Source organism: Phocoena sinus, chromosome 20 (genome assembly GCF_008692025.1).
Source record: "Phocoena sinus isolate mPhoSin1 chromosome 20, mPhoSin1.pri, whole genome shotgun sequence".
In the NCBI taxonomy this organism is placed as follows: domain Eukaryota; kingdom Metazoa; phylum Chordata; class Mammalia; order Artiodactyla; family Phocoenidae; genus Phocoena; species Phocoena sinus.
This window is the reverse complement of record NC_045782.1, coordinates 38,815,374-38,884,490: the sequence shown is the minus strand read 5'-3', so window position 1 is coordinate 38,884,490 and position 69,117 is coordinate 38,815,374. Positions and strand designations below refer to the sequence as shown.

Genomic DNA, 69,117 nt, shown 5'->3' with positions numbered 1-69,117 from the left:
GAAAGAAAGGTTAGTAAACTCTCTGCCCCTTCAAACTGGGCCTCAAGACTAAGGTCTGAGGGCTTTGGAGGTGGGGTGCGGGCTGGGATGCAGGCTCTGAGACAGGCAGAGGGTGAGTGGTGCCCTGTGGCCTGGCCCCCTCCCCAGGCCCCTGGCTCTGCTCCGAATTCACTTCTCTGAACTGAGTGAGGCCTGTCTGGAGGGAGGAGATCAGTCAGCTTCTGGGGGAGGGGGCTTCCTGGGAGAGTGGCTCCAGTGGGAAGGGGGAAGGTCATTCTCTGTGAAGGTGAGTGGGTGGTGCAAGGCTGGCCTCTGACCCATTCAGGTGACCCCAGGTTCTCTTGGTTCCCTTCCCCAAGACTGTCCCGGAGTAGGAGGAAGTCCTCCCTGGTGTCTGGCCTCATGGAAGAGCCCCGGTGTTCTGACCTCGCTCCCTAGCCTTGACCTTGAGCCCCCTCCGTGCCCCCAGGAACCCTGAGAACCCCCAGACTTTACAGGCGGGGTGGGAGCAGGACGAAGTCAGTCAGGTTGTCCCCTCTCTCACAGTAGCTCGTGGAGCCCCCGCTCTCCAAGCAAGGAGACACCCTTGCGTGTGCGGGCACTCACTTTCCTTCCCCGTGTGTGGGCCGAGAGCCCAGGCCACCCACGAGTCTCCCTCCGCCCCTGCCTGGCCCGAAGGCCTCCCGGTCCCTGGAAGCTCCCCATTCAGACAGGCCAGGTGCAGACGCTGGGGTACTGGCAGCACATAAATCATTAGCAGGGAAGCAATTAAGGCTGGTAATCTCCTGGCTGGGCGTGGGCGGGTGCCAGCTGCCAGGGTGTGGGATTGTGCTTTGTCCTTGCAGAGGCCACACTTCCCCAGGGCACGTCTCCGTGGAGGGGTACCCGCTGCACAGGTCCTGCTTCTCCTGTGCTCAGCGTCTCCTCTGAGGGCCCCTTGGGAGTGTCTTCCCTCAGGTACTGCGGGGTGTGTGTGTGTGTGTGTGTGAGGAGGAGTGGTCACCCTAACCCTCTGCTTCCTTCTCCCCCTCAGCCCCAGCTTGACTGATGTCAGCCATCTCTCCAGATTCCCTCAAAGACCCTGGGAGGCAGGAATTACCCCCATTTTGCAAATGAGGCAACTGAGGCTCTTGAACTGACTTCCTGAAAGGTTTGGATCCAAAGCGCCCTCAGGTCAGTGGCTGTGACTATTCCCCTCAGATAGGGCAGCCCCCAGGCCAGGGGCTACGTCTCCTCCCACAGACTTGGAATAATCCCAAGAGACCTGGGGGGCTCCCTCAGGGCCACATTGTACGCGGTAGGGGAGGGTGTCCCCCACATCTCTCCACCCTCTCCCTGGGACCCAAGAATGCTGGGTGGGGGGCCAGACCAGCCCCAGGCTCTGGGCCTGTGGAGCCTTGTTCCAGGCCCTTTTCGGACTCCCCCCAAGAACGAGCTCAGCCACCTAGTTGTGGCTGAGAGTGGAGAATCACCCTACCCCGGGGTTGCGGCTCCAATACCACCTTTGTTTCTAACAGACAATGGGCTGCTAAGAAGCCATTGTGCTCAGGCCAGGCTCGGGATAACCTCGGTGTGTCCAGCTTGAGCCCTGGGCGTCTGGTACAGAGGCTGGGCTTTTGGCTCTGACTTAAAGAGCCAGGGGCCCAGCTGCCCTTTAGCCTGGCTATAAAGGGCTGTAAAGGGCTACCTGGGGCCTCTGTGCAAACCAGACCCTGCGCCTGACCTGTGGACACCATGGTCGCCCCCACCACCAGCATCCACCGGCTTTCCACTCCCGGCTCCGTCAAGGGCCTGTGTGTGCCCGGTGGTGGGGGTTTCTCTCGATGTCTTCCATCCGTGTTGGGGGTGCCTGCCGGCCCCCCAGCCTCCTGGGAGCCAGCAGCTCTGGCAACATGTCTGTGTCCTCATCCCGCTTCTCTGTGGGCACGGGGGGCAGCTATGGCAGGGGCTGCTCCTGCAGCCTGGGTGGGGGCTTTGGCTCCAGCTTTGGGGTGGCAGACGCCCTGCTGGGGGCAGCGAGAAGGAGACCATGCAGAACCTCAGCGACCGCCTGGCCTCCTACCTGGGCAAGGTGCGTGCTCTGGAGGAGCTAATGCCGACCTGGAGGTGAAGATCCACGACTGGTACAAGAAGCAGGGCTCCAGGCCCGCCCTCGACTACAGCCGCTACGTCAAGACCATCGAGGACCTGTGGAGCAAGGTGGGTGCTCCCTGCCCTCTGTCCTTAGTACCTGCTTCTAACTCATACCATCCCAACTTTGGACCTTTGCTAACATTTCTCCTCCAGCCTAGGTCTCCATCCCTCACCCATTCATTCATTCACTCACTCTCTCACTTGCTCTGGAACCCAGCCCTCTACCAGTCACTGGTCCCAGGCCTGGAGGACATCCCACGTTGGGAGGCTGTTTGGAATTCCTCCTTTCTGGGGGAGGGTATTTGGGGTGAGTGATAGAGGAGTGGGCAGGCAAGGCTTCAGAACCTTGATTGAGGGCAGCAGATGGCATTCCAGGTATAGAGATCAGTGTGGACAAAGGCATAGGTGTGGGAACGAGTTTGGTGCGGCTGCTGGGAGATGAGGCTCAATGTCTCCTTCTCACTATCCCATTCCCCTTTGAGTTTGCCCCACCCGCCGCCTGCCTCACCTCCTCCAGGCAATCCTCCTGGATGCACGGCACTTGCCTTTTATCCTTGGATCTGGGGGTCCCTTCTGCACTTTGAGGTTCAGTCTATGCTCTGTTCATTGGGCTGATTTCACTGAGTCTGACATGTTCTCACAGCTACTTTCATTGTTGGTCCTCCTCACTCCTTCCATGATGGTCACTCTGGGGGTCCCCAAGAGCGGAGGCTGTCTCTGCTTGCAGATGCAGATTGGCGGGGTGGTCCCTGAGGAAAGGAGCTGTGTCTTCCCACTCAGACTGGAAGCTTCCAAGGGGAGATATTTCTCTTAGTCTGATGGAGGAGGCAACACACACACACACACACACACACACACACACACACACACTATGATCTCTGTGAACGTGACCTTGGCATTCTGTAAACACGGCACCTGGGTCTTCTGCGCAACCTTGCCCCTGGAGGGACCTACAGGGGTGCAGCCTCCAGAGGCAGGAGAGAGGTCAAAGAGGTGCAAAAGCTGGGCTCGGGGAGAGCCGGACTTGGGGCTGGCTGGCCCGGGGTCAGCCCACTCAGTTTCCTGGTGGAGAAGCAGGCCTGCTGCCCTGCGAGGGGCTTTGCCTGCTCCTGCCCGGGACCCAGGCCCGGAAGGGAACTCCTGCAATTGCCCACTGGAAGCAGAGCTACTGGGAGTGCCAGATCAGATACTGGGCTTGATCTGGGCAGCAGGGAACTCAGGGGAGCCCTGGTGAGTCAGTGTTCCTGAGCTTCGGGGTCAGCCAGCTCCTCACCGCCATCCCCCAGTGCACTGCGCACCAGGCCTCCGAGTCACTGCTCCTCGGCGGTTTTTTACCACTGCCCCCTCGCTGGACCCAATCAGCCTCCTGAGCAGGGAGGCGGATGGGGGCCTAGTCTGCAGGTTGCCGACGGGCCTAGTGAGGCCCTGGGGCGGGTTCAGTCAGACTGGCTCTTGGGTTCAGTCTGGAAACGGAGCCTGACTCAGGGTGCCTTTTCAGAACTTAGGGCCACGAGCGGGTTCTGAGGCCCAGGATGAGTTTACTGGGGCTGCCCCCTCTTACAGCTTTATACTTCAGCCCTCAACCTTAAAAAACTCCAGATTCTACTCAGCTCATCTGCCGCCTCCACCGCGACCTCCTCTCTGCTTCCTCTGGGCAGTGTGGAGGGGCCTCCCCCTCCCCCCAGCCCCATGGCCTTTGACTAGAGCCTCTCTTAGGTATTTCTCCCAACAATAATGACAGCAGCAGTAATAATAACCAACCCTCTGCTCCTTCCAGAGCCTCTCCCTTTCCTGTTGTCTATTAAACCTCCCAGATGACCCTGTGGGAAAAGAAAACCTTGCCCTAGGTTTGACGTGGGGCCAGCCATAATATTATCAATTATTTAATTAATCGTTTAATTAAACTAATGTTTCCTGGGGGCTGACTCTCGGCCAGGCACTGTACTCAGGGCTGGGGATTCCAAACTGAAGGAGACAGACATGAGACAGGGCCTTGTTCCTCTGGAGCTCAGAGTCCTGTGGAGGAGAGAAAAAAACACACAAAAAAGTCACAGAAAAATGTTGCACTTGGGAGAAGTACTGTGTAAGAGAGATGGGCCGAGGGGAGGTATGATGGGGAAGAAAGATCCAGACGGGGAATCAAAGAGGGCTTCCTGGAGGAGGTGGCAACTGAACCTAGAGGTGAATTAATTTAATTTAATTAAATTAATTAATTTATTATTTATTTATTTTGGGGGCTGTGTTGGGTCTTCGTTGCTGTGCGCCAGCTTTCTCTAGTTGCGGTGAGCTGGGGCTACTCTTTTGCGGTGCGCGGGCTTCTCATTGTGGTGGCTTCTCTTGTTGCGGAGCACAGGCTCTAGGCGCATGGGCTTCAGTAATTGTGGCACGTGGGCTCAGTAGTTGTGTCTTGCAGGCTCTAGAGCGCAAGCTCAGTAGTTGTGGCTCACGGGCTTAGTTGCTCCGTGGCACGTGGGATCTTCCTGGACCAGGGCTCAAAACCATGTCCCTTGCATTGGCAGGCGGATTCTTAACCACTGAGCCACCAGGGAAGCCCTAGAGGTGAATTTAATTGGGGAAAGATGGAGTGAGGTCCAGGCAGCTTGGGCAGTGACCCTCATGGTGGGAGAGGGGTGCATATGGGTCTCTTTCCTGGCACCATGGTTACCTGTGCCTGGGTATCATGCCCCCACCCCTTGTGAGCCCCCCAGCAGGGTGCTCAGAGGAGGAGACCACAGGGACCCTCATCTCCCTCACTCTGGCCCGCTTTCCAAAAGGCTGCAGGAGGGGTGTTGCAAGGTCTTCCTGTGGCTGCCCAGGGCGCTTGCTCCCCAAGCCCACTGTGTCCCTCAGATCCTGGCGGCCACCATCGACAATGCCAACTTGGTGCTGCAGATGGATAACGCCCGCCTGGCAGCTGATGACTTCCGTACCAAGTGAGTCTGGGCCTTGGGGACAGCTCAGGGGGCTGGTGGGGGTCTGGCTCTCTGTGTGTACGAGGGTGTCCTAATGGCACTCCATGGCTCAGGCTTCCCTGCCTCCCCCGCTCCACCGCTAAGGTATGAGATGGAGCTGAACCTGTGCACGAGCATGGAGGCCAACATCAACGGCTTGCGCAGGGTGCTGGACGAGCTGACCCTGGCCAGAGCCGACCTGGAGATGAGATTGAGAACCTCAAGCAGGAGCTGGCCTACCTCCGGAAGAACCGTGACGAGGTGAGGCCAGCTCGGGAATGCAGGAGAAACTTGCCTGAGAACAAGCAAGGCCGGGGCCCCCAAATCTTCCTGGGCCAGGGCCACGCTCTCCATCCAGTTCCCATCTCTGGTGGGTTCCTGGCTCTGACCCTGGGAGACTCTCATTGGGCCCTGGTTGAGGCCTGGAGGGCGCTTTCCCCCCAGAGATACTTCTCTGTCCCTCGAGGCACTGCCTACCGTGTGGTGGCTGTTAACTATCTAGTGGTTGAATCAGTCTAAGAGCACACAGGCTAATTATTATAGTTAGTTGTGATAGTGATAGTCATAACAACACAAACACCTGCCCAGCCCATTATGAGTGTTTCACAGCAAATATCTCAGCTGGTACCGACAGCCTCACTGGGAGAAAGGAGCAGGTTCTTCTCTTTACGAGTGAAGAAACCGAGGCTCAGAGAGGTTAAGGAATTTGTCCAAGGCTGTACAGGGGTGGGTCTTCCCTCAGGTCTGCCTGAGCCATATCCACACCCAAGCCTGACTATAGCACTCTGCCACTTCTCCCATCTCCCAGGGACCCCAAGGCTCAACCCAGGGATAGGGATCCAAGACCCTGCAGGGGGACTAGTGAACCTTGTGGCTTCCTTCCCATCCGACTTCTGGGCTGGCCTGAGCTGAGGGAGCCTAATGCCCGAGTAGCAGGAGTCCAGAAAATGTCTCTACTTGGCTTTGAGGCTGGTTATAGGGATTGCATCCCCCAGCAGATTCACCTTTCCTAGTGAGGTCTGACTCCCCCAGTACCGACAGGGGGCTGCTTTCCCCATGCCCGTGCTGTGTGGTTGTGACGGGGGGTGAGGCGAGTGGTCAGGGCGGGAGTGAGGTTGTCCTGGCTCATCCCCCACCATGACTGGGAGTTGCCATCTCTCCTGGCCCAGCACACACCGGGACTGGGCAAAGTCCACCCCGCGAGTGTGTGTTGGGGGAGATTGTTGATATCCACAGCCCTGCATGTTTGAGACGTGATGACATCCACCTCCACCTTCAGGGTGAGGAGCTGTTGGCCTGTCTGTGTCTGTCTGTCCTCTGCACCCATCTCCCCCAGACAGAGAATGCAGCTCCAGGGACTCTTCCCAGGATGGCCCTGAGTGAGCTCCTGCTTAGCTGTCTGCCCAGGAAGTGAATGCCCTGCGAGGCCAGGTGGGTGGTGAGATCAACGTGGAGATGGACGCCGCCCCCGCTGTGGACCTGGGCCGCATCCTGAATGAGATGCACGACCACTACGAGAAGATCACGGAGAAGAACCGCAAGGACGCCGAGGACTGGTTCCTCAGCAAGGTGGGTGGCCTGCGTGAGCAGGTGTGCACACGTGTGCGTGCACACGCCGTGTGCTGAGCACATGTCGGAAAACTTACAGACCCACAGGCTGTGGATTCCCAGCTGGAAGGACCTTTGGAAACCAGGGGACCAACCCCTCACGTTCAGGGGGACGTCGTGAGGCTCAGAGAGGCCTTACGCTCACACAACCCTTCACTGTGGCCTGGGGAGCAGATCCAGGTCTCCTGATCCCACTAGGGTTCTCCCAGCCCGGGCATTCGTAGGTAGGTGTGTGTTTGGATGCAGACTCTCATGCCCCCAGTAAGCATGCACTGAGCAGCTGCAGTGCCTGGACAGTGACAGGCACAAAAAGAGTAAAACCCAGGGCCTGCCCTAGAGTGGTACCTGCAGTCCAGTAAGGAAACGAACGACCACAGAGCAAGGTGAATGCTACAAGTTCCAGGATGTGCAGGTGGGCTTGGGGCCCTGCAGAGGCCGGGGAGCGGCAGGTCTAGGAGGTCAGGCCCCTGCCCCACCTCTGCAAGCCTCCGCAAGCCCCTAGGGCCCGTCCTGCCTTCCAGACGGAGGAGCTGAACTGCGAGGTGGCCACCAACACCGAGGCCCTGCCGAGCAGCTGGGCAGAGATCACGGAGCCACGCCGCACCGTGCAGAACCTGGAGATCGAGCTGCAGTCCCAGCTCAGCGTGGTAGGGCCTCTGTCCCCTCCCTGTCCTGTACCCGTCACTCCGAGTGGGCCCCGCCTCCTGGACCCCCACTCGGAGAACCAGAGACTGCCTGCCCCGCCTGCCACTGTACACTCTGCCCCACTTACTGCCCCACCCACAAACCCACACGCGTGGGGCCCCCTTCTGGGGGCTCGGTCTCCCCAGCCACCTCCACCTTGACCCACAGAAAGCATCGCTGGAGGGCAGCCTGGCAGAGACCGAGGCGCGCTACGGGGCCCAGCTGGCCCAGCTGCAGGGGCTTAGCAGCAGCATCGAGGCCCAGCTGAGCGATCTCCGCTGCGAGATGGAGCGGCAGAACCAGGAGTACAAGACGCGGCTGGAGCAGGAGATCGCCACCTACCGCCGCCTGCTGGAGGGCCAGGACGCCCAGCGAGTGGAGGGCGCCCTGCACCTGCTCGGTGGTCTGGGTGGCTTCACCCAGGGAGGGCCAGCACCCGCCGAGGCAGGAGGAGGTGTGGAGGTTCGCAGGAGGTGAAGCTGAGAACACTGGCTGGGGTCCCACTTGATGGAGTAGGCAGTGGGGAGCCACGGGGGCTTTTGCGCAGAGAGAAGTATGGTCATCAAGACATCTTAGAACATTCACTCTGGCTGCAGAGGGAGAAATGCATCCTAGGGGTGAGGGTGGGGTCAGGGAGACCAGTCAGGAGGCTGGAGCAAGGTCGTTAGGCTAGAGAAGACCTGCCATAAGGCGGGCGAAGGGCAGGGAAGGGGAGGTGTTGCACCAAGAGGATGTGTTATAGCTAAAAACAGCAGGACTGGATGCCTGAACGCGGGGGCGAGCGTGGCTTGCAGGCGGGACTCAATGAATGTTTGCGTTAGCACATGAAGTGGTTGATAATGATCCTGGCTTTCTGTTTCCAGTGATTGCGTGGTTAGTGATCCCATTGTCTGGGATGGGTGGCGATCTGGTTTGGAGTTGGGTGGGTGATGGGGCCCTAGTGTAAAGGGGCCGAGGATGTTCTGGAGTCTCCATGCTTAGTCACACATTCCAGCTTTTTGCTCTATGACGATGGCTAAGTCTATCTATAGTCTAGCCACAGTCTCTCCTGCTTTAATTAAGTTTATTTGTTGGGCCCTTCAGGATATGGAGAAACCACTTGCTCAGCTTCTCCTTGTAAATTCCTGGTTGGCCGCAAAGTGCCTCTGGGCCTTCCGTTGGGGTATCCCCTTTCCTCACTTCTGCCCACTGGGCCTGTGCCCTTTGACCCTGTGGTTGCCATTCTTTGCCGTATACTCCCTGCTGTGATTTCTGTCCGATTTGCTGGGACCTGTCTCCCCTCGGCCGGGGCCTCCCCAGCTGCTCCTCCTCCCTGGGAGCTGGGCTCCCAACCAACACCACTGGGCTGACAGGTCCCCCTTTCCCTGCAGCCTGGCCACCCAGTACTCCTCGTCCCTGGTCTCTCAGCCCACCTGGGAAGGTAAGAGCCTGCCCCGTCCTGCCCAGGGCAGGTGGGGAGAGGCTGAGGACCCTTCTTTGTGGGAGGCTTGGGGAGGGCCTCCAGCCTGAGGTTCCCTGTGCCTCCCTCCTCCTCTGCCTGTAGCTGTGGTGACCACCCGCCAGGTGCATACCATTATAGAGGAAGTCCAGGACGGCAAGGTGGTCCCCTCCCGTGAGCAGGTCCGTCGCTCCCCCCACTGAGGCCCCGTCTACCTGCGACAGCCCAGCCTCCAGGATCAAGGGGCAGCCATTGCCTGCAGCTCCCAACACACTACTGCCGTGCCCCAAGTGCCCGTCTGGGCCACCGCCCAAGAGCGGTTGCCTTTCTTTATCTGCTTCCCACAGCCCCTCACCAAGGGGACCTCCTGAGTTTGCCCCAGTGACTGCAATTAAAGCTTTGCTTGAAGTTCAATGCCTCCTGTGGTTTGGTCTGGTCATTGGCTTGGGCAGTGTGGGCTGAGGGATGGGGGGACAAGGAGAGTCTGCTGAGGGTTTGGGGCTGCTTGTCCCCTGCCAACCTGTTTTGCCCACCCCATCTGGGCCTGGGGCTCAAAGGAGGGAGACGGGAGGCTTGAGGGCTGAGGGATGGGACAGCCCATCAGGTTGGGAAAGTTCCTGAGAATCAGCCCCTGGGTCCCCATTGCCTGTGGCTGGTCCCTGGGAGGGCCCCATAGACTTTCTGGGGAGCCACACCTGTTATAGACAGCTCCCTGTCTCAGCCTGGGGCGGTACGAGGTCAAGATCGGAGGGAGAGGGGCTGGGCAGGGGGCTTTCTGGAGAGGTGATCCAGGGTGCTGAAGCGTGCAAGGGATGGCAGTGGCACGGCCAGTCCAGGAAACCAGACCGGCTCTGTTGGGCTTGTGGGTGTGTGGGGTGGGGTGACCCCTCTGCATGTGAGCATGGGTGGGGGGGCGTCCTCCTTGCTTCGGTGGCTTAGCAGCTGCTGGGCTCTTGGGGAATCTCTCTCGGCTACTGGCGGGGGCTGTCTGGGCCTGTCTGGGAAGTGGAAGCCATTGGCAGTCTGAGACATGAGCACATTCCGCCCACTGGGCCTGCTGGGACCCTGGAACTGAGGGTGGTGGGCAGGGCAGGGTGGGGCTGTGGGGCGGGCACCTGGCCCATCCTGAGGGGCCAGGTCAGGGGATTGGGTGGGGCCGCTGGGGGAGACTGCAGGGGAGGGGAGGGGAGGGGGGAGTAGGGGGAGGGGAGGGGGGGGAGTAGGGGAGGGGACTGGCCAGGGCCGGGGTCTCAGGAAGACCCTCTTCTTGGGCAGTGTCCTTTAGTTTTCCAGCTGGCTGGGACCCAAAGGTATATGCCCCCTGCCTGAGGCCTCTTGGGGAATAGGAGGGGTGAGGAAGGTGGAAGGGGCGTGCCCCTCACCCTTCTTCCTCTTGCCTTTACCACGATGCCCCCTCTCAGCCTGCCACTTCCCCAGCCTGCAGCTAAGCTCCCCTTTGCCCACTCCAGCCCAGGACTTCCCACTTGTGAGAGAGAGAGATGGGGAAAGGTCAGAAAAGGATGCTGGGTCTCCAGGGGGTTCCAGGGATGGGGACAGGGTCAGAAAACTGGACAGAGGGAACCACGGCCCCTGCAGTGCTTCCTTGGTGTCAGGGCTCTGCAGAAGGGGGCCAGTGTGTCACAGGCCCCTGGGGAGGCATATAGGTGCTGTGGCAGGGTGCGATGAAGGAAGAAGCCCTGCCAGCCAGTTCTGAGTTAGGTGGGGCGGTGGGACACTTTGCCTCTACAAGCCCCAGTTTCCTTATCTGTAAATGGGGTGGTAATCTGAGACCTGACCGAGCTAGTGTGTGGTGAGGCTGGTAGGTTTGGGTCTAGGTTCCAAGGCAGGATGGGGTACCGGTCCTCGCTGTCTCCCCTGCACCTCGCCCAGGGCCAGGATCGTGTGTGGCGTGGTGTGTGGTGTGGTGTGTGGCCGGGGGCAGCTGCCTGGGAGGGCTCAGTGATGGTCACGTCCTGCTTATTCCTCTTGTCCGTATTAGGTCATGGGAAAGCGTAGCTGAAGGGCCTGCCTGAATTACAGGTGACAGGCCTGAGACCAGGGACACGCACATACACACAAGCAGACGCCCAGCACGGGGGTTCGGAGAAATGATGCAAAGGCCCGACAGTGGGAGGGAAGGGGACCCACAGCCACCTGGGAGCTGGCGGGCAGCCAGCGGTGATGACAGCCCAGGGGAATGGGAACAGAGGAGCGAACTTGTTGTAATCGTTACGCCCATTTGTTGGGGCCTATAAAGGAGGCGGGCGAGCCCCGGCAGCAACACACGCCTTGGGCCTCTCTCCTCTCGAGCCCTCTCTCTCCGTGTCTGCCTGCTACCCGCTGCTGCCACCATGACCACCAGCAACCGGCAGTTCTCCTCCTCCAACTCCGTCAGGGGCTCCTCTGGCCTGGGGGGCAGCTCATCCCTCACCTCCTGCCAGCTGTCTGGCAGCCTGGGCAATGCCCTTGGGGGCGGCAGCTACTCTGGCTGCTACAGCTTCGGCTCTGGAGGCGGCTACGGCGGCGGCGACTACGGCAGCGGCGGCTATGGCAGCGGTGGCTACGGCTGCGGCTTTGGCGGCCGCGGCGGCAGCGTTGGCACTGGTGGCGGTGGCTTTGGAGGTGGTGATGGGATGCTGGGGGGCAGCGAGAAGGCCACCATGCAGAACCTCAACGACCGCCTGGCCTCCTACCTGGAGAAGGTGCACGCCCTGGAGGAGGCCAACACTGACCTGGAGGTGAAGATCCGCGACTGGTACCTGAAGCAGACCCCAGGGCCGACTTCCGACTACAGCTCCTACTTCAAGATCATCGAGGACCTGAGGAACCAGGTAGGGGCTACGGTGGGAGGGGACCTGGCGGGGCACAGCTTTTCCTCCCCTACCTCCTGCCCTTGACCAAGGCCTGGAGTCCAGCCCGGGGGCTGCCACAGGGTCTTGGGGAACTAAGGACAGCTTGGATCCGGCTTGGCTTCTGGGAGCCCATTTGGGGCCACCTTGTGGCCTACGGTCTCTTTTTTGGGGCAGCGGCCTGGGCTAGGGACAAGCAGGCCTTGTGGAGCTCCTTTGAGCCTCAGTTTCCCATCATGGAGCTTTTTGCCACCTTGTGTGATTGTAGGATAAGATGAATGGATGCCTGTGGAGTGCTGGGTCCCTGGGGTCGCTGGATACTCAGGCACCTCTTTCCTTGGAACAAGAGGGGGATTTAGGGCTACGGTGGGGTCAGGGGTCTGGGTGAGCTCCTGCTGGCACCTGCTAGGAGGAGGAGGTGAGAGAGAGGGGGCGGGACCTCAGGAGGCCACTCGTGTGCCTTATTTGGGGACTTTTCTGGCTTCCCCATCTCTCCTGCTGTGCCCTCAAGACTGGGGCTCAGCAAACCTGGGGCGGGGCCGGGGCTGCCTGCTGGAGCCCGGGGTCAGGACTTAGCAGGGGTCATGACTTCTGATTTGGAACTGCTCTTTGGTGAGGATTCCTTTAGTCTTCCTTTTTGGGGGAGCCTCTCAGGGACACTATATCCCCAGCTGTAAAATGAGATTTCCCATATCTGTCCTCTTTCCAGGACTTGGGAACAGCTTCTGCCCTGGGGCATCCTCCCATTCTTTTCTTGCTCTCCTGCATTTCCAGCCTGACACTCCCGGATGGCTGTCCACTCTGGTTTAAGGCAGAGCCTGGCATGTGGGAGGGGGGCAAGGTTTCAGCCATCAGACTCAGGCTGGCCCCGCCTCTCTTACCAACTGTAATGCAGTAAAGGGGAAAGGCTGGGTGGGAAGGGAGCCTTCCTGGAGGAGGCAGCCGCATCCTGGCCCCCAGACAGAGAGACCCGCCTCAGAACCCTGGTCTGTGCTGAGCTACTCCCACCCAGTGACCTGATTACTCTCCCATCTTCCCAGATCCTCATGGCCACCACAGACAATGCCAATGTCCTGCTGCAGATCGACAACACCCGTCTGGCTGCTGATGACTTCCGTACCAAGTGAGCTCTGGCCAGAGGGTGCTGGGGAGGAACTGGGGGCACCCCTCCCTACCCCAGGACTCCTCAGTTGCTGGTGGCAAGGTCCAGGAGCTGGGGGTGGGGGAGTCCCTGCTAAGAGTCCTGCACCTCTTAGCCCAGGATGCAGCAAACGCAGCAGATGCTGTAGTCAGGTGATGGAAGAGCGAGAAGGGAGGCGGGAGGAAGAGGGGAGAGAAGCCAGGAAGCAGGGTGGGGGTGGGGCCTTGCCCTGCGTGGTCCCAGGCTCCCAGGGCTGCCATGGGCTTCTACTCCACCCCCTCATCGTTTGGAGGCAGGGTGCTGGCCAGAACCTGCACCTGCCAGTCCAAGCATCTTGACGAAGTCTCTGGTTCCCTTCGCAGGTTCGAGACGGAGCAGGCCCTGCGCGTGAGTGTGGAGACCGACATCAATGGCTTGCGCAGGGTGCTGGACGAGCTGACCCTGGCCAAAGCCGACCTGGAGATGCAGATCGAGAACCTCAAGGAGGAGCTGGTCTACCTCCGGAAGAACCACGAGGAGGTGAGGCAGCCAGGGCAGTAGGTCAAAGAGGATGCTGAGTGGGTGGCAGGGCTCTGGGGCTGTGCCAGGTTGAGACTGTGGGAAGAGCACAGGTGTCCAGGCTGGTCGCCTTACAGCGCTGCTCTGTCTGCAGAGCCCTGATCCCCATGCAGGGCAGCCTCCTCCATGTACTACCTTGCTTCCCTGCATCTGGGGAGCCTCCCAGGGGCCCGCAGAGGCCTCTTCTGCCCCTCCTGCCTTCCCTCAGCAGGACAGGAGATAATTGAGGAGGTTGTCCCCTTGTCCCAGCTCAAACCCTCGAATCTGGCCCCTAGGTAGAAGTTTGGAAATTAGACGGGATGTTTTGGGGGCTCAGGCTTAAGAATTAGATTTTATCTTCAGAGAGCCCTCAGTCTCATGGGGGAAACACAGAATCTGTCCTCAGGGAACCCCTAGCCTGATGGTGGAGGCAAAGCCCACATAGAGCAGGTGAATAAAAATCATTTAGAGGGTCAGAGAGTAGAGGGCAGGCAGAACAAAGGAGGTGTCCTTGGGAGGGGTCTGGAGAACTTGCGTGGGAAGGGTTGGGAGTGAGAGATCAGAATGCATGCCCACACCCACCGTCCCCTCCTCCACAGGAGATGAAAGTCCTGCGAGGCCAGGTGGGTGGTGAGATCAGCGTGGAGATGGACGCTGCCCCCGGCGTGGACCTGAGCCGCATCCTGAATGAGATGCGCGAACAGTACGAGAAGATGGCGGAGAAGAACCGCAAGGATGCCGAAGACTGGTTCTTCAGCAAGGTGGGGGCTGCCGCACGCCAGAGGCCTTCCCCAGGGGACGGGGTGCAAGGCTTGAGTCCCCACAGTAAGCCCAGCGCCTGGCATCTTGGGTTCCTTATCTCCGGTGAGCCACACGGACACGGGGGGTCAGGGTCGCCTGTTGCATCCACAGGCCTGGAGCTTGGCTGAAGCTGGGATCTGGTGGTGGGTAGGGAGCCCCCCTCAGGAATAAAGCCAGAGGGTCAAGACCCCAGGAGCTTGCATCTGTCCCTCAAGAAGTCAGGAACTAGCACCAGGGGCCTGGCTACTGTCCTGACTGGTTCTCAAGTTTCCTATTCTTGTGCTTTACATTTGCAGGAATTAAAGATAAAACTTAACATCCTTTCAAAGGCTTCTGGTTTTTGGGAAGTGGGAAGCTGGTGGGAAGGCACTGCTCCCACAGTCAGGTTTGGGAGGAGGCCTGAGAGGCCCAGGGGAGGTCAGGAAGGTGGCCATGGTGAGGGGGTATTCGGGGGAGTGGGGGAGAGCCCAGGTGCCTGTCTGGGCACAGAGTGGGCCCTGGGCTGAGCATATGGAGGCCACAGGGGTCACCTGACTTGGAGAAGGGAAGCTGGGCTCATGCCGCCCTGTCCTGTGTCCTGTTTGCAGACAGAGGAACTGAACCGCGAGGTGGCCAGCAGCAGCGAGATGGTGCAGAGCAGCAAGAGCGAGATCTCAGAGCTCCGGCGCACCATGCAGAACCTGGAGATCGAGCTGCAGTCCCATCTCAGCATGGTAGGGGCGCTGCCAGGCCTGGGGGGTGTGGGGGAGGTGCCCAGGTCCCTGGAGGGGGCACTGAGAACCCTTCTGACCCCTGCCCCTCCCGCTCTCCTGCAGAAAGCATCTCTGGAGAACAGCCTGGCGGAGACAGAGAACCGCTACTGCCTGCAGCTGTCCCAGATCCAGGGACTGGTCTGCAGCGTGGAGGAGCAACTGGCCCAGCTGCGCTGCGAGATGGGACAGCAGAGCCAGGAGTACAAGATCCTGCTGGACGTGAAGACGCGGCTGGAGCAGGAGATCGCCACCTACCGCCGCCTGCTGGAGGGCGAGGATGCCCAGTGAGAGGGGACCCGGGGCCAGGGCTGGGGGCCTGGGGCAGAAGTGAGGCTGAGACCCACATCTAATCTTCTCTCTCTTTTTTTTTGCAGGCTGACTCAGCACAAGTCCAGAGAACGTAAGCATCTTGGTAGCTGAGGGTGGGGCTGCACGGGGCAGGCGACCCACCTGTACGTTGCTGGGGGAGGGTGTCCAGGAGCTCCAGGAAATGATGGCTGATCCTTGACAGGGGTGGGGGAAGGGACCCGGTAGGGCTCAGGGTCCTAATCAAGTGAGCGGGACACTATCTGATCCAATGGGGGAGAGGCAGGGAAATGGCCCTTACCTTGGAGATCCTAGTCTGAGGTGGGAGACATGGTCCCAGCTCTGGAGACGCTCATCTGATGGGGAGGTAGGGACATGGTCTCACGATGTTTGCTCTTGGGACCCTACAGATGAGCAAAAGCAGTGTTGTTCTGGAGTCTCTTGTCTGATAGCAGAAAGGGACTTGGTCCTTGTCCTCCAGATCCCAGTCTGATGGGGAAGAAAAAATCCCAGCCCCGGGGCATCTAGTCTAAGGGTGTGGACCAGGGTCTTGTCTTGGAGATCCGCTTCTGAAGGGAGGATAATCCATGCCCTTGAGACTGCAGAGAAATGGAGACAGACTCCAGTTCATGTAGCATCCAGTCTGTGCAGTCTTCCTCTTGCAGAAGGACATGTGGGTCAGAATCAAACCATCTATTTGGGAGGCAGGATTCATCCAGGGGCACCAGCAAGGAACAGGGTGAGAGGGAGGGAGTGGCAAGGTCAGGGGGACACCTGTGCGGATGTGATGTTGAGGGGCCAGCAGAGGCGTGGACACCAAGTGGCCATGGGGGAGAAAGCCGGCTCCACTCAGGGGGCTGGGGGCTGAGCCAGGACCTCTTGGGCCCCGCCCACCCTGAGTGTCTGTCTCCTGCAGCTGTGACCACCCGCCAGGTGCGCACCATTGTGGAAGAAGTCCAGGATGGCAGGGTCATCTCCTCCCGCGAGCAGGTCCAACAGACCAACCAGTGAGGACTCTGCTCCCCCTGCCAGCCCCTCTGCGGCCTCCCATTGGCTCCGCAGCCCCAGCACCCAGCTTCAGTCCCTTTCCCATCCCCCCTCCCTGACCAATAAATCTCATTGACTGAGACATGGAATGCTCTCTGGTTGTGGCCACTAACGTGGCCCTAGCGCGGAAGGGAGGAACCGGTGGGGGGGGCGAATGGGGGCAGGGGGAGGAGTCCGTGGACACCCACTGTTGTTGACTTGGAGGTCAGGGGTCATCTTAGAGCAGGGTGAAGACTAGGTCTGGGCAGAACTCAAGGGGTGGGGGTTGCTTTTTATCTCCCAAGGGCTGGTGATCCCTGGGAGGGTGGTCCAGGCAGTGCCAGACCCAGGTTGAGGTCAGCGTGTCAGGGGAGGGTGTCTTAGGTGTCCTCTTCTTGGCCTGTAATTGGGTCCATGACCTTGGGCAGTGCCTTCCCCTCACTGAGCCTCATTTTCTCATCCATAAATGGACAAGAAGGTCTCAGGAACCAGAGACGCAGGGCTAAAGCATCCGCTCGGTTGCTGTGCCCCGCACAGTCCTGGGGGCTGTGTCCTCCTCTAAGAGGGGACAAGGTGGGGAGGGGGCAGGGAGGCAGGCCAGGGCAGAAATCAGGATCCTCCTGAAGGGGGTGATGGAGGACGGAAGGCGGGGAGGCAGGCTGGGTGATTAGGGCCCAGGCTCCTGTGTGAGTCTCAGGAAACCCCTAGGAGGGGTTTGTGGGTCCAGATGCTCCCATGGCCTCAACCCCAGGAATGTGAGCTGAGACCTGTGCTTCCAGAGAAGTCAGGTGTGGGAGAGAGGGTGGGGCCTCTCCCAGGGATATGTCTTCAAATGGTGAGCTCAGGATGGGGCGTTCAGGGGAGGTCGTGCCAGGGGGCAGCACTGCCCTCCCTGGCAGTTCGTCCCCTCTTGGTTCCAGCAGCTTGGAGGTCAGGGAGGTGGGAAGCTGCCTCCTGGGGAAGGGGGAGGGGCTGTCCTGCCCCAGCCGCTCCAACACCCTCCAGCCTGGCCCCTGTCACTCCATGGCCAGGTGCTAAGCCAGCAGGAGAGGAGCCCCGGAAGTCTTGAGTAAATCTGGAAACCACTGGGCCAGGCGGGTCTGATTTCCTGGTTTTCTTCAAGAAGTGGGGGTGGGTGGAAGGTGTTAACGGGAGGAGGGATGCCCTCACCCGGGTTCACTGACAGGCCCCCTCCAAACACATGCTCTTGCCTGGTGCCTGGAGACTGAGGGAGCGGCTGGGGCAGGGAGGGGACAGAAGCAGCCAGAGCCCCCAGAGGCCCAGCGTGGTGGAGGCTTGGGACCAGCGGAGGCCCGGGAGAAGCAGGTGGGGCAGTGGCATGAGCACTGTCTATGACGTGGGCGGTGGGGTGTGAGGACTTTGGGCAGGTCACAGGCCCTCTCTGGATCTCAGAAGCCACAGTAAAGGAGGGGTGAGATGAGCCGCAGCTAACGGCCCTTCCGGCCCCGATCCCAGGAACGGGGAAGACAGTGAATTCCTTTCCATGGCAGGGACGACAGGCTGCAGTCCAGGGCCCGTGTCTGCAGAGGCAAATGTCAGAATCAAAGCAGGCTGGGAGCGTGGGCGCCGCTCCTGCAGGGGCTGGCATCTCTCAGATGCCTGGGAAGCAATCAGGGTGGGGATGGAGGGCAGGAGGGAGGGAGGCACCGTACCCACCAGGCCCCCACCGTACATCCAGCCACAACCGGGAGAACCAGCCCTGGCTGAGGATGGTCCGTCTGGGGGTGATCTCATTTACCTGAATGACAGTCCCAGGAAGAGGGGAGGGTCCGGGAAGAGGTGCCCCATTATGTGGATGGGGACCCTGAGGCTCTGAGGAGCAGTGACTCAGCCCCTGTATGGAGCCTGGCATGTCAGGGGTGGAGTAGGGCGTGGAAGGGGAGGCAGCTACGCTGGGAAAGCGGCCAGAGCCCCACCCCCTGCCCAACCCCAGGCTCTTAGGCAGGGCCCTCTCTCCCCGCAGACTCTGGGGGTGCACTTTTACTGATGGGGTGAGTGAGGAGGGGTCAGAGTGTGGGGCTGGGAGAGGCAGCCCCGGACTTCACCCTTCTGCAGGGGAAGAAGCCCCTGCCCACAAAGCGAGTGGGTGGGTGGTCAGGAGGCCACAATGGGGGAGCAGCCAGGTGTCCTGGGAGCTGCACCAGGAGAGCAGTGGCTGCGGTGCCGGGGCTGGAGGTCCACAGGGCAGAGTGCTGGGCCCAGAGAGGGAAAGCCCCGCCCTTTCCAGGAGTGCTCAGCCCAGGCCTGGGCAGGTGGGGGCCACAGGGAGGAGTGCCTGGGGGTGGAGGGCCTGTGGTCCCCTTGGGGATGGTATGGCTTTGTCCAGACACACCACGCTGACCCAGGCTGCTGGGCCGTGTGCCTGCGGCTGGACTGGGGGACCCAGCTGTGGGACTCTCCAAGGGACTCACATTCATCCACACCCACCCACCTGCTGTACCAGATGTTTCAGTGAGCCGGTCTATACCTCCCCTGGGTGCCGTCTCACCCACACTCATACGATGGACACACACCTGATGCCCAGGCTCGGGCCGGCCACGGGTAGTCAGCCCCTGTGACTCTTCCTCCGCCTCGCCCACGCTCTGGAAGGGTGACCTGACGGTGCTTTCTGCAGAGAAATGACATGGCAGTAACACTGTCCACGGCAGTGCGTCGCTCTGTGCCTGGGTCTGCACTGGGCCCGGGGGAAGCAAGAGACCCAGGCCCTGGTTCGGAGGGACCCTGAGGGACCCCAGTCTAGGAGTGGTAAGCCGGGCACAATGGCAATGCCTGACGATCCTCCCTCAGCCCTTATGTAGTGTGTTCTCCTGTGCCACCCAGGCTTTGGGGGACTGAGGGGAACAGAGGGACCAGAGCCAGGACAGTTCAGCCCCCAGGTAGAGTCCAGACTGTCACCCAGCTTAACCCAGCCACAGGCTCCCCTGAGGGCCCCTGGTTGTGCAGACCATTGTGAGGGGCTGTGAGAGGCCCTGCCTTGGAAGGGGGAGATCCAACACTGTGGCGGAGGACCGCCTAAGGTGGGTAAGGCACTCACAGACTCACCTAGATCCTGGGACCAGGCACGGGGCCGGAGCCTGCCTGGGGGCCATTTGTTCACTCCCAGAGAGCCTGTCCCCTCCCTGCAGGCCCCCTACCCCCCATTATGGCCTGAACACTCAGTGTTGGGGACGTCTCTACCTCCTCCAGACATTCTGCCCTGAGGGCCTCTCTGTCTCGTTCTTTGCATCTGAGTGTCTACACAGTGTGTGGCACATAGTAGGTGCTTTATAAATATCTGAAGATAAATGCAGTGACAGCCACCAGTCCGTGACAGCTGCTTTATTTATTTCACCTCTCTGTGCCTGTGAAGTGGTGCTGCCATACCCATTTCCCAGAGAAGGAAACTGAGGCTCAGAGGGGAGGAACGACTTGCCTAGTATCTGGCCCCTGCTGGCCCGACTCCAGCCTGCTCTGTCCTGGCTCATCTGGCTCCTTTCTTTCTTCGTCCTGCCCTGAAGCCTGTAACTGTGGCTGCCATCAGTGGTTGGGGACTTTGCAGCGACCTCCCCTCTCCCCTCAGGCTCCCTGGAGTCTCCTTCCCCTCCCTTCCCTCCCACAGCTGCCTCTTGGTCCCCAGCCTGGCTGGACACCAGAATCCCCTGGGAGCTTGTAAAACCTCCCCACCATCAGGCTTGTTCTGGGCAATGCTGACTAAGTGGGTCAGAGCAGGGCCCGGGAATCTGTATGGGGATTCTCGTGTTCAGTCAGATTTGGGAATCACTGCAAGTTGAGGTGTGGCATTGGCCAATAATATTTCCTGGCCAATTCAGGTATGTGATGATGATACCTGGGATGGAGCTGGGCCAAGGAGAGAGGAAGGAGGCCTGGGTGGAGGAAGCAACCCACTGCCTGGAAGGGTTGGTGGGAGTCTGTGCTCTGTGCTGACCAGGCCTGGTGATTCTGGCTCTTGGCAACCTTGGGGCAGGTGTGCCTCACTGGCACGGAGGAAATGCCAGCTGCATCCTGCGGGCCGAGCATCCCAGATTTCCTGCTGCACTGTGCTGTCTTTCCGGCCTTAGTTTTCTCCCCAGGGTCAAATGATAAGTTCCAAGGTCAGAGACCACGTCAGCACCTCTCTCCTCCCTGCCACACCCCAAATGCTGGACACATGGTGGGTGCTTGGTCTGTGGTGTTGATTGAGTGATCTGATGGGTTGGTTGGCAACTTCCGGCAGCTTCTCAGCCCATGCAGATCCCCGACCTCTAGGGCTGGGCCTGTGTGTAATCCCACCCCCGACTCCTCCAGGAATGGGGGCAGGGGCGACGATCTGGTGAGAAGGGAGGTGGAGGGTTGGGGGGTGGTGCAGAGAAGAAGGAGCTCCCAGAGACTACCGGGAGAGTCAGTATGGACTTCGGTCAGGGTGCTGGACCTGGGTCTAGTCTCTGCTCCTTCTTTTTATTAAAAAAAATTTTTTTGGCTGCACCATGCAACATGTGAAATCTTAATTCCCCAACCAGGGATTGAACATGCACCCCCTGCATTGGAAGCACGGAGTCTTAACCACTGGACCTCCAGGGAAGTCCATCTGCTCCTCTGCTTCTGTCCTGTTTAACATGGAACAAGTCTTTTGTGCTCTCTGGTTGGGGCTTGGTGATCTTTGCTGACCTTGAAGGCCATTTCCAGTTCCGAAGGTGATGAATCTGTGATTGGACCTGAACTCCAGGCCCATCCTGAAGCCTGGGATGGTGGGGGTTTTGTCTAAGATGCCAGGGTCCCTTTTGCCTATTTTTGGGGTTAGGGGAGGGAATAGCAAGTTCTCTCTCCCAGGCCTGGCCCTGAAGCCATAGGCTGGGTACCAGCTCTGCTCATCTCTCTGGGCCCTGTGCCTCCAGATGAGGGACGTGATGTGGCAGAAACAAAGCCCTGGTTATGCTGAGACAGAATTTCCTGCCCCAAGGTTCAAGGTGGTATTGTCCAGCAGGACTCAGGCTGAGGCAAGCCCTCTTCCGCCTCCTCTCACCTCCACAGAGGCACTGCAGAGCAAGGACGGTGGCCAGCTCTGTCGGTCACCCCCCAGGGCACCCCAAGGAGGCCTCCTTGTTGGGGTCCAGACCCCCCAGTCCCGCCTTCAGCCCTCAGGCCAATATCATGCCCACCATGGGCAGAGCTCATTCCAGGCATCTCGGGGAGGCTGACGATGCTTGCCAGGCATTGCGGGAGAGTTGAAGACAGCCCATCTCTGGGGTCAAGTCCCGGCTCTGCAGCTTAAACGCAGTGCCTTTGGGCAAATCACCCTCTCTCTGGTTCTCCCTCTCTCCTCCTCACCTCGCAGGGTTGATTCAAGACAGTGATGTATGTTGGAGGGGCAAAAAGAGAGTGGTTCAGGATGGTGGAAAGGACTTGGGCTGGGCGAGCAGACAGACAGGGGTTCAAACCCCAGCTCCTCACTGACTGGGGTCTTGGTAAGCCCACTTACCCTTCCAGCCTCCTCATCTGTGAACTGGTGGCAGGAATAAGGCCCCTCACCGAACTGTGTGGCATGTGTAAATACCTGAGCGTGGCAGGTGACCAGAGAGCCACCTTCCCCCGTCTCCTCGACTGAACGAATAAAGTTGCCAAATCCAGCCTGGAAGCTGTGGACTCTCCAGAGAAAACGGTTGGGATCTAAGCCCGGGATACAGTGTGGGGTCTTGGAGTCTTGTGGCGGGGTTCGGGGTCACAGGTAGTACCAGCAGCAGGATGGGGATTCCCTCCCACCACAGTTTACGGTGGGTGCCTGTGATTAGGTGAAGCAATGCGCCCGGCGGGGGAGCTGCTCAAAGGGTGGGAGTGTGGGAGAGAAGAGGAGAGGGCAGGCATGTGGGAGGGAGGTGCCAGAGCATAGAGGTGGGCGAGGAGAGGTGGGTGAGGGGTAGCTGGGCTGGAAAGGAAGGAAGGGGAGGCTGGGGGTCAGGGCTGGCCATTGGGAAGGGGCCAGCAGGGTCCATCATGCATGTTCCTTTGTGGCTGGTGGTGTGCCCTCCCCTTTTACAGATGAGAAAACTGAGGTCCAGAGGCTCATAGACTAAAGGACTACCTATGCCATGCAGCTTGTACGGGGCAGAGCAGGGATTCAAGCTGCTATCTGCTCGTTTCATGGTACACACCACTTCTGGAGGTCCTGGGGGCTCAAAGGCAGCCTCTGAAACTGGGATAAGACTCATAGAATTTTTAGAACTGGAAAGGACTCTGAGATTGCCCAGTTCAGGCTTACTGAGGGCAAACAGAGGCCCAGAGAAGGTAGGTGGCGGGTGGGGGGCACAGGTCACACAGGGAGCAGAGCAGAGCAGGACCATGAACCCAGCTCTCCTGTCCACAGCCAGCCATGTAGGGTCCCCACAGCTGCATCCCGAGACAGCCCCTGGACAGCATCGCTGAGGCCATTCATCCAAGGCTGTCACCGTCGGGCAGGGAGTCCTTCCAGGGGCTGACTCACTGCCCAGGGATGCAGTCACCACAAATTCGCCTGTGTCAGGGCACTGCTGGCCCCTCAGGCTCCAGAACTAACTCCAGATAGATTCCCATTGCCTAGCATGAGTCACACCAACTTGAGTTGGTATGCTTTCTCTCAGCTCCACATCCCCAAAAACTGGGTGGGAACTCAGAGAGGCACACAGTGAAGTGAGTTGACCCCGGGCTGAATAATCTGGAGTGGGGAGTTGGATGGAATCTGGAGTGATGAAATCCGGAGCGGTGCCCGGAGTCAGCAGCTGGGAGGGGCCCTCCTTCCTCACGTGCATATAAACATTCCTGGGGTTTGAAGATGCCTCAGGATCCTCCCAGCTTCCCCGAGCACCTTTCTCTTCTCTCTTCTCACCATGACCACCTGCAGGCACCAGTTCACCTCCTCCAGCTCCATCAGGGCTCCTGTGGTATCGGCAGTGGCTCCAGCTGCGGGTCTTCCGTCCTGGCGGGAGGCTCCTGCCGGGCCCCCAGCACCTACGGGGGCCTGTCCTCCTCCCGCTACTCCTCCGGGGGTGTCTGCGGGCTGGGGGCGGCTATGGAGGCAACTACAGCAGCTGCAGCAGCTTTGGTGGGGCCCTGGGTAGCATCTTCGTTGGAGGATATGGTGGTGGTCTTGGCGTCTGCCTCAGTGGTGGCAATGGTGGCCTCCTCTCTGGCAACGAGAAGCTCACCATGCAGAACCTCAATGACCGCCTGGTGCGCGCCCTGGAGGAGGCCGACATGGAGCTGGAGGTGAAGATCTGTGACTGATACCAGAATCAGAGGCCCAGACCCACCTGCGACTACAGCCCCTACTTCAAGACCATCGAGGACCTGCGGAACAAGGTGGTATGGCCAGGTGCGCGACTCTGGTGGTGGAGTGTTGATAGAGGTCATGGCTGCAGTGGACCCTAGAAAAACGCTTGCTAGCATCTTCATTTTACAAACAGGGAGACTGAGGCCCGCTTTTGAGGAGTGGCCATGGACTACTCAGAACTGGTGGCAGAGGGTCCCTTTTTAGCATCAGGGTATCTGAACTGGACCTGGTACCCTGAATCTCTTACTCCCTGCAAGCATTCTTTGGATCAGCTTCTCTCCGAAGTAAGATGGGGCCCAGGATGGGGTGGCGGATACGTGGATGCATCCCCTGCACATGCTAAGCTGGGTGGAGAAGGCACCCTAGGCTGTCTGGGGGAGAGTAAAGACTGACCTGCCCGCCAGATAACCCCAAGTATGGTGAGGCCCCTTTCCCCCCTCTTTGCTATTCACCCCTGAGCAGCAGGGCCTTGGCTAACCAGACGTGTCCTTCACCCCCTCTGCAGATATCCGAGGCCACAATAGAGAATACACAGCCCCTTCTGCAGACTGACAACGCCAGGTTAGCAGTCGATGACTTTAAGACCAAGTGAGCGGCACGGTGGTGGGCTGAGGACAGAGAGTAGAGGGCAGGGGGTGAGCAGTGGGGTTGTCCAGACGGGAGGACCAGCAAGCCTTGAGCCTCAGAAGGCCCTGGCCTTTGTCTTGCCATGTATGAGAACGAGCTGGCCCTGTGCCAGGGCCTGGAGGCCGACATCAATGGCCCGCGCAGGGTGCTGGACGAGCTGACCCTGGTAAGGACTGACCTGGAGATGCAGATCAAGGGCCTGAAGGAGGAGCTGGCCTACCTGAAGAAGAACCACCAGGAGGTAAGGCTGCTGCTGGCAGTGGGAGGCTGATCCAGTGGGCTTGCAGATGCACCTGGGGCCAGGGAAGGGGGCAGCTGAGCTGACCACCTCCCCCCATCTCTTCCTAGGAGATGTTTACCCTGCGGAGTCAGACCAGCGGGGACGTCAGCGTGGAGGTGGATGCTGCCCCCAGTGTGGACCTGAACCACATCCTGAATGACATGTGCGACCAGTATGAATAGAGAGCAGACAAGAACCGCAGAGATGCCGAGGCCTGGTTCCTGAGCAAGGTGATATGGGTCCTCGGTCCTGCTGCAGGACTTCCCAGCCTGGGTGCCTCTGGGGTGCCCCACACCTTCTGTTCTTTCCTATCTCAGAAAGAGGAGCTGAGGGGCTTCCCTGGTGGCGCAGTGCTGATGCGGGGGACACGGGTTCGTGCCCCGGTCCGGGAAGATCTCACGTGCCGCGGAGTGGCTGGGCCCATGAGCCATGGCTGCTGGGCCTGCGCGTCTGGAGCCTGTGCTCCGCAGCGGGAGAGGCCACAACAGTGAGAGGCCCGCGTACCGCAAAAAAAAAAGAAAGAGGAGCTGAACAAAGAAGTGGCCTCTAACAGCGAGCTGAGGCAGAACAGCCGTGATGAATTGAATGAGCTCCAAAGGGTGCTCCAGGGCCTGGAAGTCAAACTGCAGTCCCAGCTCTGCAGGGTAAGAAGGATCAGGCCCAGCCGGAGCCTCCAAGTCGCCAGTAATGGCACCACCCCCTGTAATGGAGCATCGCCGCGGTACGGTTCCATCTCTCTTCCCAGGAGTGGGTTGGAGGGGTCAGTGTACCCATTATATAGATGGAGAAATGAAGGCCCAGAACAAATGGCGGAATAAATTTTCTCCATGTTATCTAGCCCATAAGTAGCCCAGCTGGGGTCAAAAATCCATGCACCTCTCAGGAAACATGCCCAGAGACCTGGGGGGACAGCAGTGACCCCCCTCCGTTGCCTCTCTCTTTTGCTCTCTCCCATTCACAGAAAGCATCCCTGGAGAAGAGCCTGGAGGAGACCAAAAACCGCTACTGCCTGCAGCTGTTCCAGATCCAGGGGCTCATCTGCAGCGTGGAGGAGCAGCTGGCCCCCCTGCGCTGCGAGATGGAACAGCAGAAGCACGAGTACCAGATCCTTCTGGACGTGAAGACGCGGCTGGAGCAGGAGATCGCCACCTACCGCCCCCTGCTGGAGGGTGAGGACACCCAGTGAGTGGGGACCCCCCCTGTCCTGCCCCACAGACCCTTCAGCCCCACCCCTGCTCTCCCAACACACCTAACCGCTCTACCTTTTCTCCCCTACAGCCCCTCCTCCCAGCACCCATCCGGCCAGAACTATGTTTCCTGCGAAGGTAAGCCTCCTGAGGGTCCTGGAGCCGCCTTTGCCCACCCACTGGCCTCACCACCTGAAGGCCTGGGTCCAGCCCCTGCTCGCCCCAGCTGTCTCCCCTCCCTCTCTGCTGGTGGTGGGTTAATAAAGCTGACTTTCTGGTTGATGCAACAATCCTGTGTGGTCTCCGTTCCTGAGCTGATGGGAGGGGAATTGGAGGTGCCTCCCAGGAATCTTCTGGGACCCCACAGCCTGAGGGATGCTGGAAAAAGCCAGGCTCAGAAGAGCTTGTAGGGTCTTCCCTGAAGACCTGCATGCTCTCGGGGGAGTGGGAGTTGGGACATAGGATGGGAGGGAGCTCGCTCGTGTTGACAGATGCTGTGTGAGACGTTTTACAGCAGCTCTTTCCTCCGACTCACCTGGCGACTCTGTGAGGGGGCTGTGGTGAGGCTTATCCTGGTGCTTAATATCACACAGACACGAAGTGGCACAACCGTGGCTCAGGTCTGTCCAGCTGCAAAGTCCATGCCTTTCTTTTATACGGCTCTATCTTTTTAGGTATTTTAACCCAAGACTCCCAAGCTTGAGCTCCTCACTCTACCCCTTGGAGCCTCACCTTTGCACACGTGATTTTAGTGTTGGATGGTGGAGGGAGAGCCTGCTGCCTTGGGGGTGGTATCCACGGTTAGGACTGAATCTTTCTTCTTCCAACCTGCTCCCCCCCATCACTCCCATCAACTCCCTCCTCTTCCTCGTTCCCCTCAACCAGTGAATCGTGTGCCAGCGAGTCCCCTAGAAATATCTGTCACCCCTGCTTCCTCTTCATCCCCACAACCACCGCCGCCATCAGACTTGTTTCTTCACTCCCTAGAACTGGGCCCAGCCTACTAATTGGAGTCCCTTGCTGTCCATCTCCCCCACCCTCACTTCTACCTAATGACCTTTCTAACGAGAATGTGGTACAGATCAAGAATAAGGAGGCCGTCAGGACCCCTCCGTTCAACCACTTGTGTTGTTCCCTCTCCCCTGGGATGCTTGGCCTTCCCGTCTCAACCCACCGTGGTGCTTCTCCCCACCCACTGCCCTGCACCACATGAATCCACCCTACTTGGCTATTGAGGTGTACCGCACTTCTCACTTGGCGGTGGATGCCTCCTATATTTTAAAATTTTGATTAAAAAATCAAAGTTATGGGAATTCCCTGGCAGTCCAGTGGTTAGGACTCGGTGCTTTCACTGCCGGGACCTGGGTTCAATCCCTGGTTGGGGAACTAAGATCCCATAAGCCATGCAGCGTGGCCAAAACAAAACAAAACATAAGAAAACAAAACAAAAAAATCAAAGTTATGTCTGTAGAACATAATTAGATTTTTATGAAAAAGAGCCATTCCCAGGCTGACATCCCCAGGTGTCACACACCTCCATACTTACCTCCCACTTTCAAGTCTTAGTTCTTACTTTTATCATTTGTCTCCTTCTTTCTTTTTTCTTTTTTTTGAATTTTATTTTATTTTTTATATAGCAGGTTCTTGTTAGTTATCCATTTTATACATATTAGTATATGTATGTCAATCTCAATCTCCCAATTCATCATCCCTCACCCCCACCGCTTTCCCCCCTTGGTGTCCATACGTTTGTTCTTTACATCTGTGTCTCAATTTCTGCCCTGCAAACCAGTTCATCAGTACCATTTTTCTAGGTTCCACATACATGCGTTAATATACGATATTTGTTTTTCTCTTTCTGACTTATGTGACTCTGTATGACAGTCTCTAGATTCATCCAAGTCTCTACAAATGACCAATTTCGTTCCTTTTTATGGCTGAGTAATATTCCATTGTATATATGTACCACATCTTCTTTATCCATTCGTCTGTCGATGGGCATTTAGGTTGCTTCCATGACCTGGCTATTGTAAGTAGTGCTGCAATGAACATTGGGGTGCATGTGTCTTTTTGAATTATGGTTTTCTCAGGGTATATGCCCAGTAGTGGGATTGCTGGGTCATATGGTAATTCTATTTTTAGTTTTTTAAGGAACTTCCATACTGTTCTCCATAGTGGCTGTATCCATTTACATTCCCACCAACAGTGCAAGAGGGTTCCCTTTTCTCCACACCCTCTCCAGCATTTGTTGTTTGTAGATTTTCTGATGAGGCCCATTCTAGCTGGTGTGAGGTGATACCTCATTGTAGTTTGGATTTGCATTTCTCTAATGATTAGTGATGTGGGGCAGCTTTTCATGTGCTTCTTGGCCATCTGTATGTCTTCTTTGGAGAAATGTCTGTTTAGGTCATTAGGGTGATGGGGGCCTCATAGAATGAGTTGGGGCGTGTTCCTTCCTCCGCAATTCTTTGGAAGAGTTTGAGAAGGATAGGTTTTAGCTCTTCTCTAAATATTTGATACAATTCACCTGTGAAGCCATCTGGTCCTGGACTTTTGTTTGTTGGAAGAATTTTAATCACAGTTTCAATTTCATTACTTGTGATTTGTCTGTTCACATTTTCTATTTCTTCCTGGTTCAGTCTTGGAAGGTTATACCTTTCCAAGAACTTGTCCATTTCTTCCAGGTTGTCCATTTTATTGGCATAGAGTTGCTTGTAGTAGTCTCTTAGGATGCTTTGTACTTCTGCAGTGTCTGTTGTAACTTCTCCTTTTTCATTTCTTATTTTATTGATTTGAGTCCTCTCCCTCTTTTTCTTGATGAGTCTGGCTAATGGTTTATCAATTTTGTTTATCTTCTCAAAGAACCAGCTTTTAGTTTTATTGATCTCTGCTATTGTTTCTTTTGTTTCTATTTCATTTATTTCTGCTCTGATCTTTATGATTTCTTTCCTTCTGCTAACTCTGGGTTTTGTTTGTTCTTCTTTCTCTAGTTCCTATAGGTGTAAGGTTAGCTTGTTTATTTGAGATTTTTTCTTGTTTCTTGAGGTAGGTTTTTATTGCTATAAACTTCCCTCTTAAAACTGCTTTTGCTGCATCCCATAGATTTTGGATCATCATATTTTCATTGTCATTTGTCTCTAGGTATTTTTTGACTTCTTTGATTTCTTCAGTGATCTCTTGGTTATTTAGTAACGTATTGTTTAGCCTCCATGTGTTTGTGTTTTTTACGTTTCTTCTCTTGTAATTGATTTCTAGTCTCATAGCATTGTGGTCAGAAAAAATGCTTGATATGATTTCAAATTTCTTAAATTTACTGAGGCTTGATTTGTGACCCAAGATGTGATCTATCCTGGAGAATGTCCCTTGTGCACTTGGGAAGAAAGTGTAATCTGCTGTTTTGGGGTGGAATGTCCTATAAATATCAATGAAATCTATCTGGTCTATTGTGTCATTTAAAGCTTGTGTTTCCTTATTAATTTTCTCTTTGGATGATCTGTCCCTCGGTGTAAGTGAGATGTTAAAGTCCCCCACTATTATTGTGTTACTGTGGATTTCCTCTTTTATAGATGTTAGCAGTTGCCTTATGTATTGAGGTGCTCCTATGTTGGGTGCATATATATTTATAATTCTTATATGTTCTTCTAGGATTGGTCCCTTCATCATTATGTAGTGTCCTTCCTTGTCTCTTGTAACATTCTTTATTTTAAAGTCTGTTTTATCTGATATGAGTATTGCTACTCCAGCTTTCTTTTGATTTCCATTTGCACGGAATACCTTTTTCCATCCCCTCACTTCCAGTCTGTATGTGTCCCTACGTCTGAAGTAGGTCTCTCGTAGACAGCATATATATGGATCTTGTGTTTGTATCCATTCAGCAAGCCTGTGTCTTTTGGTTGGAGCATTTAATCCATTCCCATTTAAGGTAATTATCGATATGTATGTTCCTATTACCTTTTTCTTAATTGTTATGGGTTTTTTTTTTGTACATCCTTTTCTTCTCTTGTGTTTCCCACTTAGAGAAGTTCCTTTAGCATTTGTTGTAGAGCTGGTTTGGTGGTGCTGAATTCTCTTAGCTTTTGCTTGTCTGTAAAGCTTTTGATTTCTCCATCAAATCTGAATGAGATTCTTGCCAGGTAGAGTAATCTTGGTTGTAATTTCTTCCCTTTCATCACTTTAAATACGTCATGCCACTCCCTTTTGCTCGTAGAGTTTCTGCTGAGAAATCAGCTGTTAACCTTATGGGAGTTCCCTTGTATGTTATTTGTCATTTTTCCCTTTTTGCTTTCAATAATTTTTGTCTTTAATTTTTGTCAGTTTGATTACTATGTGTCTTGGCATGTTTCTCCTTGGGTTTATCCTGCCTGGGACTCTCTGTGCTTCCTGGACTTTGGTGGCTATTTCCTTTCCCATGTTAGGGAAGTTTTCGACTATAATCTCTTCAAATATTTTCTTGGGTCCTTTCTCTCTCTCTTCTCCCTCTGGAACCCCTTTAATGCAAATGTTGGTGCATTTAGTGTTGTCCCAGAGGTATCTTAGGCTGTCTTCATTTCTTTTCATTCTTTTTTCTTTATTCTGTCCCGCAGTAGTGAATTCCACCATTTTGTCTTCCAGGTCACTTATCCTTTCTTCTGCCTCAGTCATTCTGCTATTGATTCTTCTAGCGTGTTTTTCTTTTCAGTTATTGTATTGTTCATCTCTGTTTGTGTGTTCTTTAATTCTTCTAGGTCTTTGTTAAACATTTCTTGCATCTTCTCGATCTTTGCCTCCATTCTTTTCCCGAGGTCCTGGATCATCTTCACTATCATTATTCTGAATTCTTTTTCTGGAAGGTTGCCTATCTCCATTTCATTTAGTTCTTTTTCTGGGGTTTTATCTTGTTCCTTCATCTGGTACATAGCCCTCTGCCTTTTCATCTTGTCTATCTTTCTGCGAATGTGGTGTTTGTTCCACAGGCTGCAGGATTGTAGTTCCTCTTGCTTCTGCTGTCTGCCCTCTGGTGGATGAAGCTGTCTAAGAGGTTTGTGCAAGTTTCCTGTTGGGAGGGACTGGTGGTGGGTAGAGCTGGCTGTTGCTCTGGTGGGGTTTTAATCCGCTCATCTGCTGATGGGTGGGGCTGGGTTCCCTCCCTGTTGGTTGTTTGACCTGAGGCAACCCAACACTGGAACCTACCAGGGCTCTTTGGTGGGGCTAATGGCGGGCTCTGGGAGGACTCATGCCAAGGAGTACTTCCCAGAACTTCTGCTGCCTGTGTCCTTGTCCTCACAGTGAGACACAGCCAGCCCCCACCTCTGCAGGAGACCCTCCAACACTAGCAGGTAGATCTGGTTCAGCATCCTATGGGGTCACTGCTCCTTCTGCTGGGTCCCGATGTGCACACTACTTTGTGTGTTCCTCCAGGAGTGGAGTCTCTGTTTTCCCCAGTCCTGTCAGAGTCTTGCAATCAAATCCCACTACAGTTTAAAGTGTGATTCTCTAGGAATTCCTCCTCCCGTTGCCTGACCCCCAGGTTGGGAAACCTGACGTGGGGCTCAGAACCTTCACTCCAGTGGGTGGACTTCTGTGGTATAAGTGTTCTCCAGTTTGTGAGTCACGCACCCAGCAGTTATGGGATTTGATTTTATTGTGATTGCGCCCCTCCTACCGTCTCACTGTGGCTTCTCCTTTGTCTTTGGATGTGGGGTATCTTTTTTGGTGAGTTCCAGTGTCTTCCTGTCGATGATTGTTCAGCAGTTATTTGTGGTTCTGGTGCTCTCGCAAGAGGGAGTGAGAGCACGTCCTTCTACTCTGCCATCTTGAAACAATCGATCTCCTTATTTCTAAATAACAGGCTATGCTATAATTTCTAGATATTTTTTCAGTTTTAGTTTTTTTTTTTTAAATTGAAATATAGTTGATTTACAGTGTTGTGTTAGGTTCTGGTGTACAGCAAAGTGATTCAGATATATATGTATATATATATATATATATATATATATACTCTTTTTCATATTCTTTTCCATTATGTTTTATTACAGGATATTTAATATAGTTCCCTGTGCTATACAGTAGGACCTGGTTGTTTATGTAGTTTATATATAGTAGTTTGTATCTGCTAATCCCAGACTACTAATTTATTCCTCCCCACCTTTCCCCTTTGGTAACCATAAATTTGTTTTCTATGTCTGTGAGCCTGTTCCTGTTTTGTAAATAAGTTCATTTGTATCATATTTTAGATTCCACATATAAGTGGTATCATATGATATTTGTCTTTCTCTGTCTGACTACTTCACTTAGTATCATAATTTTGAGGTCTGTTCATCTTGCTGCAAATGGCATTATTTCATTCTTTTTTAATGGCTGAGTAGTATTCCATTGTATATATCACATGTTCTTTATCCATTCGTCTGTTGATGGACACTTTGGTTGTTTCCATGTCTTGACTATTATAAGTAGTGCTGCTATGAACATTGAAGTGCATGTATCTTTTCGAATTAGAGTTTTCATCATTTCTAGCTATATGCCCAGGAGTGGGATTGTTGGATCATGTGGTAACTCTATTTTTAGTTTGTTAAGGAGCCTCCATACTGTTGTCCATAGTGGTTGCACCAATTTACATTCCCACCAACGTTGTAGCAGGATTCCCTTTTTTCCACACCTTCTCCAGCATTTATTATTTGTAGGCTTTTTGATGATGGCCATTCTGACTGTGTGAGGTGATACTTCACTGTAGTTTTGATTTGCATTTCTCTAGTAATTAGTGATGTTGAGCATCTTTTCATGTGCCTATTGGCCATCTGTATGTCTTCTTTGGAGAAACGTCTGTGTAGGTTTCCTGCCAATTTTTTGATTTTTTTTTATTATTGAGTTGTATGAGCTGTATGTATATTTTGGAAATTAAACCCTTGTATGTCGCATCATTTGCAAATATTTTCTCCCATTCCATAGGTTGTCTTTTCGTTCTATTTATAGTTTCCTTTGATGTGCAAAATCTTATAAGTTTGATTAGGTCCCATTTGTTTATTTTTGCTTTTATTTCTATTGCCTTGGGAGAGTGACCTAAGAAAACATTGCTACGATTTATGTCAGAGAATGTTTTGCCTATGTTCTCTTCTAGGAGTTTTATGGTGTCACGTCTTATATTTAAATCTTTTTTTTAAAAATTATTTATTTATTTTTGGCCACATCCTGTGTTAGTTGCGGCATGCGGGATCTTTCACTTGATGTGCGGGCTCTTTGTTTTGGCACACGGGCTTCTCTCTAGTTGTGGTGTGGGGGCTCCAGAGTGCATGGGCTCTGTAGTTGTGGTGCACAGGCTCTAGAACATGTGGACTCTGTACTTGCGGCATGTGGGCTCTCTAGTTGTGGCCTGTGGACTCAGTAGTTGCAATGCGCAGGCTTAGTTGCCCTGCGGCATGTGGGATCTTAGTTTCTTGACCAGGGATTGAGCCCACGTCCCCTGCATTGGAAGGTGGATTCTTAACCACTGGACAACCAGGGAAGTCCTGTCTTTAAGTCTTTTTGAGTTTATTTTTGTGTATGGTGTGAGGGAGTGTTCTAACGTCATTGATTTAAAATGCAGCTGTCCAACTTTCCTAACACCAGTTGCTGAAGAGACTGTCTTTTTCCAGTTGTATATTCTTCCCTCCTTTGCTGAAGATTAATTGACTGTAGGTGTGCAGATTTATTTCTGGACTCTCTATTCTGTTCCATTGATCCATATGTCTGTTTTTGTGTCAGTAGCATGCTGTTTTGATTACTGTAGCTTTGTACTATTGTCTGAAGTCTGGGAGGGTTATGCCTCCAGTTTTGTTCTTTTTCCTCAGGATTGCTTTGGAAATTCTGGGTCCCTTATGCCTCCATATAAATTTTAGGATTATTTCCTCCAGTTATGTGAAAAATAACTTTGGTTATTTTTCTCTTTGGTAACTTGATAGGGGTCACATTTAATCTGTAGATTGCTTTGGGTAGAATAGCCATTTTTCAGGTTTAGTTTTTAATCACTGCTGTATAGGAAGAGAATTTAGCTCTCTATGTGCATTTTCCCTATCCACTTTTTCCTACCCTCTCAATAACTTTTCATTAGTAAATGTTTAATGTTTACATTTTTATGACTATTTAAATATTATTCACAACCAAATCATGTTTTACACTATATTAAATTTCCTCAGAATAAATATCTGTTTTTCAGTTTGTATAAGTTTTCTTTGTACCTATCACTAATTCACTGCCAGAAGTATACATCTCCTCTTAATGTGTTAAACACCGCCTATTCCATCAATTTCATGTTCTTGAAGATGTCCTTCCTGGAGCCCTCTGTCCTCCTGCTCCAGTCTGTTCTGGGTGCTCTCTGGGCCTGCTGTTACCCAGGCATCTCCCTTCACCATTGTCTTGGGCATCTCTTCTTTCTCTATTGCACCCCTTGTTTTCTGGATCCCATGTCTTCTTTTTCCTCCCTCTCCCTCCCTTTATTTGAGTGAAACACATACTCTTATGAAAAGTTTTATAGAGGTTAAAGTTTTTGAACTTTCATTTCTGAAAATATTGTTAGTCTCTTGACTGATAGTTTGGCTGGGTATGGAATTCTAGGTTGGAAGTAATTTTTCCTCAGCATTTTGAAGGTATTGTTTCTTCACTGTTTCCTGGCTTCCGGTATTATACTTGAGAAGTCTAATTCTAGTTTGATTCTAGATCCTTCATACTATCCCATTCCCACCCTTCCCCCAGCAGGATTTAGGTTCTTCTCTTTCTCTCCAGTGGCTGAAATATCACATATTCTGCCTTGTTGTGGCTGTGTCTTCATCTGTTGGATTAGGCACTTAGCAGAATCTTTCAATGTAGGAACTCATGTTCTTCACTGATAACATTTTGGTGAGTTTCTTTCATATATATATACATATACAAACATAACTACAATCTCACCAAATACAATTTAATGCTGTTTCCACTTTTTTTGGTTACCATTTAAAGTAATGCAACAATGGAACATCTTTCTGCATAACAATTTATTTTCATATATTTTTTGCAGTGTTTCTTTAGGCTAGATTCCCAGAAGTATAATTACTAGGTGAGAAGATAATGAATATTTTAAGGGTCTTAATTTGTATTGCCAAATTGATTTAAAGAGAAGTTGTACCAATTTACATATTTTTCCATCAGGGAATGGGAGTGCCTATTTCAAAACATGCTCAGCAACTTTGAGTATTATCTTTAAAAAATATCTTTTGTGAATTGATTCATCACTTTTAAAGATGATGTTATGGAAGAACTCTGACACAGACATATAGTCCTGGCCTGGGTTGTTAAAAACTCGTGAGCACATGCTCATGAGTTGTTGAGTAATGAGATGTCAGAACAGAGTGTGCAGAACACACTTTACCTGGGTGTGGGGAGCGATTTTAACAAAACTGTTTGTGCTTGTGTCTTCAGAATGAATACCAGCCATCGGTGGGCCCTCGGGAAGCTCCATGAGAAAGTCCTCCATTTGACAGATGGGGAAACTGAGATTTCAACTAATCAAGGAAAAAAAAATTTCTTTGGGTCTCTCAGCTGGTTAGAAAAATGGCCTAAGAGCAGGAACCATGTGTCTCCTGTTCATTGCTGTGTCCAGTGTAAACAAAACCTGAGCCCCTTTTATTTTTTATTAATATTATTATTTTATTGAGGTATAGTGGATTTTCAACATTATATTAGTTTCAGGTGTACAACATGGTGGCTAAATATTTTTATAGCTTATACTCCATTTAAAGTTATTATAGGGCTTCCCTGGTGGCACAGTGGTTGAGAGTCCACCTGCCGATGCAGGGGACGCGGGTTCGTGCCCCGGTCTGGAAAGATCCCACATGCCGCAGAGCGGCTGGGCCCGTGAGCCATGGCCGCTGAACCTGCGCGTCCGGGGCCTGTGCTCCGCAACGGGAGAGGCCACAACAGTGAGAGGCCCGCATACCGCAAAAAAAAAATAATAAATAAAAATAAAGTTATTATAAAATATTGGCTATATTCCTTGTGCTGTACAATATGTCCTTGTAGCCTATTTATTTTATACATAGTAGTTCATAGCTATTAATCCTCTATCCCTATCTTGCCCCTCCTCCCTTCCCTCTCCACGCTGGTAACCACTAGTTTGTGCCCTATATCTCAGAGTCTATTTCTGTTTTGTTATATTCACCATGAGCCTCCTTTAAAGAAAGACATTATCGAAGCAGAAATGTAAATTTCGCCTTCAGTAAAGGAAGCAGGTTTTCCATCTGGAAATGCTTGGATTTCTCAAGCTAAGATTCAAGTCCAAATCAGACTGCATTTTTAATTTTTAAAAATTTTATTGAAGTATAGTTGATTTACAATGTTGTGTTAATTTCTGCTGTACAGCAAAGAAATTCAGTTATGCATATATATATTCTTTTTCGTATGCTTTTCCATTATGGTTTATCACAGGATACTGAACATAGTTCCCTGTGCTATATAGTCCTTATTGTTTATCCATCCTATATATACTAGTTTGCTTCTGCTAATCCCAAACTCCCAATCCATTCCTCCCCCATGTCCCCTCCCCCTTGGCAACCACAGGTCTGTGCTCTATGTCAGATCAGACTGCATTCTGCTCTTGGCTGGTCTTTCCTGCTTCCTAAGATCCTGGCACCTGAGATGAGGAGGTTGAGTGCTCTTGAATGTTCCTTGTAACTTGTCTATTTTGAACACACCCTCAGATTCTTCATGCTCGAGTTATGTGTCAAAGTTGGTAAAATATTGTTTTAGATAATCGCATAAAGTGCTAAACAATGGCTGAAGTGAGAATTAATGATAGCCCATAAAGTGTATCTGCTGAAGTCGGTGACTTAGTGGTAAGCTCCTAAAGGTTTTGTGTTCTTTGGGATCATTGTTTCTGAGAGCTATTAAAAGCACTGTGTCACTCCTGATATCTGAGATAAGTGATTTCTTCTGTTTGCCTTCCCATTGCTGTAGCTTGTAGTTTAAAATCTTCTGATGGCTTCCTGAAACATAACACACATGAAGCTTTTGGTTTTGCCTGTCCCCAACAAACTTAGACAGCACCTGGCACGTAAGGGACACTCAAGATTTGTGGATTAGAGCCATGGGTTTGGTGTAGAAGACTCTGCTCTGTCTGGTCTCCATGGAACGTTCTCAGAAAGAAGATTCTTGGGGACAGGCTTCTCTAGATTCCATGTGCCTTTCATCACATTGCTCCAAGGTTGCCGCAGAAGAGAAAGCAAGTATCTTTTTGAGCTATGGAGGGGTGTAGTCGGGGCTGTGAGAGCTGAGGCACTGAGCAAGTGCAGCTCTTTATCAGGCCTCCCTCGGATGTGCTGCCCCTTCCTCTGATGTGCTGTGTGGTCACTGCCATGGGCAGACATAGCTCTGTGTCCCTGCTTCCCCATCTGTCCAGGACGCCAGAAGGGCTTTGAGCAGATTAAGGGGTGTTAAAGCATAAAAGGCTATTTGGAAGGAGAGTCCATTTCTGACTCGGTTCCCTGTTAACCCACTGATGGGGTCCAAATGTTTCTTTCCTACAATTATAAGATTATTACACATAAAGCAGATATGTTTTGTTCCTTCCAATTGTAACCAAGCAGGACCCTGTGGAGTCTTCCCGGGACAGACCCCTCCTCCATATCCTCTGTGGTAATGTAGCTCCTCTCTGAAGTACCCAGATAATAGTATCTCATGCATACTTCCTGAGTTTTTCTTTAAAAATGCTTTGCTGAAACCCTTCAGAGAGTTCGGGGATTTTTTTGGGCACGAGCCACCCGTTCTCCTTGCATGACCCTGCAAAAATATTTCTCTGCTCCAAAATCCGATGTCTTGGTTTGTTTGGCCCCGCTGTGCATAGGGCACGTGAACTTGCATACAGTAACACAGTTTTAATCTGCCATATGAATAGTGTGCAACATAAATGGAAGTATAAAAAAACAAAACATTCATCCATTGTTCTGTCCCCAAGATTTTTATTCTCCTAGGCTCTTTTCTGGCCTCCTTATATGTGAGTACATGGCAAAGGTGACTTTCAAATATTTAAGGGGCTTCATTATTAAATGAATAAGTTAATAGAAATAAAAGACCAGGGCTTCTCTGGTGGCGCAGTGGTTGAGAGTCCGCCTGCCGATGCAGGGGACACGGGTTCGTGCCCCGATCTGGGAAGATCCCACATGCCGCGGAGCGGCTGGGCCCGTGAGCCATGGCCGCTGAGCCTGCGCGTCCGGGGCAAAAAAAAAAAAAAAAAAAAGTCTACAAACAATAGATGTTGGAGAGGGTGTGGAGAAAAGGGAACCCTCCTACACTTTCGGTGGGAAAGTAAATGGGTACAGCCACTATGGAGAAAAGTATAGAGGTTCTTTAAAAAAGTAAAAATAGAGCTACCATATAATCCAGCAATCCCACTCCTGGACATATATCCAGAGAAAACCATGGTTTGAAAGGATACACGTACCCCAATGTTCATTGCATACTATTTACAATAGCCAAGACATGGAAGCAATTTGTAGCAACATGGATAGACCTGGAGATTATCATGCTAGGTAGAGTAAGTCAGACAGAGAAAGACAAATATCATATGATATTCTGCTTGTGTGTGGAATCTAAAAAAAATGATACAAATGAATTTATTTACAAAACAGAAACAGACTCACAGACTTAGGAAACAAACTTATGGTTACCAAAGGGGAAAGGTGTGGGAGGGATAAATTGGGAGTTTGGGACTGACATACACACACTACTATATTTAATATAGATAACCAGCAAGAACCTACTGTATAGCGCAGGGAACTCTGCTCAATATTCTGTAATAACCTAAATAGGAAAAGAACTTGAAAAAGAATAGATACAAGGATATGTATAACTGAATCACTTTGCTGTACACCTGTAACTAACACAACATTGTTAATCAACTATACACCCATATAAAATAAAAATTAAAAAAAATGTTTTGCTGAAACCCATCGAGGAGTTCAGGCTTTTTGAGCATTAGCTGTCCCAGACTCCTTGTTTGGTGCCCTGTAATAAACGCTGTACTTTCCTTCACCAGAACCCGGTGTCAGTAGATTGGCTTTACTGTGTGCAGGCAAGTGGACCCAAGTTTGGTTCAGTAACAGTACTCCACTCATACTATGGAATATTCAGCAGCTGTCATGATCAGTAAATTGGAGCTGTGTCAGATGGCAAGAGAGATTCCTTAAATGTAGAAAAGCACTTGTAGGATATTGATCTCACTTGTGTGAATAAATAAAAGCCAGTCTCCCATTTATGTAAATGCATGTGTGTGTGTGTACAGTTATGAGCACCAAAAATATAAATGGGAACATATGCTGTGATTAGCATGGATTACCTTGGTGGTAGGGTGGGAGACTGATGTGGTGGAGGGGGAGAGTAGAAGAGAAGAGGAGATATAAGAAAACAGGAAAGGAAAAAAAGTGCACACACTTTTATATATATACATAAAATTGTGTATGTATGTCTATGAACAAAGAAAATAAACAAAAAAAAATAAAAACCAAAGAATCAGTTTATTTAATTTGTTGAATACCACATCAAATTCCTAGTTAAAAACAGATTGCACACACTAATATCCTGGACTGTCATTTTTTTTTTTAAGGTTTAAATCATTGTGTATTTTTTTGGACATCTTTATTGGAGTATAATTGCTTTATAATGCTGTGTTAGTTTCTGCTTTATAACAAAGTGAATCAGCTATACCTATACATATGTTCCCATATCTCCTCCCTCTTGTGTCTCCCTCCCACCCTCCCTATCCCACCCCTCTAGGTGGTCACAAAGCATTGAGCTGACCTCCCTGTGCTATGCATCTGCTTCCCACTAGCTATCTATTTTACATTTGGTAGTGTATATATGTCCATGCCACTCTCTCACTTCGTCCCAGCTTACCCTTCCCCCTCCCTGTTGGACTGTCAATTTTATATTGCTATATGAGAGTTTTTTTGTTACTTTATTGAAGTATAGTCGATTTACAATTTTAGGTTGATTTCTGCTGCACAGCAAAGTGATTCATTTATACACATATATAAGCATTCTTTTTCATATTCTTTCCCATTATGGTTTATCACAGGATATTGGATATATTTCCCTGTGCTATATAGTAGGACCTTGTTGTTTATCCATTCTATATATAACAGTTTGCCTCTGCTAATCCCAAACTCCCAATCCATCCCTCTCCCTCAACCCCTCCACCTTGGCAACAGCAAGTCTGTTCTCTATATTTGTGAGTCTGTTTCATAGATAGGTTCATTTGTATCATATTTTAGATTCCACACACAAGTGATATCATATGGTATTTGTCTTTCTCTTTCTGAATTACTTCACTTACTATGATAATCTCTAGGTCCATCCATGTTGCTGCAAATGGCATTATTTCATTCTTTTTTATGGCTGGGTTGTATTCCATCGTGTATACGTACCACATATTCTTTATCCATTCACCTGTCGATGGAGGTTTAGGTTGTTTCCAAGTCTGTGTTATTGTGAATAGTGCTGCTATGAACATAGGGGTGCATGTAGCTGTATGATAGATTATTAAAACCATCTAAAAGTTTAAGTGTAGAGTTCAGTAGTGTGAAATATATTCACATTGTTGTGCAAGAGATCTCTAGAACTTCGTCTTGCAACATTGAAACTCTATACCCACCCTTACACTAATTCTCTCCTCCCTCTTTCCAGCCCTTGGTAGCCAGCTTTCTACTTTCTGTTTCTATGATTCTGGCTACTATAGGTACTTCCTAGGAGTGGAATCACACAGTATTTTTCCGTCCTGTGTCTGGCTTATTTCGCTTAGTGTGATGTCCTCCAGGTTCATCCATGTTGTGGCATGTGACACCATATAATAGATTTTAAAATTCACTTTGTATTTAGATAATAATATGGCTATACAAATCAAAAGTGACAACCAAAAAGAAAAAAACAAAACAAGCTTAAAGTAAGATCGTAGTCCCTTGCAGAAGGTAGCGTGGAATAGTGGAAGGAGGCAAGAGGACCACATGGGTTGAACTTGGAGCGTGACCTTGAGCCGATCTCTTCATCTCTCCAAGTCTCAGTTTCCTCTTCTGTAAATTTAGGATGTTGGCATCTACCTGAAGGGGTTCATGAAAGAATGAAAGGAGATAAAATGTGGACAAAGCACACAGTAGGCCCCCAATAAATGTTTGCTTGCTTCTTCCCTCTCTCTCGGACAGTTTTCAAAGCAGCCCGACCTGTTGCTGCCTCCTTTGGTTCTTGCAGAAAGGCTGGGGGCAGGCTCTGTGTCCTGCGTGTTAAGGCTGAGATAAAGTGAACGCCTCCTCCCTGCCCGCTCTCTGCCAGGACTCCTTGCTATCTCCCCGTACCACACTCGTCCCATTTTACAGGTGGGGAAATAGAAGCTCAAGGAGGCTGAGCCACTTGCTGAAGGGCACGTGACTGGTAGGTGAGGTGTTAGAACGGTGTCCCCCCGACCCATCCCACTTCAGGGTAGATCTTCCAGATGAGCAGACCACTGGTCTCGTTTGACTTGTTCAGGTTTCCAGAGAAGGTGAGTTCCTGCAGGAGTCCAGTGACTCAGCCCGTGTCCACTTAGAGGCTGTTCTGAGCCAGGTGTGCTGGGCTCAGGGTGGGGCCTATGGCGATCAATCAGGAGCAGCCCTGGCCTTAAAGGAGGTGTTGATTTACAGCTACTACGTGGGGAAGGGCACTCTTTGTCTTTCTCCTAGAGGTGTCGCTGGTGTGTGCAGCGTGGTTCCGCAACCCGCCCCCCAGGCCAAGCACCCCTGGGCAGCCCGGTCTTGGCCGCTGCCTCCCCTCCCCCTCCTCTTCCTCTAGGTAAGGCAGTGGGGCATTAACACCATGGAAATGGCCCATCGCTACAAATTGGGGCTTGATTTGTTGTGTTTTAGTGATTGTCCAGACTTCAGAAAGTCTAGGCTTTAACATTTCAAGAAGAAAAATGTTAAAAAAATGCAGATTAATCTGAAAAGTGTGTCATGTCTGTAGCCATTGCCCTCTGAATAACAAAAATTACAAAAAAATATCCTTTCAGTATTTGGAATCTGATATTTGACTTAGCAAAGAGTTACTCACATCATTGGTAAATGACTGAAGTTAGGGCCTAGGCCTTTGTGGTTTCAGTTTTATCTTATCCCTTGACGTAAACACAAACTTTAACCAGCATTCATGTCAGAACAACACTTTATTATCAGCGGCAACCAGAGATTGCAAGAGTTTGGCAAAATCAGTGAAAGCATCCTATGGGAATCATTTGACTCTATGGACCTACAATTAAAGAGTACGCCTTATTATTTGTAAATTGCTGCTAGGCATCCCTTATATTAATAAAATTTATAGATCATATATTTATATTTATAAAAGTTATCAATATAATTGTAAATATAATTATATCATTTATACATATACTAATTATAAATTTATATTATATATTATTTATGACTATTACATATTTATAATATAAAATTATATAATACAATGAATATATTAATATAATATGCAATTAATATAATAATAAATAATGATACATTAGAATATATGATATATAACTATATAATATATTATGTGTAATATATAGTTATACATTATAAAATTACATATTTATTATAATTTGTAACATATTCTGTATTATTATATAATACATATGTTGTAAAATTATATATTAGTCTATGTAATATATGTACAATATATTATAAAATTATATATTATATATTATTTGTGTGTAATGTATATATTTCCCCTCTCCCTGGATATCTGGTGGGTGAACATTTACCAGCATACCACTGGCATATATAGTTAAAACCCAAAAGCTCAGGTGCCTCAGTTTGGGTTTTAGAAGCAGATCCTTAGACAAAAATTTCAAGTGCAAGAAGTGTTTTGGGTGATGTCTCATGAAACACCGTTAGGAAGCGGGAAGTGAGACAGGGAGGGAAAGGAAGCTAAGGGCTGTGTTACCAAGCAAGTGGACACTGTGGACAACTGGAGCTTAATCCCACCAGGGAACTCCCACCTCAGTGTTCTTTCCAAAGGACGAGGGGGCTGGGGTATTTATCCTCCCATTCCATCAGTCTCAGGCAGGGGGAGTGGCATTAACCCCCCCAGCACTCTGGCCTGTCCCGTACATTGGCAGAATGGGCTCTTGTGGCCAGAGAAGGTCCTCAGGCAAAGTTTCTGCAAGTGCCTAGGAGAAGTGACCAGAACTTGGTGGTAACCCCTGTGATGCTGCCAGGGGTTTGCTTTATGGAGCATCCTGGCAGCTTTGGGACAGCTGCACGTTCAGTGGCAGCTGGAAGGGGTTCAGCACTTGGGGACTGAGGCCCAGGGAGCTTCCTTGCCTTTACCTCTCTAAGTCTATAACATGGATACTGTAACCTTCCCCAAGAGGCTTAGGATTAAGTGATAATATCGGTGGTAGTGCCTAGCCCAGGGCTCAGGAAATGAAAGCTCTAAGTGTCCTTCAGAGTCTATGAAGACAGATTCTTCTCAGACCTCAGACCTTAGAAGATATTTATCTCTCTTGACAGTCAGATGTGTCTCCTTTTTAGTTAGTGAGAGTTTTATATTTCATCACGTTTCCTTTTTTGTCTTGGCTGCCGGGAAACCCAGAGCTAGAGGTCAGGTCTACCAGCCTCTTCCCTGTAGTTACAACCACCTCCCTTTTTTTTTTTTTTTTTTGCGGTATGCGGGCCTCTCACTGCTGTGGCCTCTCCCGTTGCGGAGCACAGGCCCCGGACGCGCAGGCTCAGTGGCCATGACTCACGGGCCCAGCCGCTCCGTGGCATGTGGGATCTTCCTGGACCGGGTCACGAACCCGCGTCCCCTGCATCGGCAGGCGGACTCTCAACCACTGCGTTACCAGGGAAGCCCCCACCTCCCTTTTGCAGTAGACACAAATTGGGGTGGCTGCTTAGATCATAGAGGTTGGGGCCAAATCTGTGCCCCTCACTTTTTCTGATACTAGACCTTTACTCCTTGGTTGGGCCTTGGGGCTGTGGGGCAAGTATGCCTGCTGGGTTGGTCATATAGGATTCTGGCTACTGGCCACATCAGGCCATGCAGGTGGCCTTCCCGGGGTTCTTTTCAAATTCGAGTTGATCCTCTCTAGCCAAGAGGCTGAAGGATGGGTTTAGGACTGCCTTCAGCCATGGTTCCAGCCTTTTGTGTGTGTGTGTGTGTGTGTGTGTGTGTGTGTGTGTGTGTGTGTGCGCGCGCGCGCACATTGCAAAGGGAGAGAGAGAGAATGATGAATCAGTGAATTGCCTCTTTTTGAAACTAATTCAATTTGGGTTTCTGTCTTTTGCAACCAAAACATGTTCATCAATATACTCTATTGTCTAATTCTTGATTTGTTTTACTTTAATGGATACTTTTAGTTTTATTATACATGAGGTAAGTTTTATGTTATAAATTTTTTTCTTTTTTAAAATTGAACTATAGTTGATTTACAATATTTAGGTATACAGCAAAGTAGATTCAGTTATACATGTATATATATATATACATATATATATATATATATATATATACATACACATATATTCTTTTTCAGCATCTTTTCCATTATAGGATATTACAAGATATTGAATATAGTTCCCTGTGCTGTACAGTAAATCCTTGTTGCTTATCTATTTTATATATAGTAGTGTATATCTGTTAATCTCATACTCCTAATTTATCCCTCCCCTTCCTCTTTTCCCTTTGGTAACCATAAGTTTGTTTTCTATGTTTGTGAGTCTGTTTCTGTTTTGTACATAAGTTCATTTGTATCATATTTTAGATTCCCACATATAAGTGATATCATATGATATTTGTCTTTCTCTGCCTGACTTACTTCACTTAGTATGATAATCTCTAGGTCCATCTATGTTGCTGCAAATGGCATTTACTTCATTCTTTTTATGGCTGAGTAATATTCAATTGTATGTATACCACATCTTCTTTATCCATTCATCTGCTGATGGACACTTAGGTTGCTATCATGTCTTGGCTATTGTAAATACTGCTGCTATGAACACTGGGGTGCATGTATCCTTTCAAAATAGAGTTTTCATTTTTTCCAGATATATGCCCAGGAGTGGGATTGCTGGATCATATGGGTAACTCTATTTTTAGTTTTTTAAGGAACCTCCATACTGTTTTCCATAGTGGCTGCATCAATTTTCATTCCCACCAACAGTGTAGGAGGGTTCCCTTCCACACCCTCTCTAGCATTAGTTATTTGTAGCCTTTTTGATGATGCCCATTTTTTGATGGGGTTGTTTGGTTTTTGATATTGAGCTGTATGAGCTATCTGTATATTTGGGAAATTAACTCCTTGTCAGCTGCGTCGTTTGCAAATGTTTTCTCCCAGCCTGTGTCTTTTTGTTTTGTTTATGGTTTCTTTTGCTGTGCTGTACATGTGTCTTTTCTCATAAGCTGCCCAGTCCCCTCTTTTGGAAGTGAGTGACATAGAAATGGGTATGTGTATGTGTCTGAGGACAGATGTTGCCCCCGTTCCATCGACAGCCAGGGTTGCTTGGAGAACCAGGTAATGCCGAGTGACTGGTGGCACTTCCCTGGTCTCGGGGCCTCACTGGAATCCCTGAGCTGCTGCTTCCCCACCTCCCTCACTCCCGGGGAGTGGTGGTGCGGGGGGACGGTGCTAGACCTCCAACCTCAGAATGTGGGTCCCTGCCTTTTCCCCTCACACCCAAGCCGTCCTGCTGACTCTTCCCTGGCAGGGCTTCCGCATCTACCAGTTTCCAGAGACTCCGCCCTGGCCAGGCCCTCGCAGACTCACCAGCTCATCACCGTGGCCTGCTGGCCTCAGCAGCTCTCTGGAGGCCTCCCTCCTCCTGTCGCTCTGATGCCCCAGCGCTCTCCTGGACTCCCCTTTGTTCTTTGCTTGAATTGTGATACCTGTTTTCCATTTGTGCTCACCCCCTGCCCGCCCTTGACCTCTAGGGCTTCATTTAAAGTAAGTTTTTAGCTAAAAATTTCTTCTGTGCCAAGCACCATGCTGGCTACTAGCCATGAATTGTCTACTCCTCTCAATAATCCTGCGAGGGAGGAACTATTATTTTGCCCATTTGATAGGAAACAGGCTCAGAGGGCTGCAGCGACTTGTCCAAAATCACACAGCTGGTCAGTGGGGGAGCCCAGGCTAGAGCCCCAAGTGTGACTCCTCCCTGTCTCAGCCTGGGGGGAGGGGTGAGCTGCACGGCCTTGAACCTGGTCCCCCACCTCTGACTGGTGGAAACTGCTCCTTTCTTTCTACCCTTCAGGCTGGAAAGCCTTGCCATTCTTGCGGGGTCTCCCGTACCCTCTCCCAGGGCCTGTTGCTCAAGGCTCCTGACACAGCTCTTGTGATTCCCGGCTGCTGAAGTTGCTGGCGCTGGTGTTCTCACAGCCACGCCCCTGTCTGGGAATGCTGCCTCCCACTCCACCCATGCAGGGATCTTCCTTCTTTCAAACCTGAGTCAAACCTTTCCAAGAAGGCTTCCATGTGCTACCCAACTCCCCGGCGGCTCCTCAGTTCTGGGCTCCCCTCAGCTTACGGAGCAGAGAAGGCTCTAGGCTCATTTGCCCTCTTGCTTTAGACTGGATGCCCCCGAGCATAAGGGCTGTGTCTCCCCTGTCAGACCAGAGTAATTACAGTAAATTAACACACTGAACACCCACTACATGAGAGAGACACTTTGTGGCTAGCCCCCGAAGGCACTGTAGTAAATTATAATGGGGGGTGCACAGATCATAGAAGTACTGGGAGCGCTGAAAAAGGGGAAATCCAGGTGATCTGAAGTGAGGGGGTGGGACTCCTTGGGAGAGAAGTCCGCCAAACCCGTCCCTTATCTGGATAAGGGCAAGCGGCATCTTCCTTCCCCCTTTTGCCTTTGCTCCCCCCTCTCCCAAAGTGTGTTCCACACGGACGCCAGAGTAGCGCTTGTAAACACACCTGACAGTGTCATTGCCCTTCTTAGGACCCTTCAGTGCCCCCAGGGTTGTCAGGATAAAGTCTGAGCTCCTTAGCACGGCCTTTGTCCCCCAGCCTCTGCTTTCAGTTCCATCAGGGAGATCCAGCCTTCAGCAGTGTGCTCCGGCAATGCTTAAGTGCTTGCATTCTCCAACAGACCCATGTCTCACGCCTATGTGTCTTTGCTCAGGTGCTTCCCTGAGCAAATGGGATGTCCTTCCTCACTTCCTTAGCTTGCTTGGCATCTATTCATCATCAAGGTTCAGCTAAGTTAAGAACTCCTCTAGGATGCTTGCCCACCCTGGGATGGGTGGGATGACTTCCCTTTCTCTGTGTTCCATCCATCCTTCACCCCCCAGCCCACCCATCAACCCAACCACCATCCATCCTCCTTCCATTTTTCTATTTATCCATCCATTATCCTTCCATCCATCCATCCATCTGCCCACTCACCTGCCAATCCATCCATCCATCCATCCATCCATCCATCCATCCTTCCACATTTCCTTACCATCTTCCCTTTCCTCCCTTCCTCCCTTCCTTGCCCCTCTCTCTTTCTCTTCTGTCTGTCTTTCACTGAGCATCTACTTTATGCCACACAGTCTACAGAAATCATATCTTAAATCTGTCTGTTGAACTGAGGCTTGGCCTCAAAGAGCGTGAGAGTTGAGCAGAAAAAGAAGACAGAAGAGGAAATTCAGGCAGAGGCTGGGAGATGAGTGGGGATGTAGGGGTTAGTGAGAGAACTGGGCTGCTGGGGTGGAGCTCAGTTTGCGCTGGGCATCACGGGTTATTGGCTGGAGAACTTAAGTCTTACTTTTCTTGAACAGGGAGCTAATAGAGGGTTAGTGAATCCATCTGTTGCTGGCCTTTGGTTACCTAACCGTTAATGTTCTTAACAACCCGAACGTGATTCTGGGGTTCAGGCACAGCTCTTTTCACCCTATACATTCTCACCCTGCCTAGCTCAGATTGCTGGCTAACAATCGTTAAACACTTGGCACTTTCAAAGCAGGTTCTGTTGTGTGACTTTGAACATGACCTTTCCCCTCTCTGGACCTCGGTTTCCCCATCTGGAAAGTTAAGAGACTTGTCTAGATGACCCCTGAAGCCCTTTCTGGCTCAGACTTTTGGGGACCCTCTGGCAGGAGGGGACCTGTCTTTGAAAAGTGAGGCTTACAGCCCAGGCGAGCTGGGATTGAATCCTGGCCTGAGAAGCTTCCTTGCTGTGGACACTTGAGAATTTCCTCAACCTCTGAAACTTCTGCATCTAAAACGTGGGATGGTCAGTCTCTGTTCTACCAGCTCTAGCAGCTGGCAGGCTCAGACGGGCCCAGGGACACGGAAACACTTGAATCAGCCTGTTGGGTCAGCTCAGGTTCTCACAGGATGCTTGGCCCAGACGGGCAGTCTGACCTGGGAAACCAGCGGGTGGTAGAGCTTTCTAGGGGACAGGGCACCCAGGTGTTCCAGGCTCCTGATTGCCTCCTGGGCCTGCAATCCTACCTGCCAGCCTGCTCCTGGCCCCCATGCTAGCCCTGCATTTCTGGCGACAGACACTCAGGTCCAGGTCAGTTCAGGTCCCAGACTGTCATTCTTAGAAGTGACAGCCCTCAGCTCTAGGAGACTTAACCCTTCCTGTACAGAGGTGGCTGGGACCTGGGGAGAGGGATGGACAAAGTGAAGGGGCCTGGGCAGGGGAGAGTGTGGAGAGATGAGGAAGGAAGGGCAGGGGACACAGAACTCTGTCAGGAGGAGATGAGAAGCCCAGCCCTGGGCAGACCCTGGAGGGGAAGGTGGTCTGAGAATCGCAAGGAGGGCTCCAACTGGTTACTTGACTGTGAACCTTTCTGGACCTCAGACTTCCTACCTGTGACATGGGGAGGACCTTGACTCTCCCTTCCTTTCCCCCATGGCTGGTGGGGAGCTAAGAAAAGACTCTAGACATCAGTGGTTAGAGAAACACTTGGTATCTCTTAAGGGAAGAGGCCTGGGAATACCTTAGGGCACAGAGATGGTTTGAGGGGGCCCAGACTGTCTTTGGGGCTGGACAAGAGAGGAAGAAAGGGTTCTTTCTTGGGCCTGGACCACTCTCCCAATCTCTCCTAAAAGCCACAGTCCCTCAAGTATGGATAAATGAGGCTCTAGAGCCAGTGGGCATCAAGAGCTCCTTCCCTCCACTGATGGATGCAAAAACCAGTGGGTGCAAGTTTAAAGAGAAACAGGATAGGTTGCATAGTCTCAAAGTATCTTCCTCAAAGTATTTAGTAGTTTCAGCAAGAAAAATAATATCACAGTGGAGAAACCTAGTAAACCCCACCTTAGCCAATGAACAAGTTTAACGTCACCAACCCTAAGACACATCAACACATGGATGCCTGAGATGATGCACTGAGAAGACCACAAGGACACTTCTGTGTTTTTCTCGCCAAAATGCGTCACCTCAATCTGATGTTGAGAAAATATCAGAAAAACCCAAACCGAGGGGTATTTTCAAGATAACCGACCAGTACGCTTCAAAAGTGTCAAGCTCTTAAAAGACAAGGAACGACGACGAGGGACTGTCACAGACTGCAGGAGATACGACAACAAGTGAGTGGAATCCTGGATTGGATCCTGCAACAGAAAAGGATCATTGGTGGAAAAGCTGGTGAAATTCAAGCCTGTCGTTAATTAACAGTATTGGGTCAATGTTGGTTTTGATCGTTGTATAACGTTTATGTGATCTGTTCGTATTAGGGGAAGCTGGGTGAAGGGTACACACAGACTCTGTACAAATTTTGCAACTTTTTCTGAAAGTTTAAAATGATTTCAAAATAAAAAGTTAAAAAAAAAAGAGCCCTTTCCCCGAGCCGGTGTCTATTTGCGAAGGAGTCAGAGAAACTGGGTGATGGGGAGTGTGGATCAGAGACCTGAGAATTCTGTGCTTCCCTGCTGCTCCCTCCCTGGCCCCCTTACATGTTGAGTTAGAGCTGCTCCCAGAAGCCTTCTGGACTGGCCCTGCCAACATCTCATCACAACCATCCCTCCAACAAATTTTCACCACTGCCTCTGCAACACGGATGGTTCCGGGTCTGTTACATGGTGTAGTGGGTTGAATAGTGTTCCGCTCAAATTCATGTGCACCTGGAACCTCAGAAGGTGAACCGATTTGGAAATAGGGGCTTTGCAGATGTAAGAATTGAGAGAAGATCATACTGGATTAGGGTGGGCGCTAAATCCAATGAGTGTCCTTAGATAGAGAAGGACACATGGAGACACAGAGACACACGTGCTGTCCACGTGAAGACAGAGGCAGAGATTGGAGTTTTGTTGCCACAAACCAAGGAATGCGTGGAGCCGCCAGAAGTTGGCAGAGGCAAGGAAGGATTCTCTCCCAGCACATCCATAGGGAGTATGGCACCTTAATTTTAGACTTCACACCTCCAGGACGGTGAGAGACGATTTTCAGTTGTTTTTAACCACCAGGTTTGTGACAATTTACTTCTGCAGCCCCAGGAAATGAATACACACGAATTGCACTTTCCTTATGTTTGTTCATATCTTCAGTAATTCTGATGTGTAGCCTCTCTTTCCTTTCAGGCTGGGGGCTTCCAAAGAGACAGTCTCCTCCGTTAGACCGGGCTCTGAGAGTAGGGCCTGTGCCTCCCTCCTCAGACTGGGCTGTCCCTAGGTCCCCTCCTTCCTTAGGATCCCATCCCCTGTGTGGCCCTCAGCACACAGTGTGAGCTCTGTGGGGGCTGCCTCGCCCTGCCCCTTTACCAGTTTGGATTGGCACTGGTCCGCCCTACCACAGGCTGGTGCTGGGAGACTCACCAACCACAAGACGCACTGCCCCAGGCTCCTGACATGCCACACAAAGTCTGCCTGGGACTCCAGAGGTGGGAGGTGGGGTGGGTACTCCAGCTCCAACAGACAACCTTCCATCACATTAACCACAGCTGCCCCCCGAAAGCTGCCTCTCCTCAGGGTCTAGTCCTGGGTGAGGGAGGAGATCAGACTTGATTCCCATGCTGGGATTCCAGGGTCCATGGAGGTAGGGAGGGGGCAAAGGTCTCTTCCTAGATGGTGTGTGTGAATTTATATGTCATGGGTTCCCTACCCTGTTTGTCTTTTGGATTCCCCTTGGAGAGGGGCAAGGAGGGAGGCTCTTTTGGGTTCCACTGAATCAAGTGAGAGGGAAGAAGAGCTTTTCCTCTGTCCCGTGCTCCAGGGATTCTATCCGTGGTTCCCTGTGGTGGAGAGAGGGTGGTAGGTGGCACAGAGGAAGTGGGTGTTGGGCTCTGCACCCACTGGTGTCCCCCCGGCTCCCTCTGGATGCTGCATTCTTCTCTGGAGAGCACCGCACCCGTGCTCTACCCCACAGCTGACTGCAACATCTCCTAACAAAGGCTTCCTCCTTCAGCCCAAATCCCTGCTGCCTCTCACTGAGGAAGATGTAGGGCTGGGCCGGGGATGCGGGAATCTCCTCTGGAAGGAGATTACGGGTCCCTGTCAGGCGTGGTCACTCGCTTACTCACATACTCACGTACTTGAGCGTCCTCAGCATGGCAGTTTTGTGGAGTCCACAGCCTCGAGTGTCTGTCTCAGCATTGTCTTCTGAGCCCTAGTGGCAGGGGGCGGGGAGGGCAGCTCCCTGACCTCTGCTTTGGGTTAGGGTGGGGGGAGAGGGAGGCACCGCTTCCCTTCAGGGAGCCATTGATCCTAGGAGGAGTGTTGGAACCTCCAGCAGGAGCTGTTAGGACCTGTCTGGGGAGATGGGACGCGTCAGGCAGCCCCAGACACGACCACATTCCTCCCAACATGCCTGCCGAGGTCCGTGGGGCTGAGGGGCGGCAGGAGGGCGGGGTGAGGCCGAAGGGGGTGCCTTTGGAGGTTGTCTGGGAGACTCGGCATAGCTGAGGTCCCCATATACAAACCTCCGAGGCAGAACTTGATGGACCCCTGGACGTGTCCCCTGACCCTCGGGGCCTCAGTAGTCCGGGACCCTTGAGTTCACTTTCAGGTGCCTGCACTCCTCCCGTCACCAAACACAAACAAACAAACCCCAAACATCCTTTGAGTCGGCTCCACGAGGGGCTCAAACAAGTGTGCCTGAGCCAGACCCTCCCATGAGGGGCTGCCCTGGGGGCCTGAGAAAACACCTGGGGCTGGAAGCAAAAAGGCCCCCTCCAGTCCCGTTCCAGTAGTGTTGCTTCACCCCGCTCTGGGGCCCAGACTGGGCTACAACAGTGCTACCCAGACTTTGTGCCACGCTCAGCTTACAAGACCCTTTCACATCCATTGCCACGTTGAATTCTCAGTGCTGACTCTGCAGTACTCCCACTTCACAGATGAGCGAACTGAGACTCCAAGGAGGGTCAGGGCCTGGGTCACACAGGAGTGAAGAGCAGAGTCAGGGCTCAGTCTGACTCCATGCCCTTTCCCAGCGTCTCCTGTGACACCACCTGCCCTTGGCCGGACTGAGCAGCCAATGCCACGGGCCCATCCACAGATGTGTGGAGGATCTTAGGGTCTGTGCCTAGGGCTGGGGAGAGCTGCCTGGATTTTCCTTCACTGGGGGTGTCGGGATAGAAGCCTGAGCCACCTGACTACCGGCTGGGCATCGGGGATGTGACAGGCCCCGTGGTACAGTCCAGCAGGTCAGAGTTGGGAGGGCCCCAAAACCTTGTTTCTTTTATGGGTGGTAATGCTGAGGGGGCGTCTCTGTGCCCCGTGTGACCTTGCCATGCTGGTGTTCCTCCTGGAACATGGAGTGCTGGGCTTCCTCTAGGTGGATGTCAGAGACCCACCTAGTTAATGGGGACTAACAAGTCACTAGGTTTATGGTGCAGAGACCCTCTCCCACCACCTGGCTGAGCCCAGCATGCAGAGGGCTGTGCTCCCAGGGCCCAAAGGGAAAGTGTAGCCTGTAGGCCCATACCTCCTCCTGTGACTCACACCTGGTGGGACAAGAAACCCGAAACACCCCGAACAATGAGTTTCCAGTAAAATATGACAGACATGATGGGGCGGAGGAGAGGAGGGATCTGACTGGGAGTTGGCACTGTCCCCTGGGTGATGAAAGCCAAGGGGAATGGAAAATGCCAGGCCCGCCCTCACCCAGGAGTATAAAGCCTTGCATCCTTTCCTAGCTCACCCAAGCACCTTTCTCTTCTCTCTGCCGACTCACTCGCTCGCTCACTTCCCTCCTTGACACCATGACTAGCCGCCAGGGCACCTCTTCCAGCTCCATGAAGAGCTCCTATGTCATCGGCGGTGGCTCCAGCTGCGGGTCTTCCGTCAGGGCCGGAGGCTCCTTCCGGGCCCCCAGCAACTACGGGGGCCTGTCCTCCACCCGCTACTCCTCCGGGGGTGTCTGCGGGCTGGGGGCCGGCTATGGAGGCAACTACAGCAGCAGCAGCAGCTTCGGTGGGGCCATGGGTAGTTGCTTCGGTGGAGGATACGGCACTGGCGCTGGTGCCGGCTACGGTGGTGGCTTCGGTGGTGGCTCAGGTGGTGGCTTGGGTGGCGGCTTTGGCGGTGGTGATGGGCTCCTGGTGGCCAGTGAGAAGGTGACCATGCAGAACCTCAACGACCGCCTGGCCTCCTACCTGGAAAAGGTACGTGCCCTGGAGGAGGCCAACACTGACCTGGAGGTGAGGATCCGCGACTGGTACCAGAAGCAACGGCCCACTGAGATCAGGGACTACAGCGCCTACTTCAGGACCATCGAGGACCTGAGGAACAAGGTGCGTGGACCAGGCAGCGGGAGGTACCGTTCCAGCCAGCTCATTTAGGAGCAACGGCTGGCTCAGGCCACTGGTTGCTTGGGATCCTTAGCAGAAGAGCTTCCAGCTCTAGATCCCTTCTTTTGGCTCTAGTTGCCTCCAACAGAGCTGGTCTATGAGAAGATGGTCTCCCTTCCCCTATCTCGTTCGTGCCTCTCTGAGCTCCAGATTCTCAGACCACAAGAGACCAGGGATTCCTACCCTTACATTTTACAGAGGAAGAAGCTGAAGCTTTGGGCTGTCTGCCCAAGGTCACACAGCAAATTAATGGTCGAGCCAAGGCTAAAGCCCTAGTGCCCCACCTGCCAGTACAGGAGGCAGCAACCCGTTCTCCAGCACAGGGGAGGAGCGAGGCTCTAACTGCTCCAGGCTAAACATCCAAGTCACTCATTAGCTCATTAGTCTGGGCTGTGGCGGCTGCTGCCCATGCGCCCTGGCACGGGGAGGGGTGGCCCCTCCCCACAGCCAGGAGGGCATGGAAAACCCACAGAGACAATCGCTGGTGGCCCACTTTACGTGCCCTGCGTAGGAGAGGGCCTGGGGGGCTTGTGTTATCTGACTCCAGCTCCCGTTCCTTGCTCCCATGTCACCCCAGGAATCTGCTGACCCTGCTTCCCTTGGTGTCTGGCTCTGATGCTTTGAGTGGATTAGGGAAATCAGATGATGAGGGAGGGAACTCTAGCCACTCCAGGGTTCTACCTTTTTTTGCTTTCCTTTTGCTTCTTCTTTTCGAATCCCCTGTGCCAGCTGGATCTCAACTTTTGGGAAAGCCCCACTTTGAGGTCCTGTGCTCTGAAGACTTGAAAAGGAGTGTACGCGCCTACAGAGGACTGGCAGGGCTGACTTGTGCAGTGAGAGCAGAATTCAAATCCGGAAGGGGGTCTGGAGAGTCCGGTCACTGCCCTCCTCTGTGGGTAGGGCACTCGAGGGCCTGAGACTCATCTCAGGCTTTGCAGCAACTCCGTGGTAGATACAGGATCAGAACTCAAGGGCTTTTTATCTAAGGTCGGGGCTCTTTCTACCCATTCTGCTGACCACGAGTAGCCAAGTCCTGGGTCAAATCTGGACCACTGTGAGTTATCCTTTAGGCTGCCGTGGCAAAGGCTTGTGGGGAGTGGCAGGGACTCAGGCAGAAGCATGAAAGCAAAGTCCTGATGCAGGCTGCAGTCAGGTCTGGCTAGTGCTGTCCACTGGACCAATGACCTGTGCCCTTTCCACCTGCAGATCCTGGCGGCCACTGTGGACAATGCTAACATCGTACTGCAGATTGACAATGCCCGCCTGGCCGCTGACGACTTCCGCACCAAGTGAGTTTGCAGCGGTGTTTCAGAGCATCCAGTCTCCCCTGGGTTGGGCATTTTTGGAGAAGTGTTCCCTGAACAGAGCTGGAATGTGCCACAATGGCTGTGTTGAAAACCCCTTGGGGTGTTTGTAAAAATACAAGACTCTTGGGCCCCACCTTTGGGGTTTGGATTCAGTTATTATTATTATTTTTTCATTCAGTTATCTTTAATAGGCTACCTGGGTGATCCTGACCCACAGCCAGATTAGGGGGCCACTGCTTTAGGGAGGGGCAGTCCCCACTTCCCCACCTGCCCCTGAAGTGCAGGAGGTAGTCATATCTGGAGGCCTAGTGTGCTACTGGCTGGCTGAAGCCAGAAGCATCGCCCCTCCGTGAATTCTATAGCACGATCAACCGTCTTATTCTTGGCACTGTCCCCCTCCCCAGAATCTCAGATCTGAGGAATAATGGGCTCTGTGTCCATCCATGCCATCTTCAAGACTGGCTCACTAAACCGTCCACAGGATGCCGACTATGGGCAGAAGCTGCAGGGGGAAGAGAACAGAGCCTTCAGTGTGACCAGGGAGGGTGTCTCATTCCTTTTTCCCTGGGTCATTCCAGGTACGAGACGGAGCTGAACTTGCGCTTGAGCGTGGAGGCCGACATCAACGGCCTCCGCAGGGTGCTGGACGAGCTGACCCTGGCCAGAGCCGACCTGGAGATGCAGATCGAGAGCCTGAAGGAGGAGCTGGCCTACCTCCGGAAGAACCACGAGGAGGTGAGAACCAAATGGAAAAGCCAGCTTAGAGGGTTAGCTGGGAGGGAAGAGATGGTGGAGAGGAATGTTCAGACCTGGAACACCTCTGACCAGGGAGCCCTAATCGGTTGCCATAGTGAGGCCCCTGACTGTGGACCGTTCTTTGCTTGTGCAGGAAATGACTATCCTGCGAGGCCAGGTGGGCGGGGATGTCAACGTGGAGATGGATGCCGTCCCCGGCGTGGACCTGAGCCGCATCCTGAACGAGATGCGCGAACAGTACGAGAAGATGGCGGAGAAGAACCGCAAGGATGCCGAAGACTGGTTCTTCAGCAAGGTGGGTGGCATTCGGAGTGGAAGGGACCCAGGACGCCTGCCTCCGTGGAACTTCCAGTGCCAACGATGTTTTCTTTTCTGCAGACAGAGGAACTGAACCGCGAGGTGGCCAGCAACAGCGAGATGGTGCAGAGCAGCAAGAGCGAGATCTCAGAGCTCCGGCGCACCATGCAGAACCTGGAGATCGAGCTGCAGTCCCATCTCAGCATGGTAGGGGCGCTGCCAGGCCTGGGGGGCGGCGTGCCCAGGGCACTGGAGGGAGAGAATGACCGCCCTCATGGATTCCTGATCTTCTCTCCTTCCCTCACAGAAATCATCCCTGGAGAACACCCTGGAGGAAACCAAAAACCGCTACTGCCTGCAGCTGTCCCAGATCCAGGGGCTGATCTGCAACGTGGAGGAGCAGCTGGCCCAGCTGCGCTGCGAGATGGAACAGCAGAGCCAGGAGTACAGGATGCTGCTGGACGTGAAGACGCGGCTGGAGCAGGAGATCGCCACCTATCGCCGCCTGCTGGAGGGCGAGGATGCCCAGTGAGTAGGGGCCCCCTCCCAGTCCCGCCCCGCCCTGTTCACTCACTGCCCCCTGTGTGTCTGATTATTTTGCCCCTTTTCTGTCTTCACAGCTTCTCCTCCTCCCAGTTCTCCTCTGGCTCTCAGTCATCCAGAGATGGTAAGAATTTCCTCCTCATCAAGCCTGGACTCAAGACCACCCCCTGTCTCCCAGCATGTCTAGGATGTTAGATGGGGGCTTCTGGAGGGGTTGAGCTAGGGATTTCTCACCCAGTATCCCTTATGCACCTCTGTGGGTAGAAGAAGCCATTTTCTAAACCCTCCTTATGGCGAGGAGTTGGTGGCCCCCTATTTGTGGCAGATCCCATAGTTCTGGCGGTCAGCATCAGGGACAGAGCCCCACATGGGTCTTCCCACCAAGACCAGTCCATTTGGGCAGATCTGGATGGAACCATTTTGGGCTGAGTTATTAGGAAGCTCCAGTCTGAAGACACAGACTCTGCCCCTGACCTTAGGGAGCTCTAGTCTGAAAGAAATGTGCTGATGATATCCGTGCCGGGGCGAGAGCAGCGGGTGAAGCGGTAATCAGGGGAGAGGGCAGCAGGGAGACAGTTTGTTTAAGTGCCCTCGTGCTCCTGATTTCTCCATTGCCTATCCGCCGCTGATAACGCCCTCTCTCCCCTCTTCCCCAGTGACCTCCTCCAGTCGTCAGATTCGCACCAAAGTCTTGGATGTGCACGATGGCAAGGTGGTGTCCTCCCACGAGCAGATCGTTCGCACCAAGAACTAAAGCTGCTCTGCGCTGTTCAGGCCTAGAAAGCTCCCCATGTGGACACAGATTTCACTGGGTGAATCCCCTGTCCTGTCCCCGCAAGCACTTCACACCTGAGCCCTGTTTCACCCTTGCTCCTCCCAGCAATCAATAAAGCTTCATTATCTGAGTTGCACAAATCTTGCCTCTGCCTGGTCATTGTCAGGAGGGGTGGTGGGGAGAAAGCGGAGGAAGCATCTCTTTGGAGCTCTCATAGCACCTGGCTATGGCACCCAGGACTGGGAGAAAGGACCTGGGGGCAGATCAGGCTCGGGTCCCAAGATTGCTTTCGCCATCGCAGAAGATACATGTGTGTACCAGGTCATTTGTGGTGTCTCCTGGGGCATGGAGGAACATGCATTCATCTACTCACTGATACATTTACTTATTCATTCAACAGGTATTATTGAGTGACTTTTGTAAGCCAGGCGCTGTGCTAGGTGAGGGATTTCTTAACACTTTGGTCTTTAGGGATTCCTTTGAGTATATATTGAAAACTGTAGATCTCATCCCATGCCCAATAAGCATACACACATTTGCATATAATTCATGAGATTCACGGGTTCCCTAGAGCTCATCAGTTGAGGTCCATGAACCCAGTCAGAACTCATGTTTTACTGAGAGTTTTGTCTCCCTCCATTCCACCTGCCCTCGCCTTCACAGCTGGGTCTGAATCCTGCCTGCTCTTAGTTGACATAGAGTAAGTTGATCAGCATTGCCAAGCCTCAGTTTCCACATCTGTAAGGTGGGCACAATGACAGTACCTGCCCCGGGAGCTTTTTGTGAGGATTTGCATGTCAGGCCTCTGCCACGGTGCCTGGGACAGTGCGGGCTCAGGGCACGGCTGTGTGAGTGATACTGTGTGAGCTACCTCTTGTCCATGGTGGCTCTCGTCCATAATGAGAGCTTTTCTTAGAGGCTTGGGAACAGACTGACTGGTTTCCAACCCTGGCTTTGTTCTTCTTTTACATTTAAAAAATATCTTTATTGGAGTATAATTGCTTTACAAGGTTGTGTTAGTTTCTGCTGTACAACAAAGTGAATCAGCTATACGTATACATATATCCCCATATCCCCTCCCTCTTGAGCCTCCCTCCCACACTTCCTATCCCACCCCTCTAGGTCATCACAAAACATCGAGCTGACTGTGTCTTTTTTCCTGCCCTGCCTGGCTCTGTTCTGAATCAGCTCCATGACCTTGGAGAGTCTCTGTTTCCCCATTTATTCAGGAAGCATGGTGAACTCTGCTTCTCGGAGTTATATGGGAATCCAGGGAGTGAATGCACATCTAGAGCCAGGGCTGTACGAGGCTCCTCTGGTGGGGAGTGTCTTTTCCTCTCTTTCGGGGGTTGGAAAAAGAGAAGGAAGGGGAGGACATCCACCTGAGTGAGGTGGGGAGGGCTCACCGCCCCAAGCTAGGAAAGAGCTGACTAGTAATTGTGTCACTTTCTACAGCTCATTCATTTGGCCACGTGAATGAAGCTTTGAGGGGGAGTCAAGGGTGGGACTAGGGTTAAAGAAAAGACTTAGTCTTTGAAGGCAAGGGGACCAAAAGCCTGGGCTGGAATCAGACATCCTGAGTTGGAGTCACGGCTCCTACCCTGACTAGCCAGGAAGGATCTGCGCAAGATCCTTTTTTGCAAAACAGGCAACGACAACCCTCCCTGCACGAGGCCATGGAGGATTAAATGATCTCATGTAGGAATGGGTCTAGCATTGTAGTTGGCACACAGCTCGTGCTCCATAAATGGAAGTGTAAGAGTGTGAGTTATTAGGAAAAGGAATGAAGTCATATCTGGGATGTCTCTTTACCTGAGTTTTGGCTCTAAAAAGGGTTTATCTGGGGTGATCTCTGGGTGAGGGTGAGCCATTCTGGAGGTGAGTGACAGAGTTTTGGAGGAATGAGGGGACAGTTCGGGGAGGCGGGAGGTTTGAAAGACCTTCCTCGGAGACTGGGAAGGGATGGTTTTATGGCCCTAAAAGTGATAGGACCCTGGTGGGGAGGGGCTGCGTGATATCCCTAGGGATGCTGGACCCTGGGGACCAGCGTTCTCAGCTGGGCAATGAGCTCAAGTGGCATGGAGTCTGGGGAGTGGTCCACATTTGGGAGGCCGCATAGAGAGAGCAAAACATATCCTTAGTCACCGATGAGGACTGCATTAAGAATCCCCAGACATGACTCTGCCTTGGAGGTGGTGCCAGATTAAAGTTTCCACCCCCAAAGGAGCTCTGCTTTAGAGAATATAGAAATGTGAGATTTCTTAGGCCTGACTGTGGTGGGCTGAGCTTCCTCTCCTTGTGGGTAGCTGCTTGATGGTGAAGGTGTAGCTGGGGGCCGCCTGGCAGGAGGCAGGCTCGGAAGTGGGAGGGAAGGAAGTCAAGCAGTGGGCTTTGAGGTGGTCCCACCCTGTATGCTGGGCCCTAGAGGGAAGGAGCAGACAGGCAAGTGTCTCAGAGTCCCACACAGAGCCCACTGGCTCACCACCATACCCCGCTAGGGAGAGTGAAGCCAACACTTTACGTCCAGCTGCTGACCAGCGCTCTCGTCCACAGGCCCTGGCTCCACAAGTACCCACCCAGCTAAAGACCTGGGCCATTCCCTCTGACGAAGGCAAGGCCACCTACCCCCTCGTCACCCCAGATCTAGATGATAGGAAACTAGGAGAGTGACTTCATAGCTCAGTCTACTGCAGGCAGCAGGAGCTGTCCCTCAGAGTCCTGGGGCCGGTCACGGGGCCCCTCTGGCTCCACTTCCCCTCAGAGTCCTGGGGCCGGTCACGGGGCCCCTCTGGCTCCACTTCCCCCAAAGCAATTAGGAAGGATGACCCTCTCTCCGCCCTCAGAACACAGCACAGAAGGGCAGTGCTGAAAGGCTGCAGAGATCGCTCCTCCAACCTTCTCCTCTTTGGAGCCAGCTCCAGGTCACACAGACGGAGAGTGGCTAAGCCCAGCCCCGCTTCCTGGTCAGGCCTAGTGCTCATTCCTGTTCTGTAGTCTCTCGGGATGAAGCTGAGAGCACAACAGGACCAAGATGAATTTCTCCTAGCTGACTCCAAGGTTTTTGTTTCATGGGACAGTGCCCATTTTGATATTCTGGGTCTCCTTTAGTTTGCGGGGGGAGCTCCTTTTTATCGTGAAAAGACCTCAAACATGTCCAGGGGCCGGTACAGGCAACAGGTGGTCTATCTCCCTATATGGTTATCTGATCAGGTGAAGGGCACGTCCTCACAGCAGCAGGTGATCTGGTTTGGGTAATGTAGCCAGCTAGTCCCATGGGCTGGTGTTGGACGAGGCAGCCCCAAGGAGGCCTGAAGCCCAGGAGGATGGCGGTCCCGACGTCCTGATGGGATCCTCACTGAGATCGGATGCTGCCATAAAGGGGACAAGGGGGCGCTAGGGACTTCCAGGGCAATGCCTGGACTCAGGCAGACACAAGACAGGCACCAGCTCCGAGGGCTGCCCTTTGCCAGGCCAGCACTTTCCTGATGGGGTTCCCAGTGCAGTACTAGCAGCTGTAGGGAATGCCTGGGAAAGAAAGTTTTCTTCCTTTTTCTGATGAACTTTGGGATGACGGCATGGGAGAGAGGGTGAAAAGAGACACAGAGAGATGGAAAGAAATAGACATGCATATAGACAGAGAGAGAGAAAGAGAGAGAGGGGAGTCAGAGAAAAAGAGACAGAAACAGAATCAGAGAAACACAAGAGTGAAGGCTCTGGGCTAGGAAAAGGTAGTGAGGCTCATTCATTCATTCATATGTATTTATTGAATTTCATTCTTCTAGGTGTGGAGAAACCTAAGGATGGATTGAGACAGACTGAGCAAGGAAAGAGACAAAGTGAGGAGGCTGGTGGTGGAGAGAGGGAGCCCCGGGCCTTGTGCCCATCTTAGCTCCCACTCGCTGCAGGGCAAACCTGCTCCACTTCCTTGTTTAGCTCTGTGACTGTGGCCAAGATACTTACCCTCTCTGAGCCTCAGTTTGCTCACTTGTAAAACGATTGCAAAATTAGTAGCTACCTCATAACATGACTCTGAAGATTAAATACGACAGGACAGGCAAAGCAACAGGAGTCTTACCTGGAGGCCTGGAGGGTCTTTGACGGAAGAAACCATGATCCTCCAACCTTTGTGTGCCTTTCTCCTCAGCGCCGCTCAGCACAGGTGAATGGGAGCTCAACAGACTAGGAGGATGGACTTATTAACGAGAGGGCTGAGAGCTGAAGTTGTCCACATAGTCCAAGGGGAAGTTGGGGGCAGACACTGCCATTGACAGTCAGGAAAACGACTTGCTGTGTACCAAACCCACACCCACAGATTTACAATATTAGCTCTTTTGAGCATCACAGCAACCTGGTGAGGTCAGAACTGTTTTTCACCACCAGAATCCTTTGCTTGACAACTCACTGCCCTTTGGCCATATTGGCCTTCTGTTCTGTGACTGTATTGCTTCTCCTCACCTCAGGACATTTGCACATGCTCTGTCTCACCGCCCCCCCACCCGCTGCACGGCCCAGGATGCTCTTCTACTGGCTCACTCGTACTCACCCTTCACTCAAGGGTCTCTTTCTCATGGCGACACTCTCTGATCTTCCTGACCGGGCCACACCCTCATTATGTGTATCCCATTCTCCTACGGACAGCACTGCCCTTGTTGCGGAGCACGGGCTCTAGGCACGCGGGCTTCAGTAGCTGTGGCTCACGGGCTTGCTCCGCGGCATGCGGGATCTTCCCGGACCAGGGGTCGAACCCGTGTCCCTTGCATTGGCAGGCAGGTTCCCAACCACTGCGCCACCAGGGGAGTCCCGAGAGGAACTGGAGGGAGCTGCAGGTGTGCACGTTCTCTGAGGTACACAGGGTGTGTGGGAGCATTGTATGGTTTAGTTAGGGGGTCTGGAGAATTGTGGGAGATGGGGCTGGAATGAAAGATCGGGATGGGCCTTGAATGCCAGGAATGTGGACCCTGTCTCGGGGGTGAAGGGAAGTCAGTGACGGTCAGATAGGAAAGTCTACTCCGCTTCTTGCGTGGAGAAGGAGTTAGAAGGCCTGAAAGAAGCAGGGAGAACAGCCAGGAGCTGGTGGCAAAGGTCTGGGTGAGGGCAGAGTGGAGAGGGACTCGGGAGGCTGAATGAGCAGAAGCCAGTCTAACATTTTTCGGGGGCTTCTCATGCGTCTCTTACTAGGAGATGGGCTGACTACTAATATCATCCTTTTATAGCAGAGGGAGCAAAAGCACAGAGTAGTCAAGTAACTTACCAAAGTCAAACAGCTAGTGAGCTTTGAGCTGGGACTGAGCTCAGGTAGCCTGGCGTCAGAGCCCGCTCTCTTCCTGCCTTGTCCACCGGAATATGCTCTGACTTTCTGCCAGGGACAGTGGCTTGTAAATTCCAGGAGGGCAGGATAAGTCACACATCTCAGTATCTTTCCCAGGGCTCAGTATGGGAAAGGTCAGTTCCGTACCCATTGCTGGGCCCTGCTGAGCCACTTGCCTTCCTGCTGCAAGGTCAGCTAGCGTTAGCAGTGCTTTTATTCAGTCTACTCTCTCCCAATTCCTTCGTGTGAACTCTGCTTGCTGTTTTCAAGTATTGGGGGGCACGCTGCTTTGCAACTGTCTCAGCCTTTCTGCCATGTCACTCGTCTCTTCCATCAGACTGGAGACTCTGAGAGCAAGGACTGGGCTCCCCATCAGATTGGGGCTCCATGAGGCCAGGGGCCGGGCTTTCTACCCACACAGGCAGCTCCCCCGTCCTCTGTAACAACTCCTTGGTAGCCTGGTCCCAGCTCACTCACAATGGGCACCAAGTGGGAGCGGGGAGGGGTGTGGACCGTATTGATCCTCAATGGGGGAGGTGACTCTGTTCCTGGGAGTTTCTATCCCAGAGGGGCTAAGTCTCAGATCTGCCGTCGGGCCAGCAGAGACCAAACTCTAGGATCTAGGTCACCCTCTTGGTGGCGGAGCTGATTTATGGTGCCCCTGACAGCCTAATATCGTCACATTACCCCACCCAACGGAGAGAGGCTGGGCCGCCTCCGGGCAGTTAGCAAACGATGCTGAGCCTGGGGCGGCTTGGGGCAGTCCGGCCACCTCCTGGATCTCAGACCTCCTTTGGAGTCTGTCTGGAGGAGAATGGAGCAGATAGTGGGCACACCCAGGCGTGCCACCATCACGGAGGGTATAAGTAAGCAGCTTCGGGGACTGCTCTGCATCCTGGCTCCAGAGCTGGCGGCACTCCTACAACTGCTTTCATCCACAAGCTGCGGGCAGTGCCGTGAGTTGCAGAAAGTTCTCATCGTCCTGCTGGAGCCGGGTCGGGGAGGCACGAGGTCCTCCTTTAGCCGCTTCAGCTCCTCTGGGGCTGGTGGAGGAGGGGGCCGATTCAGCTCTACCAGTAGCTATGGTGTGGGGAGCTCCGGGGCCTGTGGAAGGGGAGGTGACAGCAGTTCTGGCTCCAGTTATGGCAGAGGATCTGGGCGTGGTTTCAGTGTTGGGAGTTTTGGTGGAGGCTTTGGTGGAGGTTCCAGGGGCTGTGGAGAGTGGCTTTGGCGGTGGTGCTGAAGGCGGAGATGGGGGCCTCTTGCTCGCTGATGAGAAGACCGCCACGCAGGAACCTAATAGCCGGCTGGCCCCCTACTTGGATAAGGTGCAGACACTAGAGGAGGCCAATGCCGACCTTTAGAGTAAGATCTGGGACTGGTACAACAGGCAGGGGCCCGTCCAAAAGGATTACTCTTGTTATTATGACCCCATCTGGGATCTCAAGAACCAGGTAAGCCCGGGAAACTCGGATCTCTGTCTCCCCATCTCTCTCTCTCTCTCACACGTGTACACACACGCTCACACACTCACTCACATGCTTTATCTCCCCCCAGAAGGCAAGATGCTGGACTCTAAGCTTAGACAGTAGCTGGAGAATCCATCCCTTGGAAACTTTAACTTAAAAATTTTATTTTTTTAAATTGAAGTATACTTCTTTACAGTGTTGTGTTAATTACTGCTATAAAGCAAAGTGATTTAGTTATACATACATATGTACATTCTTTTTATTTATTTAATTTTTTGCGGTACGCAGGCCTCTCACTGCTGTGGCCTCTCCCGTTGTGGAGCACAGGCTCCGGACGCACAGGCTCAGCGGCCATGGCTCACGGGCCCAGCCGCTCGGTGGCATGTGGGATCTTCCCGGACCGGGCCACGAACCCGTGTCCCCTGCATCGGCAGGCGGACTCTCAACCACTGCGCCACCAGGGAAGCCCGATCATTATTTTTGACAGAGCCTTAGGTAAGGCTAGGACACATATGGCTTAAGTCTCAAAAGCATAGGAGATGAGTTGGAAATGGTGTATTATCTAGTCTATTTCTCCCCACACCCTACGAGGTGGGTATTGTTATTATCCCCATTTAAGAGATAAGGAAAAAGAGGTTCAGAGAAGATAAGTAACTTACTTGAGGTCATACAACTCATAAATGAGAGATCAGCTCCATAGCCAGTACTTTTTTTTTGTTTGTTTTAATTTTTATTTATTGTATTTATTAGTTTTTGGCTGCATTGGGTCTTCATTGCTGTGTGCGGGCTTTCTCTAGTTGTGGCGAGCAGGGGCTGCTCTTTGTTGCGGTGCGCGGGCTTCTCTTTATGGTGGCTTCTCTTGTTGCAGAGCATGGGCTGTAGGTGCGCGGGCTGCAGTAGTTGTGGCACACGGGCTTAGTTGCTCCGTGGCACGTGGGATCTTCCAGGACCAGGGATCGAACCTATGTTCCCTACGTTGGCAGGCGGATTCTTAACCACTGCGCCACCAGGGAAGTCCCCATAGCCAGTACTTTTAATCGTCATGAGGATGGGGGCACCTGGGTCAGCCACGGTTCAGGTAGAAAAGAGGCTCAGGGGTTGTAGTCAGTGGTTGGCTTGGACAAGCCAGTTACATGATAAAACTGCCAAAAGGAGCATATATTAAAAATAAAGTCTAAATGCAAGAAAGAGTCACACAGGTGAAGTGGTCTCTAGGTCAGAGAAAGTTTCCCTTTTGCATGTTGAATCTTGCAAAATAAAAATTTACTATGAAGTTGTAGCGAAAGGCTGGGTAACATGATTGGGAATGTTTGGCTCAGAGAAGCCTTGAGGTGCCTGGGAGCTGCTCTTCTCTAGAGAGTCTGGTGTGGTTTTGTGTGTCGGGTGGCACTGCAGGGCCATGGACGTGCATCCATGGGCAGAGGCTGAGGCCATCTTTGCCTCAACATGCAAGCGATTTACTAACAAAGACTGTTCCATGGAGGAGGGGGCTGCCTCATGAGCCTCCATCCTCAGATATGGGAGAGCACCTGCCAGCTGCTGCAGGAGATCTTCAGGAATTGGATGGGGGCCACTAGGACCCAAGGGTCCTCCCATCTCAGGATTCTCCAGCTCTTTGAGCTCTAGCCTCCTTGTTCCCAGTTGCCCATCTTCCTCCGAGTCTTTCTGTCTCTTGCTCTAAGTCCTCTCTTTTCACTCTCACCTCCCTTCTGTCTCTCCACAGGCTACCAGCTGCGATACTAGAGCCCCTGTAAACTTTCCCAGCCCCGCCTCAGCTGAGCATCCCCCAGACAGGCAGACCCCGGACACAGCCTGCTCATTGCATTGTGACATTGGGAATAGCTAGCAACAAGCCTCCAGGCCCATTTGGAACTGGGCTCACTGGGCATGTCTTTCTTCTGGCTGCCCATTGGCTCCCTCCTCTGAGAGGGTTGGGGAGACCTCTCTCCCTCTGTCTGGTCTGGGGGTGACCCACTCCCTGTCTTATCTCGACTTCCCAATAAAGCTTTCTTACTGCAAATCAAACTTGGACTTTGACCCATTTGTTCTTTGGGATTGAGGTGGGGCAGAAAGGAGGTGAAGGGAAAATCAAGCGAATCCACTCTAAGAGTGTTGGTTAGCTTTTCTATCAGTTAACTTTTGTTTGTAACAAAGCAACCCACAATTTAGTGGCTTAAAATCACAACCATTTATTTACCTTGTGCTTTTCCAGTTGACAGTTTGGACTGGGCAGTTCTGTTTTCCTTTAAGCATCTGTGGTCAGCTCCGAGTCAGCTGCATAGCTCTACATCAGGGGCTTGGCTGCATACTGGTTAGGGGTGAAAGGATCACATGACTCTCATCCTCCAGCCAGCTGGCTCAGTGCAAGTCTGGATAATGAACAGAAGTGTGTAAGGTCTCTTACCTACAGAGGGAAACAAGACAAAAATGATGTGGGCTTTGCTTTGGAAGATTTCACAGATGGTGAAACATATAGGCACAAATAAAGTGCTCCAAGGCAAAGCGAGGAACGTTCTCACAAGACAGCACCTGACAATGTTCTCCAAGGATTCTGACTAGAGACAGATTCAGACAGAGCCCTCAGCCTGTGTTCCAGATGCTACAGTTGTGTATCAAAACTCCCCAAAGCTTAGAGGCTTAAAAGAACAATGTTGATTTGGGGGCTTGGTGGGAACAGCCCACTTCCGCCCTGCTTGGTGTCACCGTGGCTCACAGGCTGGGGGCTGGAGTCACCTGAAGCCTTGTTTGCTCACATGTTTGGCCCCTGGGCTGGAAACACTCAAACCTGGGGGCTGGCCCTGCAGGGGCTCCTTGGCATCTCTGTATGAAGACTCTCAGTGTGATCCCTCCAGCAGGGCAGCCTCAGGGTAGCCAGACTTCTTAGATGCTGGCTCAGGGCTCCCAAGACATATGTTCTAAGCAAGAAAGAACCAGGAAGAAGCTGTTTTTCTTCATTGCCTAGATTTGGAAGTCAGGTAGTGTCACTTCTGCTGTACTCACAGGCTTGCCTAGGTTCAAGGGGAGGAAGCATAGACCTTGCAGTAGGCAGAGTTCTAAGATAATCCCAGTTATCCAATCAAAGACAGCTTAGGTGTTGCCGTGAAGGGATTTTGGAGAATTAATTAAGGTCTCTACTGTGTTGGCCTTAAGATAGGGAGGTTATCCGGTGGGCCTGACGTAATCACGTAAGCTCTTTAAAAGCAGATAGCTTTCTCTGGTTGGTTACAGAAGAGGAAGTCAGAGATTTGAAGCATGAAAAGATTTCAGTATTCCATTGCCGGCTTGAAGATGGAAGGGGGCATAAGGCAAGGAATGTGGCTGGCCTCTAAGGGCTGAGAGCCACCAAGGAAATGGGGACCTCAGCCCTTCAGCTGCAAAGAACTGAGTTTTTCCAAGGACGAGAAAGAGTTTGGAAGTAGATTTTCTCCCAGAGTCTCCAGATGAGAACTCGACCTGGCCAACACCTTGGTTTCAGCCTTGTGATACCCTGCAAAGAGAATCCGGTCACACTTGCAGAACTGCGAGCTAATAAACGGGTCCTCTTTGAGGCTGCTACATTTGCAGTAATTTGCTTGGCAGAAATAGAAAACAGAGACCCCATCTCAAGATGGAGGAGTGGCAATGTCACATTGAAGGACAGGATGTGGAATGAGATATATTTATCTTTGGAAAATATAATTTGCCACAGACTCTCTGAATCATTGGGGGAGGGATTATGTAAGGGTAAACTTAGGACATTAAGCAAACACGGAAGCTCAGGAAAACCCAAGATCCTGGGATTTATGGAGATGGAAGCTGTATGGTGTCTCTGGGTCCAAGATGGCTCTAGCAAGATGCCTGAGCGCGAGAGTTTGTGATCCTTTCTCTAGCGCTTTGCCCTTAGTGTGCAACTGGTGACAGTCTTCTCTGGTTCTCTTCCTGCTACCAGCTCTCTTCCTCTCCTATCTTCTCTCTATCTCTGTTCGGGGAAGGCTCCATCTTGAGTCTGAGACTCCCCAAGAACCGGTTTGCCCAACTTCCCTTGCTGCTAGGGCATGGCCACGTGGCACAGCTCTGCCAATCAGGTGCTCCTACACAAGACTTCGATTTGTACGTGAAGGAAGCATTGAGTGGAATCTAATATGGCAGGAACAGGGCTGGGGCAGAGACAGGGAGTTTATTAAGGCTACAGTGGCGGTGGTTCTGCCAGGGATATGCAGTGCCCAACATCAATGGTTCGAGCTGCAATGTCTGTGGCCAGCAGTGGTGTCTTCCTGGAGCAATCATTTAGTGTGATTTGGGCAATGGCTTCTGTTTGCATAACCCCCAAGTCTGATCCTCTGCAAATGCTGGAAAAGATGTACTGCTTTCTCTGTAGGTGAAAGCAAACATATTCTGGTATTCTTTGCTTATTGGGATAGAGAAAAAAGAGGTTTCCATATCAGGTGCCTAGGATTATTGTGATCCAATGTGGATCAATGATTGCTATTAGAATAGACATGTAATAAGTTGTACAGTAATCCTTCCCTAACATCTGCCCATATTCTGCACAGACAAAACGACAAGTTAATTGGGAAGTGATCAGAGTCATCAACCCTCAGTTTATCAGACCTTTCGTATGGCACTAATCTCTCTCATCCCCTCAGAGATGTAGCGTTGTTGATGCTTCTCACCACAATAATCCTTACTCCGTGGATCAGGGAGCCATTTACTGTCTTCTTCTATTCCATTTCAGAGACTGGGAAAAAAAAACACAGGCTGGGTCCAGGGTACTATTGGGCTCAGGAGAGGCAGACTTAGGTCAAAACTCCATTTGCCATATGATCCTCTGTAATAATGGTCAGATTCTCAGCCGCAACCAACAGAAGCTACTCTGGCTGTGTTAACAAGTAAGGGATTTATAGCTGCTCTAGATAAATCGAAGAATCATTAGGAGGGTTAGAGAAATAGGACCTAGGCTGAATTTCTAACATCGCCCAAAATGACACAGCAGAATGGGTCTGCCAAGGGGGCTGCTGCCTCTGCCAAGACTAGGAAGTCTTCAAGTCAGGATGCAGCCTTCTGAATCAACAGCTTGGGCTTCAGGACAACACTGTCTCTGCCATCCATGCCAGCAAACTAGATGCCCCAAGTGGAGCCCACACTTCACATACCTCCCTTCTAAGTCTCACATGGTGCACCTGATTGGTAGAACCTAAATCACCTGGCTTATCTTAGTGACAAAGGAAGCTGGGAAATGTAGTTTTTGGATTTACCTGGGAAAGAAGAGTGATCGAAATGACAGATATAACCTACCCCCACATAAGGTTTCAGTCTGACTGGTGAACCACAGTGTTGTTCTGCACG

General features: G+C 52.1%; 3 protein-coding genes and 1 pseudogene across 4 annotated transcripts; all 4 read left to right on the top strand.

The window, feature by feature from the left end:
* The first annotated feature begins 2,014 nt into the window (after positions 1–2,014).
* Positions 2,015–9,161, top strand: LOC116745650 (keratin, type I cytoskeletal 42-like). The gene is given in 10 exon segments (XM_032616558.1): positions 2,015–2,087; positions 2,090–2,199; positions 4,984–5,066; positions 5,190–5,290; positions 5,293–5,345; positions 6,492–6,653; positions 7,214–7,339; positions 7,545–7,751; positions 8,055–8,070; positions 8,920–9,161. Coding segments are annotated over 10 exon segments (1,014 nt in total). The 5' UTR covers positions 2,015–2,029; the 3' UTR covers positions 9,018–9,161.
* A 2,004-nt stretch (positions 9,162–11,165) lies between these two features.
* Positions 11,166–16,211, top strand: LOC116745645 (keratin, type I cytoskeletal 17-like). Of its 2 annotated transcripts, XM_032616555.1 has the most exons (9): positions 11,166–11,332; positions 11,420–11,645; positions 12,704–12,786; positions 13,167–13,323; positions 13,941–14,102; positions 14,730–14,855; positions 14,958–15,178; positions 15,269–15,294; positions 16,117–16,211. In XM_032616555.1, the coding sequence occupies exons 1-9, from the start codon at positions 11,166–11,168 to the stop codon at positions 16,209–16,211; spliced, it is 1,263 nt and encodes a 420-aa protein (XP_032472446.1). The 2 variants fall into 2 exon arrangements, with proteins under 2 accessions (XP_032472446.1, XP_032472445.1); XM_032616554.1 differs by having other exon boundaries at positions 11,166–11,645.
* A 6,872-nt stretch (positions 16,212–23,083) lies between these two features.
* Positions 23,084–25,619, top strand: LOC116745649 (annotated as a pseudogene).
* A 27,077-nt stretch (positions 25,620–52,696) lies between these two features.
* On the top strand, positions 52,697–57,153 carry LOC116745644 (keratin, type I cytoskeletal 14-like). Its single transcript, XM_032616553.1, has 8 exons — positions 52,697–53,280; positions 54,544–54,626; positions 55,223–55,379; positions 55,534–55,695; positions 55,779–55,904; positions 56,005–56,225; positions 56,318–56,364; positions 56,897–57,153. The coding sequence occupies exons 1-8, from the start codon at positions 52,750–52,752 to the stop codon at positions 56,992–56,994; spliced, it is 1,425 nt and encodes a 474-aa protein (XP_032472444.1). The 5' UTR covers positions 52,697–52,749; the 3' UTR covers positions 56,995–57,153.
* The last annotated feature ends 11,964 nt before the right edge of the window (positions 57,154–69,117 follow it).

Bases quoted from the DNA above. Each gene is read 5' to 3' on its own strand.
- LOC116745645 (XM_032616554.1), top strand. From the start codon at position 11,166: ATGACCACCAGCAACCGGCAGTTCTCCTCCTCCAACTCCGTCAGGGGC. The intron at 12,787-13,166 runs GTGAGCTCTGGC...TTCCCTTCGCAG, and splicing joins GCTGATGACTTCCGTACCAA to GTTCGAGACGGAGCAGGCCC. The intron at 13,324-13,940 runs GTGAGGCAGCCA...CCTCCTCCACAG, and splicing joins TCCGGAAGAACCACGAGGAG to GAGATGAAAGTCCTGCGAGG.
- LOC116745644 (XM_032616553.1), top strand. From the start codon at position 52,750: ATGACTAGCCGCCAGGGCACCTCTTCCAGCTCCATGAAGAGCTCCTAT. The intron at 55,380-55,533 runs GTGAGAACCAAA...TTGCTTGTGCAG, and splicing joins TCCGGAAGAACCACGAGGAG to GAAATGACTATCCTGCGAGG. The intron at 55,696-55,778 runs GTGGGTGGCATT...TCTTTTCTGCAG, and splicing joins AAGACTGGTTCTTCAGCAAG to ACAGAGGAACTGAACCGCGA.